This window comes from Taurulus bubalis, assembly GCF_910589615.1.
Source record: "Taurulus bubalis genome assembly, chromosome: 4".
NCBI classification, from domain to species: Eukaryota; Metazoa; Chordata; class Actinopteri; order Perciformes; family Cottidae; genus Taurulus; species Taurulus bubalis.
Window position 1 is genome coordinate 29,460,901 of NC_136592.1, and position 72,089 is coordinate 29,532,989.

A 72,089-nucleotide genomic window follows, 5' to 3' on the forward strand; every position below is an offset into this window, starting at 1 on the left:
AGGCGTGGGCGGAAAAAATATAAATCAAAGCTTTCATAAGCACATGCGCGTACAGTAAAGCTTGCACCGAGTCCTGGCGCATCAATAAATTAGACCCAAGAGAGAATAGTTGGGCTCGTACCATTGGTCCAGGCTGATCATACGTCTCGAATCACCACAGCGTCAAATTGTTCAAAGCACTTGTGAGAGCCAAGAGGATCTTTAATTAAACAGAGTGTTGGTCAGTGCTGCATTTCCGTACTATCCTGCCTAGCCCATCGTACACACATTGTTATACAGACTGGAGAAGCATACTTCCTGAGTTAAGAGTTTGTTTTTCTGGTGGTGTGTCAGCATCCCATAAAAGCCCCAGGACTCTAGAAGTGTTGCTTTTACAATGTCATTATGTTGAGGTGTTTGGAGTTGATGGAGATTTTGTGCATTTATGTCCACACTCTTCACTGCGGGGGCCACAACAAACTAGTTTTCTTGTCCATTATCTGGTCCGGGAGAATCCGTGCCAACATGTCAGGTGACAGAATGATGTTTGCGCTCTGTTGATGTAAGTGTCCTGTCCTCTATTCCCCTTTACTGTGGCTTGTTTACTGCAGACAAAGCTGCTCAAGATGACGGAGAAAAGAGGTTGCATCTTCAAACTGGAGATTGCGGCTATCCACAAAACTGTGCCTCTAAATTAGGCAACAAAAAAACGTGTGAAGATCTATTTTCACGGCACTGACACTTTAAATCTACGTAATCCTAATCAGCATCTTCATTCTTTTCATTTCCGTCTCTTTTCCAGTCACAACGTCTGAGTGTCCAGACGCTCCTTTCCTCCCCCACTCTTTTTCTTTCTGTCTTGACCTCTCATTTCTTGTTCCCTCCTGTCAATATCCACACAAGACTAATATGATATGATTAACATGATGTCTGCCGTTGAAAAACCAACATCCCACATTGTTGGGAACGGGCATCATATATTTTTTGCTATACACTTTCAATTCTGAGGCCTTTTCTTTTACGCATTCAGTGGACAAGAAAATGATGACAAGCTCCTTGATTGTTTACTTTCTCAGAATTGCAGTGCTCTTTGACTTCAAACCATTTCCGACTTGAACTACTTTTGAGTGAAGGCCTACACATGACGCATCGCTGCGAGTTATGTGACATTTGAAATACCCCGAGATATGTCACTATCAATGAACTCTCTGTGTGAATATGGGTCATCTCTGCTTAATGCCCAAAGGCAAAATATGGATATCATTTAATTGATTACTATTTGCCTCAGACATTCTTTTCAATCATAATTTGCACACTCTCTGCATTTTAACTGTGCTTACATTTTCATAAATTATATATTGAAAATAGACCATAACGTTCAGGTCACATGTCCTTGCCTTGGGTATGCTCTATTGCCCTGACCAGTGCAAAGCCTTTTTGCCATGTCATTTTGTAAGATGTAGTACACAGCGTTGTGCCATCAGTGTCTGATTTAATATAGAATATGTACAATTAAGTTTATAAACTTACACTTATGTTTTATTGAATATTTATTATATAGCTATTTTAAAAGATTTTTTAGTAGATGCTTATTTTAAATATATTTATTTAAAAATACTGCATACCCCCATTTGAGAACCACTGCTCTACATTGTGTCCTTACCCCTGAGTGGAGCTTTTATCAGCACAGGGAAAGTTGTTGTTGGACCGCTTCAGAAAAAACTGTCACATCTTCACCTGTGTTTTCTCTTTGCTGCTGACCCTTTGAATAGCTCTTTCAATGTTATGATTCTTGAACAAGAGTCTAAAGTCATGCTCATGGCTCTGTGGGGCTACATACTGCAAATGACAATGCTAACATCCGGATGCTATCCAGATATCAGGTTTATTATCACCATCTCAGATAATTAGATAATTAGCAGAGAAACTAAAGGTCCTGCTGAGGCTGATGGGAATGGGGATGTTTTTTTGTGTGCATGTATTTGGTCATAAACCAAAGCTTACAACAAATTAAAAACGAGGATCATGAAAAGTAGCGCATTTCATCCGTTGCTATTTGTGTCCACCCAATAACTGTTGAGACATTTGACTAAAAATCACAAGTGTAAACCTCACAGCGGGGCTAGAGGACATGTCAGTGGATCACCAAAGTCGTTGGGATTCATCCTCTGTAGACCTCATGGCAATCCATCCCATAGTTGCTGAGCTATTTCAGTCTGGACCAAAGTGGTGAACCGACCAACCCACCGACAATGCCATCTCCAACCGCTAGCAGGGCTATAAAAAAACTGTGCTCACAGTCATAGCCACATTTAAACAGTGGGCAACTTTACAGAGGCAGTAGATGTGTGACATCCTCCAACATTCCTTGTATTCCAAGTGCTTTGTCGTGCATGATGTATTAGACCACTAGCATGAAATATGCATGAAAGCTGCGTGTTATTCCATGTCATTGAGTGCAGTTTATTACATCACTTGTCGTCTCCTATTGACAATCCTTCCATGTCTGCAGAGGTGACTTCAAAGAGAAAGCAGACATCAACTTAAATCATAAACACTGCTATTGTACTGTCCGGTCACGTCCAGCGCTTGTGTACCTTTTTCATGCCCTCAGATAGCGTGTGTATGCGCATGTGTGTGTGCGTGCGTGCGTGCATGCATGTGTGTAGGTGTGTGTGTGTGTGTGTGTGTGTGTGTGTGTGTGTGTGTGTAACAAAGCACAAGGAAAAGGAAGGAATGACCAACCAAGACCCCCTTCCTCCCTCTTGAGAGGCAGACTCATTACACTCAAAGGGCAGAACGGTCATCATAATGAAGCTGATAGAGAAGCAATCTCTAAGCCCCCCAACGCTGCACTGCAGAGTCTAAAACAGCATATAAGACCTTGATGCTATCTTTAATACTATGAAATAGATGTAGCCCTCTATAATTCATCATAGCTAGATTATGCTTGTACGTGCAATGGAAAACACAAAAAGAGGATTACCTGTTCTCCATCGTCTCCCATCCTCACCTCACTATTTGACATGAATCCTGTACAAAATAAACACGCGTCTGGTGATAGGGGTGGAAAGCATGATGTGTCCTAAAATTAGATCAGTGAAGGACTGAACACCATACTAATCCTGCTAGCGCAGTCACCTGCACACTCACTTCATTTCTGCATGCATGCCAAAAAGATACGAGCAGAAATCAGGGCAAATAGAAGAAAAAAAATCATTCAACAGAGCTTGAAGCACTAACATCGAGCAAATCCAATATCTCTCTTATCTCTCGATCCCCTCCCACTCATCCACAACACAACCTGCTCGGGGTGGTTTGAACATGAGAGGAATGCGAGCATGCCCTCTCCTCTTCTGTCATGTTGTGTGTGGGAAACGTATGGATTGCCTGCTTGCATTTCTGCATGGCATGGAAGGCCCGGCTGCTGTCAGGTGAAGAAGCCCTATCAGTTGGGGGGTAAGTGTGAGATCCATTTGAGCGTGGAAAAGGGATGTATGGCTGTGATTAAGTGGTGGTTTTGCAGAGAAAACCAGATCTATTTGCGTGTTTTAACTTGCATGCTCCATCATCTTTTTCTGGGTTTTTTCTTGCGTTGTGTCAGACTTTACAAGCAGAGTTGCTTCAAACAGTTTCACTCTCATGTGATTTTCAGGGAGTGAGATTTCGGTTCTGGATTTGCAGGTTGCATTTGGATTTATTTAATTTTTTTGCTACTGCACACAGTTATAGGGATGGAAATACCTAATATAGCACAATTTCGGAGTGACCTCATCCTCTTTGGCTCTTCATATCTCTGACAGCAGCCGGCTGAGTTTTGCCTCAGCACTTTGATAGATTCAAGACAAGCCACTGAGGCATAGGGTCAAGTCCCTACAGTTTCAAAAGATGTGACCAGAAAGCGTGATTATGCACAGTGCAAGTTTAGCTCTGTGCATACATACTGTACGACGGTCTTAAAAAATGATATAATGACAGTCATAAGCTTGGTGGAGTAACAGCGTTCAATATAAAACCAGTTGCCTGTGATTAAAGTGTGTAAATCAATAATTACGTTAACTTTGCTATTCATTTTGCCCAGGCATTAATCAACATGTGTGTTTCTGCTCGCCTCCAATATCTCAGTGGTTATAAAAATGAGAATGAATAATGAATGCTGTGATATGTTCTCTGCTGCTTTGAACTGATGAAGCACTATACGAAGCAGCCATCCTATTTGTGCTATTATCACCCCACTATAGCTGGCAGTGGAGGACTGTAGCAGTTTGCATTTGACTCATGAGTAAATATTGATTGAGCTGCTTGTAAAAGGATACATGAGCGCGATGTGTAAATATTTGTTCAGGATGCCAACATCTGCACGCTGAACAACTATCAAAGCAGATAGTCTCCTGTGCAGCAGTAAAAGAAAATAGCAGAGATTGCAATCTTCTGTTTTGCAGCTTGTTTTCTCAAGCGTTCGTTATTCAAAAGGAAGCCGCAATTGGTACTTAAAAGTCTTTCTGTGTCTGTGGGAAGGAAACTGAGTCCCTGTCTCTCTAATACATCCAGGTCTGACTAATCTTGGCCCCAAATCCTATCTCACCCCCTCATGAGAACCCTCACAACATAATGTCCCTGTCACATGGAATTAAAGTCCTTCCCAGCACCACATGATGTACATAGGGAGGCACAGTGATGTACTTATGCAACACTTAGCATATTAGCCTTGTGACAGAATTATCCTTGGAAGGGGACAGCCCCCTATCCCTACTCCACCTTCCTTTAATGAAGCAGGTTTTGGCTGATGTGACCAGTGGGCCTGACCTCCTTTTACCCTCTGCTGATGAGACAGGCGAGTGGTGAGGGGGAGTTACCGATACAGCTCATAACAGGCATCGTTGCAGCAGATTAAAGCCGCACTGGTCTGAGGGCGGAGGTGGAGAAGGGGCGTGATCGCCTGCTGAGTGCAAAACTTTCCTCAACTCCCACCATTTCCCAGTGCATGATGAGAGATTGTATCTGATATTTAAGGGGCACCTTGTGGATTTTGCTGAAATAAACAAGACGAGAGAGAGAAGTCTACGCTCATGCAGCGCTAACATTCTCACAATGCTAATGCTAGCATGTTCACGTTGTTTCACATTGAACATTTTAAATCGCATTTGGGTATGCACACCTTTTGGATATTTCTCAACTTTGGCTACACGTGTGCCAGCGGTCTCTCTTGTTGTCTTTGGTTAAGCATAATGTATTTTTTCTTCTACTTCCTTAATTAGCAGTACACCCAAAGTAAAGCGGAGGCTAATGGGAATGTCAGTTTTGTTGATATTTGGTCACAAACCAAAATATTGGACAAAGTAGAATCTGATCCGATGATGGTGCTAGATAAAGGATTAGGAGCTCAAAGTTATCCCAACTCGTCCTCTTGGGGCCACGAATCACTTTCCCAAATTCCATGAAAATCCATCCAATAGTGTTAGAGATATTTCAGTCACAACTGACTGACCGACCAAAACACTAGCATCTAGCATAGCCCGCCGGAACGTCCTCCATGCTGAGCGCTACATGAAACAGTATTAATACTAATCATGAGACTTCAATGTGAGTGATTATCTTCCAGTACAACTGTGCAGCTGAGGAAATGAGATGTAATGTATTTAATTATTTCCCTCCACATGAATGAAAAATAAAGCTTAACATACACAAAACCAGAGTTAGTGGCTCACCACACTCATGGCCATCCGTCCAAGGATTAAATGGTTACACCCTCCCTGCAATCAAGGGCACACAAGCTACTAATTAGGACGGGATATGAAAGAGTTATAAAAGGTTTATGAAGGATAGCCTGCCATAGTATTTGTGTATGTGCATGAGCGTGTGTTTGTGTTTGTGTCTGCGTGTTGTCCTCGTCCTGCTAATGCACTGAAAGCCTGTGGCCGCTGGCCAGTTCAGCCACGTGCTCATCAGTAAAATGGCACGAAGAATGAATAAGCCTTGATTGACCAGATATCCTTCATTACACATGTGCTTACAAATCCATCCTCTCTCCTCGGAGCCACTCTCACAGGCACAAGTTTGTGACAGCTAACAAGACAGCGTGCGGGGACATACACAACCCAGACATGGAACAGCTTTTAGATGACCCATTTGAATATTTTCTCCCACGTGGAAAGATCTTCTGTTGTCAAATTGTATTTGAATACACTTGGTCCGAGAGGAGATAGTAAAGGAGAGTGTTCAGTTTGTGGCAACATCATTTTAAATTTAAATATCATAATAACAGATACTTGAACATGTACTGTCTGTAATATTGAGTGCAGTTTATTAAAGATTGAATACTTTTCCCCTACAGGGTCATTTTGAAGCAGGCAAGCTGTCGCCCTCGAGGACCTGAGGATGTTCCGCAAGAAGAAAAAGAAGAGGCCTGAGATATCAGCGCCAAAGAACTTTGAGCACCGTGTGCACACCTCATTTGACAACAAGCGTGGCTGCTTTGTGGGCCTGCCGACGCAATGGCAGAGCCTGATAGAGAACCTACGCAGGCCCAAACCCATGGTGGACCCTTCCAGGATCACGGAGGTGGAGCTGAGGCCAAAGAAGGTACACCACACCTTCCACTCAACTCTTTATTGCCCTTCTGACCTTACGTTGAACTGATCACTAATAAGTAGCACACAATTCAACCAGGCCCTCATTAAGCTAACATGTCAGAGAGACCGATGCATAAAGATATGCTGCTTATTGTATTGAGGCAGAAGTGACCTTCGGCGTTGCGAAGGAATCCTGATGTCTCAGAAAATGACATAATCCTCTGATGACAATGTGGAAGGAAGGCATGCTTCCCCTCCGCATCTTTCATATCTATCATGGGGTTGGGCTAATGAGCCTGCTGTGCACACCGACTGTACAATGTTGAATACTCAGAGGGGCCACAAGATTTATTACTCCATGCAGGCAACTATAACAGTCCATGGCAGTCCATGGGGCCTTCCCACAGATGTCAAACTGAAGGGATGAAAAAGCTCAGGTACAGCAAAGGAAATAGCAGTCGGTGATAAAGACTGCAAATCTAAAGATTTCTGTACTTTATGTAGCAAATGTCTGATTACGTTTGTCACCCTCCAGAAAATAAATTAAGAAAACACGTACATTTCATTGATTCCCTAATGGGATTAGTGTTCTTCAATATGAGAACCATCATGTCAGCGTTTAGGTCAGATTTGTGGTTTTAGGAGCGTCATCAAGACGAGTGTGGTGTTACCCCACAAGATCTTCATAATGCAATAAATACTGAAACATTTTTTACAACATCTTCTAGAATAGGGTTTCTCACCAGGGCCATTATCAGCTGCCATCCTCTCCTCTCAGAGAGGTGCTGCAGAAGGTGAGATGTCATCTGACCTCTGCCCCCTGTGCAGGTTTAATGGCACCGCACCAGGGAAACAGGAGAGGCTGTTGACTGGCTGTGAACTGAACATGACTCTACCCTGAGAGTGACTGATGAGCCACCACACACTCTTGCATGCAGTTGCTACAATCTCACTACTCTGGCAAAAGCTCTAAAGTTGGTCTGAAAATGTTTCTGTCAGGGCAGGTTTGCTTTCGCATGCCTGCTATCTGTGCATACCATCTGAAAGGGCAAAGGAACAATTATCTGTCATTTTTGAATTTTGCAACATAGGAACAGTTGTAGAGGCTCTGCTTTTCTACATTTGCTTGGTACATTTAACAGTGTATTGTCAGAATGAGCCACTGGGGAAATTATTTAAATCGTCTCTGAAGAATGACAAAGATGTCAGATTACAGATTCTCAAGTCTAAATTTAACTCGCCTCTGAGCAATGATTATGTCACCATCATTATTCCTCTCAGTCCAAATGCGTTCTATAATGTGAGCATGGTAGGTGCAATATGATAAAAGATGAACACCTCTCCTCTTTCAGACCATTGTGCGGGGGAGCATGATCGGTCACGGAGACTACATCGCAGCCATGATCAATGACATGAACCGTCTGTCTGTGACCAGTTCAAACTCTTTGAGGAAGAGCAGCCCCTCAGCCAGGAAGAGGGCCCAGTCACTGGGAAGGCTGGGGGAAGTGAACGAGGCAGACACTTACCAATACGAGGGCCTGACCCAAGATGATGATGATGAATATGACGAGGATGTGGGTCGAGACCAGTGGACGGGCAGGGCCAGGAACATCCACAGTGAAACCAACACCCCCTACTTGGGCATGAAAAGGAGCATCACTCTGCATCCAAATGGGATCTTGCCAAAGGCCAAGTCCACCTATGAAGTCAGCATCAGCTCTCTTGAAGGACCCTCGCAACCGATTCCGTCCCAGAACATCCCGGTGCTGAGTCACGGGGCTTATATGAGTGGTGAGGTGGGCAGCCCTCAGGAGAGAGTGATATGGAAGAGAGATTTCCAGCTTCCTAGGGGAGTGCCACCAAATCAGAGACCTATAGCTTGTTTTTATAGCCCAGCTATGACTGTACAGCAGCCTTATGGCGATCAAGCGACAGTCACCACGGAGTTTCGGCCCAACGTACCGATGTACATGCACCCGCAGAACAGCCCCGGGAGGCCGTTCTCCTCCTATGACCTGAAAGTAAGTCTTAGAGCAATTTCTTCGCACATCTTTGTGGCCATTAAGTGCACTGATAATACATTATTCATAGAATAGACAATTTATGCATATTTTTTTTGCGTACATTATGTAGATCATATTACTAGTACTAGTTTGTGCATGGGCTCTGAATCCATTGAATGCTAGTGTTTTGACATGCAGACATTTTCAAGCTTAGGTTGTAGAAACTTTAGTGAGGCAGCATTTTGATTGGATTTACACTAAAGGTGATTAAAGCTCTAGGTTTGACAATTTTATTTGATTCTAGAGTTAAAATGTGAATTGTGGGTTTAAAGTGCCAGTGGGGTTGTAAAAGTTGAGAGATGGTGTGTTTGGCAGGATCTCAGCGAGACACTTGGGTCCATCTTTACATGGGTCATATCAGGTGAAGTGGATGCAGAGTGACCTGATTTACATTCACTTTTAAAGCAGGTCTTGAACCCCAGGCAGGCGGCCAACTCTCATTCAGCTCACTGCCTTAATGTTCTTCACCCTTTTCTCTTTTCTCGTTCAGGCAGAGTCGGCAGTGAGGTACCACTCCGGCTTCCTGCCCACAGCCAACAGCAGCCCTCTTGTAGGCGGCATCAGACCCCAACGAACTGTGCGCTCCTCGGCTAGCTACACGCTGGGCCTGTCTCCGAACATGGGGCTGAGGCCCAACGGGCCTGACCCCTTCCTCAGACACTCCGGATGCCTCAATCCTCCCTACCCCCGGCAAGACAGCCCTTCCCAGCCGCGACCCTCCCCTACAGGCTCACTAGCCACCAGTCCTCCAGGCACATGCTCCCCTGCTTTCAGGCCCCCACAACATCCTTCACCCAGACCACCACCAGACCCACCAAAAGTGACCCATGAACAGTTTAAGGCGGCACTGCAGATGGTGGTAGACAAGGGTGATCCACGGTCCTACCTGGAGAACTTTGTGAAGATTGGGGAGGGCTCGACGGGGGTAGTGTGTATCGCTACAGAGAAGCACAGCGGCAGGCAGGTGGCGGTGAAGATGATGGACCTGCGGCGGCAGCAGAGGAGAGAGTTGCTCTTTAATGAGGTACAATATCCAAATACGTACAAAGTGATTCCCAAAAACACAAAACTCCAACACACTATCCATTGATTTAACTCATAAAGTCCAGTTTGCCCGTCAGCTACTCAGCCTGTAAACACAATTGTATAATGTCTCTGTGGCTCTGGAGGGAGATAAAGTGAAGCCAATAAGCCTTGATTATGCTATCTAGGATATCTCGGCTTAGGCTCGGAGATATTGAAAGATGTGGGTGTTTGCCAAAGCGAATTAGAGCCAGATCCATACTAAAGAGTAAACGTCAAGATATGCTGGACTCTGCAGCACCAACGTTGTCTCCTAACTTTATAAAAGCACTACACTAACTATGATTTTGGATATTTAGTGAATGTTTTTCTTATTGCAGGTGGTCATCATGAGGGACTATCAGCACAGGAATGTGGTGGAGATGTTTAAGTCAGCCCTGGTGGAGGAGGAGCTGTGGGTTATCATGGAGTACCTGCAAGGTGGAGCACTGACCAACATTGTGTCTGAAACCAGGTAAAGGCACCAAGAGATCAACTTGGCCCAACTTGAGAGAGCTGATTGTTGCATTTCCGTTTGGTTGTGATATCAACCTTTCAATACCCAAATCAACCACAAGGGGGTAGTGTGGTATCGACTGCCGGGTGATCAGTGTTGATACCAGCAGCACCAAGACTAAAAAAAAGACTGTCAGTCATCCCTCTCTCTCACCCGATGTCTGCTTTTCTCTGAGGAAAAGTCCTACTTTAATGACATAATCGAATATGTGCATGTTTAGATGCCATGTGGAAAGTCAATTGTGGTTGAGAATTTGATTCCTTGATGCTGTCACATTTTCCAGTAGTGCATACATCAAAAATAAGGAAAACATATCGACCAGCAGAAGGAAGAATTTTGTCAGGCCGTATTTTTTTGTGCCGTCAATGTATTTTATGTTATTAACAGATGGCTGGCACGAGGTCCATGGGATGACACCAGGGTTAGATCGCTTGACTCAAAGGGATGAAAAAACTTCTCTGACATACAAAATGAGCCAACCGTCACAGCCACTGTCAAGATAATCAGTATGTTGACAGGACAATCAATAATAAGGGGTCCTTTACTTCTGTTTTTCCTGGACATAGTTTGGTGCCAAATTATTGTTTTTTAGACTAATTAAAGTCGCTATTAAATAAAAGAATTACTGACGTTTTTCCCCTAATATAGTTTAAGACGTGTCTTTTAAATATGATGAGAACCATGTGTGGGAGTATACAGCACTCTGTTAGGTACATCTTACCTTGTTTTTTCAGCGGGCACATGACCTTGCTTGCTGTTTTTTTGACTCCTGTCTTTATGTTGCGCTTGTAAAATATCAAAGTCGCATTAACACTGAACATGTTTTGTTGGTCATCCTGCTGTGTGGGAGTTGTTGTTTTGAACCTTCCCCTCTTTAGCGTTGCCTTCAATGCGCCGTGATTCATGAGTTTAAACTTCTCAGCTGTTGGTTTGTCGTATCTCTTAATGGAATAGTGTGAAATGTTAATGTAAAATTTGTTTGCGTGTGTGTTATCCTGCAGGCTGAGTGAAGAGCAGATTGCCACAGTGTGTGAAGCTGTTCTGCAAGCCCTGGCCTATCTGCATTCACAGGGAGTCATCCACAGAGACATCAAGAGTGATTCTATACTACTCACATTAGATGGAAGGGTAAGATATTGTGTTACCCTTTCTTTCGTTTCTGTTTTTCGCTATCTTGATAGGTCTTTCTCTTGTTCCCCACAGGTCAAGCTGTCAGACTTTGGCTTCTGTGCTCAGATCAGCAAGGACATCCCTAAAAGGAAATCGTTAGTGGGAACACCCTATTGGATGGCTCCTGAGGTCATTTCCAAATCACCATATGGCACTGAGGTGAGGAGGCGCACATTCAAAAGTACTCACGCTGACTAACAACGGAGATCTCGCTAATGTGGCGTGAAAGCCAACCGTGGCAATCTGTGCTGTAAGATCTTTAACGTAATTTAAATGTGTGATCCTGCACCAGGTGGATGTTTGGTCGATGGGTATCATGGTGGTGGAGATGGTGGATGGAGAGCCCCCGTACTTCAGTGAAACCCCCGTAGCAGCCATGAAGAGACTGAGGGATGAGCTGGCTCCTACTGTTCGAAATGTCAGCCAGGTACAAGAACAGACAGACATACCTGCAAAAGTAGTAATATTCCCATCATCCTCTGCTGTGCTTGTACACTGTACACTGGATTGAGTGCTAATAAGCAAATGTTAGCATGTCAGCATAGTCTCACAGAGCCACTAGTTTAATCATTGTTACAAATAACTACTGCAGCAATTCATTGGTGTTACATATGTTAAGTATATGTACCCATTTCTCCCTGGTTCAGATTTCCCCCGTTCTAAAGGACTTCCTGGACCGTATGCTGACCCGGGACCCCCTAGAGCGGGCCAGCGCCACTGACCTGCTGGAGCACCCCTTCCTGCTGCAGAGCGGCTCACCTCAGTGCCTGGTTCCACTGGTGGAGCAGTACCGCAAGCGCATGTCCCGTTGCTGACCCCGTGGGGCTCCCGCTCCCCAACACCCACCTTCAGTCTGACCTGAACAGGCGAGGACCAGCACCGGGGTCCAACTCTAGCACCCTCGCCAACGGGAGATCAGCTCCAGAGAAGCAGAACCAGACAGCATGTTGCTGCCAGAGTGATGGTGGCGGGACGGCAGGTTTGGTTGACAGACACCGCATGGTCTCAGGCATGAGAGAAGCACTTTAGGAGTGAGTTAAAGGCAGCATGCAGTTCCTCACCTCTCAACCGAATATTGATTGGCTTCCTGTTACATTCAGTGGGATTCAACGCAGCGCCACATGGTGCATATCAACTGAGCGCAAAAATCAATATTCCACGTAACAATATATGTAATGAACATGTGCTACTCTAAAGATCCTTTCTAGTGTTCATAGTGGGCATTATTGCTAGAAGTGTAAAGCTTATGAAGCTGTTAGGCTCAAAATCACAGTAGCTCATTGTGACATTATTAATTAAGGAAGAATAAAGTTACCTCTGCACACTCACACTCTCTGTTGTGGAAACGGGACAACAACCTGGTCAGTACACTCCACAAACACTGACAGTAGACTATTTGCATGGCCAAATGGAGGCACACCTGGCCTGATGTGAATGCTTGAATATGTACCAAACTGGGACGTGAAAGACAATTCTCCGTTATTAGCATAATAAATGGGTAGATGAAAGCCCAGCTGCTACTATTGGGCTATTGGAACATCACCAATACCGTATTCCTCTTTTTCTTATTTATTCTTTATTTCCAAAAGGTGTTGTGGGTTGTTTGTATGGTGTGAATTGCAAATACGGTTTCATTATTAAGTATGGAGTTGAAACATACGCGGATAAATTAATAATGTAAATAAAAATACTGAATATTAGGTCATTGTTCCTGCTGATCTACTGCAGTAAAGTATATGAGACGAATTTGACTTTTCTTGACTGAAATGTGAGTGTACAGTTGTATGTATGTGTGCATGTGTGTGAGCACATGAGCACATGGATGTGTGTGAGGTGACATCTCAGTGTTTGCGTCTGATACAACCCTCTTTGTATTGTGTCAGACTTTTTAAAAACCACAAGACGTGTGTGTTGTTCCTCCAGAAGATGTGTATGACTGTATTTGCATTTGTTTGCCTAGATAAAGCACACAGGCCTGGCATGGGATGCTGCAGGACGTTCACCTGCTGAGAAACACTTTGCACATAGTCTTTGTATTCTGACACGGATACATGTTGACGTGTTTCATGTATTTCTATCTCTGTGTGGATCATTCATGAAAAAGAGAATTACACATTTTAATTTTGTATAAATCAATAAATGATGCATATTGAATCGGAATTCATTGTATCCCTCATTCTCTCACACACACAGACACACACACACACACACACACACACACACACACACACATAGACACACGCATGCATGAACACTGGTGTTTTCAAGTATTTATTAGGTATTCAGCTTGAATCATACAGTGCACAGTCAGTGAATATGTTTAAGCAAAAATACATACAATATTTCTTAAAAACAAAAACAATATCAAATGCATTTAATTCCATACAATATAAATCCTATTTATATATATGTGTGAAACAAAAATAATTATTTTCAGTAGCTCACAGACTGTTTTTGTATAAATAATTGTATATATAGATTAGCAAAATTGTATGTATGCAACTGAACACTTAGCTTTAAAACCTCTTGCTTTTATTGATAAACATTGAAACAAACTAATGAACTGCAACATAAGCAAAAGATTAGTATTTCTCTCGATGAATAGAATATTTCACCAAGCAATCAAACTTCATTGTCAGAATTTTTAAGCGCTGTAAAAATGTCCCTACCAGCCAGACATTGAGTGATTCTAATCGAGGGCGGACTGAGATGAGCAGCTTTCAAACTCACACTTCACTCCACTGATGCTGTCGAGGCTCGGCTGGCTGTTGACCTGCTGGCGTGTGTGAGAGAGAGGGAAAGTTTCGGAGCGGGAAATCCGCCCTCGGCCGCTTGAGGAGCCGGCCGAGCAGTCTATCACCAACCTCATGAACTCCGGTGCGGTAAATCGACGCAGCAGTCTGGTGCCAAGGCCCATGAACCCCGGTGTACGACTTGGGATCTTCCCGGCCTCCATCTCCCCTCTCGCAAACAGCAGCTTGTTGTGTCTGCTGGTCGAGCCAAAGCTTCCCCTCTTCTGCTGCTCTCTTCTGCCTGATGTAGTGATGTCATTCGCCTCTTCTCTCTGTGATTTGACATTCTCATCGAGTGCTCTCACGGGCTGACTCTTGCCATTTAAAAGAGCTGTTGGCGCTAAGACCTTTTTGTCAGCATCCTTTGTCAGGCCCCGGGTGTTCCCATGACATTCCATCTTGTCTATCAGGCATCTCTCATCCTGTAGCGAGGCTCTCTTTAATTTGCTGCTTGACAGGTTGATGTCACGTACATCACCCTGATAGGACTGCTTTCTGCTGCTCAGAAGGTCCAGGTTAAACGACTTTGCTTTTCCCCAGGGAGGAAAACTTACTGGTGTTTGCTCCTGGAGTCCAGTGTCTCGGCTGACATCTTTCTGGCTTGGCTCAGGCAGAGAGTTCAGTGTTTGATCTCTTAGCTCTTTAAGCTGGCAGTTCTGCAGTTGTTTGGCAGTGAAGAGAACGCTGCGATCTGTCTCAATCTTGCTTTTCTCAGTCTGAGGAGGCAGAGCCCAGCTGTGGTGATGGTTGTCGTCTTGAGACTGGCTCCTGGGGCATCTGAAGCGGTTCCAGAGCCCACTGCTGTCTCCAATCTTCAGCTGTCTCTGAAATACCCCAGGCAGTAGGTCTTCATTGTTATTCAGCTGCTTGGAGAACCTCTCCAAAACATGCCTTGGGAGCCTGTTAGGCAGCCGGCATTCTCTTTCACCGATGGTACCTGAATCAGCAAGTGGATCATCTGTGCCAACACCCCTCCTGCAAGGAAAGTTCAGAATCTTCACACACTGGTTGTGTCCAAAGAAGTTGGCCACCTCGATGGCGGAATGACCAGCATTATTGGTCCTGTCCAGCCTCAGTCCCAGTCTTTTGAAAGCACGGACCAAGAACTCCAGAATCTGGTTGTGCCCGGAAAAGGCAGCATACATCAGAGCGCTGTTACCCCAGGCGTCAAAGACTTCTGGGTCAGCATTGAACTGCACTAGAAGCTTGACCACATCCAGGTGACCCATCTCACAGGCATGGCTGAGGGCAGTCCGACTGTCCTCATCCTGGCAGTTCACATCAGCGCCTTTCTCCAGAAGCAGCCGGGTGAACTTGGCTCTGGTCCCGGGGTCTGGCAGGCAAACGGCATACATGAGCGGGGTGCGGCTGTTTTCTGTCTTAGAGTTGATGATCCGTCCGTCCAGGGCGTCCAGGATGAAGCGTGCGAGGTGAACTTTACCACCGTGCATGGCATCAAGGAAGGTCTTGGTGCCGGAGCCCTGGCGTAAGTCTTTCGGCCGCATCATTTTTGAACAGCTACTTAGCGGAGCTGAGCCTTCAAGTGAGACAGAAGGTGACAAATTTGGAGAGAAAGTGTGTGGCAAGTTATCGGAGAGTCTCCGTGTTGACAGTGAGTGCATTTATCTCAGAGTAAGACTCAGAGAGGAGCTGCCGGTGTTTTTATACCTCCCTCTCCACATGCCCTCCCCACGTTGCCTAGGAAACAAACGTCTGAGGACCATTATGCAGCGGCAGCATCCATTCAGCACAAGCACTCTCTGCCTGGAGAGAAATATATGCGATTTGAACCGAATAATTACTCTGAGAGAAAAACATGGTCAGTGTTTTTCATGTGAGGTCTGAAAGGTTAACTCAAATGCACCACTTACACTTTTCTTTGATGCAAATTAACTTAATTAACAAATTCCTGCTGGTAATAATATAATAATGATTGTTATGTGTTGATTGTTGTTGTTTGTCTAATGTATGCACCACCCCCCAAGAGAAATTCCTTGTATGTGTAACATACCTGGCAAATAAATGGTTCTGATTCTGATTCTGATGATAATAATTCATTCAAGGACAATCCTGCATTTTATGAAATTTATGAATAGGGCATTATGTTGAGTCTCATTTGAAGACTAGGACCCTCACCAAAGGTTCTGGGGAAGATTGAAGGCTTTTAAAATCTCTTCATAGAAAAAAGGAAAGGGACATTTAGATTTTTTTTTTTCCATCCTCCACCCTGTGGTTCTGCTTGCAGTTTGCTTAAACCACAAATCATAATCCAGTGCAAATTGAAATTAGGCTATACTCTAGTGTGCCTTGACTTTCTCATGATTTCTGAATAATAACGAAACGTCTTTGTTTTGTTATGGACAATAGTAAATCTCCACTAGAAAAAGTCAGTGAAAATCTAATGAAATGAACAACTGTTGTTGACATCAGCATGATTATCTGCTGGTAATACTGGAAATGAATGTCAAATGCAATTTGTTTGTTATAGTATTAAGAGTATATTAATCAAATAATTCATAAATTTTCTTAATTATTCCAAATTGCTTACAGCCCTCATACTTACTGAATTCACCTCTATTAATGTCAAAACCACCAAATTTACACACTCTTTTGCCAATGCTTTAGACAGCTGTGTCTCCTGCACAAACCAGATTTTATTTTTAATTGCTCATATAAATCTCAGCAGGGCTAAAACTGTGCCAAACAGTAGAGGTGAGAGAAGCATTCCACCTTTCTCATCAAAGCCTCAGCGGGTCCTTTATACAGCACCGAGAGCCATCAGTCATCTAAACACGGCTGGTATTCATCAACAGAATGACACTTCATCCTGGGGGTCTTACAGTGGATGGGGCTTTTCTGTTTATACTGACATATCTTTTTAATCATAAAGAAATATCTCAGCCACATCGTTTCATAATGAGGTCACATAATGGCAACATGTCAATAGGCTTAAATTCTTATAATGCCATAGATGCCACTCTAGATTTAGCTGCACAATGCCTGGATCCACAGGTGTTACAGGCTCAGGATGATGCTCTGGCTTCAAAGCATTTTTATATATATATATATATATATATATATATATATATATATATATATATATATATATATATCCGTAGGAAGGAAGTCGTAACTCAATCCAGATAATACAATAGTGAAACTGAATTAATGATAGAAGTAGGCCTGTGAGATGAATGGAACATAAAGCTCTGTTTGTGATTAAACAAGAAAAAAAGTCTAGCCATGTTAGCAGCTCTGTGAGGCTGGATTGGTGTGATGTGCCACTTGGAGCTAAAAGCTAACGTCAGACATTAACAATGCTGACATGGTGTTCAGATGGCTTACTGTTTACAATCTTTGCCCATCTTCATTCCACCTGTTATAGCATGTTGAAAGCACTGAGTGACTGTACCAAATGTCATGGAAATGAATGTTCATGACTCAAAAGTGTGAACCTCATGGTGGTGCCAGAGTAAACACGAGAGTCATTAGGATTCATCCTCTTGAGATCATGAATGTCTGAACAAAATATCTCGGCAGTCCATTTAATAGTTCCCGGAATAATCGTGCAGTGATGAACTCACGGTGCATTATACTGCTGGATAATCAAAGGTCACAGTCTATTATCCAGTCTATTATTGCACAGCAATAATGTTTATGTATGCTGAGCTATTCAAATGATGCTTAAACGTAAAACCACTACCACCGCTGTAGCTGTACCTTCCACATAGAGATGGCCCATATTGATAATGTCATATTCTGAGCCTGTACTATACCAGCATATCATAATGGACAACTGTTGGACTATAGGGTCTGAGAATGCTCCAGATGGCTGTCATCTAGTTTTGGTGATCACAGTCCCAATTTAGCTTCGTCTTTGAGATTTTAGCTGAAGTGTATTGAAGGGTAGGTTCTGGGATTGTAGCCCATCCACTTCAAGGTGTGTTGCATGTTCAGATATGTTATTTAACACACTGCTGTTGTACTGAAACATGTATTGATTTTTTTTTTTTTTTGGTCATCATAGTTTGAATGAGTCTCACCATTCTAAGATGATCTTTAACTGTCATACAATCACACAATCACATTCAAAGTCTCTCCCTGCAGATCATGTGCCTTGTCATGTTAATATTTAATGTAACAATAACTGAACCCCTTCACCTCGTTTGCGTTCTTTATCTATACCAAAGTTGCATTGTGCTCTTCAGTCTCTAGACATTCAAATCATTACTGCCAAGTGGATGTAGTCTTTCATGTGTGACATGCATGTTGATAAAGTGCCACATCACAGGTTCTTGACTGTGGAAATGTCCCAGATCACCTGCTACAAAAATTAACATATATCCCGCTTTCCATACCAAGTAGATTATGCACAAGTTCATACAGAAATAGATTTGAGCCGCCTGGACTGCATGCATCCTCGCAGGCACCCCGCGAGCTACACTTGAGTTATTGTGTTGGCCGCTGGCTTCTGCTGTTTATCTGTATGCACGTGACATCTTCTGCTCGGGCTTTTTGTTTTGACAAGAAAGGTTCTGGATTAATAGACTACCCATTTCTAAAATTGTCCTCATTCAGTTGCCTATATGTTCCCTTTCTCTATATACACACACACACACATACCTTTTTATCTTTATCTATTTTTTAGAACATGTCAAACTGAGTAATTATAATATAATAATTAAAAAAAATGAATTGCTTCATATTTTTTTCTTCAAAATCCAATAATTTTTTTTTCCTGTTAAAATTATATTATATATATATATATATATATTTATTATATATACGTACGGTAGTAACGACCAATTCCAATATCATGACATTGTAAAAAAGAAAAGTATGTCTCCATGCATAAAACTGCACACGCAGCTGTTCATAAAACCACTCTACCATCCATTCACTGAATGTGATTTTGATTTTTACCAAACTGAAATGTGGATGAAATATTCAGAATGTGAATGAGTTGGTGCCATGAGGCTTGTTAATTGGTCAGATGTATGCAATACAGCAGAGATGTCATGGTAAATACCTGATCTCCCATTCATTGCGGGCCTGGCCCAATCAGTAGCCACTTTGAATGCCTGATCAGATATTAAAACTGGTGTCAAGTTAAGGTGTTATCCGCAGCCCTAAACGTCTTAATTAGCCACTGGGGAGAATGCACCTTCAGTGACACAAAATCAACAGGCTCTTTCCACATACACTTATAAATGGAAACAAAACACTGAGCTGAGCACCCTTGGTAACTCCACTTAGCTACAAACACCTGGGGCTACATTTGTGTATTAGGAGGGGGAAGAAATGGGGTTCATCTGGGAACCAGATTCAACAAGGTCCATTCATTATAACGAAAATTGTTTTCTTACCAGTGACTCAACATGCCCGCCATCGTTCGTGGACTTTTTCTGCCTGCTAATTGAGCACACCTGAGAATGACATGGTTTAGGCTCTCTCCTGCTTTGCAACTGTGACCTTTGTTTTCAAAGCCCTGCACACAAGTATGAAGAAGAGAAAAGTATTGGCAGCGAAGGTAAAAGTAACTCAATCAAGTTTGAATCTCCAACCTGATGAGATGTAACTTCGCGAGAACATGTCACCATTATTACAGACCTCTTTTTACAGACCTCTGTCTGCCTTGTGTCCACATTTCAAATTGCCAAAAAAAAAAGACAATCTGACTTTGTTTCCTCGCAGTCGTGTATCATCTTAACACAGGTAGCCTGTTGTTTGAGCAGTGGGGGATAACAGCTCCTGCTGGGAAAATAGCACTGAGTTGATGCATTCGTATTCAGCCAGAACAATCATGTGTCTATGTCTCCATTCAGTTCCTGTAATGCCCTTTGATTTGATACAAGGACACTGTGGTCTTGGATTTCGCACGCCTTCCCTTCCAGGAAAGAGGCAGCAGCTGGCCCGCTGTCACTGTGTGACCATGGTGTGCTTGTATCATCTCTAAGATGGATGCGAGGTCACTGTCGCTGTCCCATGGCAGAGTGCAAACGTCATATTTAACAGCTGTATCTTTTTTAAACAAACTTCCATCCTTAATGAATGTCACTTTGCTGCTGTGTTTTGTTTCGTGGGCAAAAAACGCATCAAAGGCAGACATTAGTCCATTTTTTCCTTTCTTTCACAAGACCAAATATAGATAGTGAGGCCGAGCTGAAGTGATGACAATTACATGGAGTTATAGGGTTGCAGCTGAAGACCCTGACAGCACACCAGGAGCTGCCACTCACAGGAGCCACTGATATGTTATTGACCATGAGGCGGGGCCCTCGGCGCCTTTGAATTCTCTGCTCTCATCAATTATCGCCCTTACTCAGGCTTGCCAGGCTGCCACGACCAGATGGTAAACAGTATGCAGTTACCTCTGCCTTTGGATTAAGGGGGCTCTAATATCAGCTCTCAGACTGAGACATTTTGGACAACAGAGAATTAGCACCTACAGCGTGACTGGCCTGTGTTCTTTCACCATGGCAAGTGCCAGGAGGCGGGGGTAATAGTTCAAGTGGGAAAGCAGCACAGCAGAAGGGAAGTGCAAAATGCTAATACAGACATAATATTTGGTGATTTTGCATAGATGAGCCAATCAATGATTTACCTAAAGAAAAGCAAACGTTATCTGCACACTGCAAGATGTCACAACTTTGTAGCAACATTAGCAGCATGTCTATGGATGGCGGTGGGTGGTCAGTCCACCGCTCAGGCCTTGACGAGGATTGTCATGCAATATGATACAGTCATTCATGATCCCCTCAGGATGAATTGCGATAATTTAGGTGATCCTCTGGCTTTTTATCTTGCACCATCATGTGTACATTGTGTTTAGTGCTAAATGTTAGCATGCTAATACACTAAAAACTAAGATTTATATGGTAAACTTACCTGCAAAATATTACATTTTGGGATATACACTTTCTGAGAGTTGGATGAGAATATCGAGACCAGCTAGACCTGGGAGTTGACTAGCCCAGGTTCACATAAAAACTGTAAACAGCTAGTCTGTTTCTGTCCGAAACTTTAAAAAAGTTACAATCATTGTGAACCTGTTTGCAAGCTTAGCTTAGCATTTAGCTCAAAACACAGCTGCACGAACACATTTTCTGACTGCTGAAGATCCTGCTGGGTTAAAAGGTCACTTGGCCTAAATACAATTACAATTACATCCAACTATCTTCCTGCACGATCAATATTCAAATACATTTAGCTTAAAATCAGGTTCAATATCTGCATATGCAGTGACAAAAAGATAAAGCAGACTTGTCAGGAACAGTTCATTTGTCTAAAAATCCACAGTAACAGACAACGCATGTCTCAGATGTCCCAGTAATAAAACGTGTCACTGGTTTCCTGTTGAACAAGAGGACTTGAATCTGTGTCAACAATATGTTTTTCCACGCAAAGCCTCGGTGTTGTTTCCAATGAGCCACCTGTACCCCTTCCGTAATCTATCAGGGCTGACGGAAATTCCTTTCCTGCAATGATGCGGAAGAGATGGAGGGCCAGAGAGTTCCCTCTCCATCTCCCACCTGACAGGCCCTATTTGTGGGCCCGCTCACCTCTGACAGCACAATAAATTGTACAAATGGATAACAAATGTATTTGTTTGATGGCCACATTGTGCGAAGATTGGTAACACTCAGCGGCACCTGGAGTAAAGGTCTGCCACGCGGTTACATCCAAAAAGGAAGTAGCAGCAAATGGTAAGTTTGGCTGGGTCAGAGGAGAAAACAGACAAAAAGCATCTGGAGGCTTTAAGACAATACCAGATGCCAGGTTTCATTCCACATGACGTCTCGACTGCTGACACTGTCGCATCTTTTATCAGGCTCCCTCAGTCCATCACTTTATGGACTTAGAGTTAAAAGGAATCCCTTTTTGTTTCGTGATCAACTTTTTATTGATTTTAAATATTTAACACACAGGTTTTAATACACTGAATCTGACAGACGGCAAGATTTACAACAGAGGAAGACCATAGCAGTCAAACTTCAGCTCGAGACACAAAAGCTCTGGAGTGGGCAATCCTTCACGCTCCCCTGAAGGAACTTAATGTCTTTATAAATGAACAAATAGCCCTGAGGCTCACGACTATCCATTCTCTCCACATGCTCTGCCACTCACGTTGTTCAGCGTTCACCTTCTATCTGCTCACGCTGGCTAGTGTTGCTCTTTCTTTAGCTGCACGCAGTATACAGTAAATGTAGCTCAGAGTACAAGCACACGTTTCACATCCATGGCGGGTGTTAAGGCGGCTCGTGACATTTTCCATACCAACCATTCCTGCAGTTGCTGACCTATGGAGTAGAAATGCAAATAATAATAATAATAATAATAAATTAAGTGGCAAAATTAACTGATCATTATGGCATTCTTGAACTGGTATGAGGCTTCAAGCAGACAGAAGCCACCAGGTGCATGGACTCAATATTGGGAACGCTTTGGTTAACCGCATGACTTTTCGACTTCATTCAAATCCCTGCAGTCAAAAATGTGTTTTGCTTATTGTTTGTTCACTTGCATGTCTGGCCTTCATTGTGTAAAATGATGTATGTGCAGTATTTGACACTAGAATGCTGTTGGGAAATGTTTTCACAGCTTCTGAAGGGAAAAACCTTCTCTGTGCTCGCCTCAGAGTTTAACACCTGCAGCCTGATGGGATTTTGTTACCTTAAGCTTTCCCTTGTGGAAAAACTTTATTAGCAGAGGTGGAAGGAATACTAGAATATTGTTCTGAAGAAATAGTACTGTTACTTTGAATGCATTTAACTCAAGTAAACAACATCAGCAACAAGTCCAAAACCAACAGATGGGCACTCTGCAGTCTGTGCATACAGCTAATCATCAATTATGTAAATATGCACTTCCTCAGTGTAGCCTCACAAGAATTCAACAAAGAAGACACAAAACTCGGGACAGTTTTACATAAATGTTAAATAAAACGAGCCTGAAACTTCTTTTAGAATAAACAGTAGAATAAAAACATCTCCAAAGAAGACAAATGGACAAGTAAACAAGTCAAACTCCACAGCGGCTGCAGACAATAACATTCAACCGCAATAGAGAGACTGCATTTTTGTTTTACTCACACATGGTTGCCACAATGTGGTTGTTTCAGGAATTAAACAAATTAGATTTTAGTTTCTGGGATTTAGAGGCACTGATAGATGAATAGTCCCCCCCCCTCTTGTGCTCAGCTAAACTAACTAACTAAAAGTTATTTTCCCTGAATGTCGAACTATTCCTCTGAAAGTGTAAACGAAGGTCGGGACTGCATTATGGTTTGGCTCTTTTTCTGGGGAATATAGTTTTAATTTGATTTGAGATTGCCTTCAGTGCCAAATACAAACTTTTGACATTGACTGTTAAACCTATGACTGATTAAATTGATTTATTTTACAGGCCTATATCTATTTTGTCTAAATTTTGACTTTTTTGACTCGGATACCATAAATTCAAGAATGTTTCAAATCATTCAGAACCTACTTACAGTGTAGAAACAGGCGGACTGTGCAGATCATTATGCACAGTCATTTGCAGTTCAAATCAGGCATCTTTACAGTTACATAACAGTCCTGCTAGCTGCCGAGGTTCTGATATGACTCTTGAGGCTCGGTCCTTTTAACTCACAGTGAGACAGATGCTCTCACCTTAGAAAGGCTGGGACGGCCGTGGCGATATCACCCGGCAACTGGGTATCCAAATTATGCAAAGAGCCAGAGCAACAGCAGGATGATGGCATGAATTTTAGCTAAAAAAAAAGCCTGAAGAGTATATTAGAATTCAAGTAGCAATGAGAGTGCTGTCTGACACCGGCTTACAGTATGTGGGTGTCTATGTGTGTGTGTAATTGTATGAGTCTGCGCGTTTGTCTAATTGTAAGCACCGTATCCTGAACACACATAGGAAGTTAAAATTTGCATCTCTGAGAATGTGCAGGCGCCTCTCACAGGAGAAGGTGACTGACTGCAGGGAGATGAGCCTCCTGGAATACTCATTAGTCTGCTAATCCAATGCCATAACCATGCTTTTAATGGGATTGTGTAAAATATAATGGAACAAAAAACAACTTCCTGCAGCTTTGTGCAAGAATGCATGCAAATGATGTATAAGGGAATCAGTATTTTACTGCAATCTCATCTCCTGGCAATGGATTTTTCGCTCTTTCAAGTCACTGTAAGTGAATGCAGCCCACACAATGATCCAACACACACACACACACACACACACACACACACACACACACACACACACACACACACACACACACACACATGCAGCTTGTGACGGTGCAGCTTCAGCAGGTGGTGTGTACCGTATGTGGGTGGCGTGGGTGCTTATTCAGCTGGGATGGCATCCACTTCAAGCCAAGATGGACTATAGATCATGAGTCTCCACCTTCTGTGGGTCAGGCCGGCTCCTTCACACAGGAAACAACAAGAGGACAAGAAAAGTAGTTCACTCTTCTCATGTGCTCTACAGTGTCCTCATTCTTTGTACTTATCCAAAAATACACAATTTCTATTCTCTGTTGATGTTCTTTTAATCTTTCATTCTGGAACATTGTGCTGAATTGAGTTTTTAAATTGCAGGCTTTTCTTTCTCAGTTGTTCCAGGATTAAAATAGACTATCTGTAAAAGAGAAAGGCTTCTCTAGTATTCTGTTTTCAGCCACTGCCAGTTTTCAGAAGGACTGCACTGATGGCTGGAGTTAGCAGTGTTCATGCTTTTCATTTGTAATCTTTTCTCTAAATTAATTCAATTTGAAAAAATTGTCTGAAACCGCTTTCACTTCAAAGACTATAGACATCACTTGTTAGAGATTTAAAGACACCCAAAACATGCACTTCATGTTGTATTCCATACTATCATCTGGAATTCTGCATGCAAACCACTATATAAGAATTTTGCTAGATAATTTCTTTCATCCTGCACTTTTACCATCTCCCATTTTTTAGTTTAACATTTCTATCTGAACATGCATGCACTGAGAATTCTAGCAACTATTATATTTTTCCATCTTAACATCTGCTTCAGTCAATACATGTTTTGTGTGTGTGATCAGAGGCACTTCCTTCCTTCTATTGGCTCTCCGTCCAGTGTTAGCGAGCAACCAAGTGTTGCCTGGTGGCAAAGCTCCTGCTCAGGCCTTCCCTCTCCAGCTGGTATGAGACAGAGCTGCCTGAGTTGTCTTCATCTTATGTAAGATTATCAGCCCGGTGATTCAGGGCTGACTGATTTCACACTCAAAAACTCACAGTTCATCTGTGTTGTGCATGAGGTGGCAGGACTCTCAGGCACACGCTGTGTCTCCCAGAAGCCGTTTGTCCAGATCTTCCACTTTTAAATGTCATTCATGGAATTTGATTTGATTCAGAAGATGGGTGTCACACAAAAAAGGAAATAAGAAGTACAGACAGATTGCTTTGGGCAGTGAGTCCGGGGGAAGCTGCGTTCATTAACAAATGCATGCACGTGAGTGTAAAACACTTGAAGAAACAAGTGGCTCTAACTGATATGACAGCCTGCCCCAATCTCTGTCATTTAATGTACCATATGGAGCTGAGTTGGAGTTGCAACATTTCTCCGTTGTCTTCCAAATGATTCTCGTCTGCATTCTCTCCAGTCCCCGTGCCTTTATTGCGGCTGTGTTTTAAAAAGAGCACTTGTTCCAGCACAGATCTCATAGTAGTTGGAGAGAAAAGGCATCGCAATTATGTGGTATTATGAATAACAATGATGAATCATTAAGGCCACAATGTGCCCAATTACTCTGGCTGGTGTAGAGGTTTGAGACGATGCAGAGAGAGAGAGAGAGTTATGGAGATGCTCCTTGGCAGTCATCACCGGCCTCCATGCACCACCTTCCCACCGCTGATTGAAACCCTGGACTCTAATTGCAAATTGCACAGTTGTCTGTAACCTAGATTGTGCTTCTCTTGTGTTCCCATCCACTGCTACGATGTGAATATTAGAAGTCAGGAACATCGAGATAAACAGTTTGTTGAGCTAATCCTGCCACGTCAAATTGTGTTTTTATCGATACAGAAACTTTGCAAATTGAAAATGTGCATAAAATTTGGTTGCCAGTTTGATCTCTGGACCAGCAGAAAGTGAAAGTGAAGAGCAGCTCTACTTCCATCATTTCCAGAGCTTTTGAGCAAGGCCCAACAGCTGAGCCTGTAGTGACACAGGGCAGGTGTGGATGTGGATAACTGTGAGCATGAACAGGGCATATTCCAAAAAAGAGAACAATTATCTCAGTGAGTATTATTTACATGTAGGTTAGTATCCTGTCTATGCTTTGTTTTGTTGCATACCAATTACATTTTGTACATATTACACCCTGGTTTCAGACACCTGGACTCGTTAGCTGGAGCTAGTAACCTCCTTATTCAGGTTTCTGATCATTTTCTGCCATGCACCTCAAATCAGTCCCATAATGGCCATTAAACAAATATGAGAATTTACTACAAAAGTATACTGAAAGAGATCAGAAATGCTAGATATAGAAGCACCTCACTCGGATGCAGATGAACAGAAACCTGGATACTGTCATGTACACGGAGCACCAATGACCAGATTTCTGTAAGTTATGTAAACGTGACTAATATGATCAAAACCAGACGAAAACTGGAATGTAAACATATTCAGTAAAACTCACTTGGAAAAACAAAGGTAATACACACATAAGTACACTCTAAAAAGGCATTCAGGGCCTCAGTATATATCACAATAATAAAAAAGTATATTATCTCAATAAAATCTCTGAAAATCCCAAAACTGATTATTTGAGTTGGACATATCAAAATAAATGTTTAAAAATCCCTCATATTTACATCTATTATTTAAGTTTATTTCACAAAAGAAATCAGTATTTGACAAACAAATTAAGATATCCATAATATTTTCAGCAGATACCAGTCAGAATATTTGAGCATGGAGCAATTATACCAATCGGTTTCAAGAACTTTAATTATTACTCACTCTAATTCAATAGTCTTCATCTCTAACAACAACTTAAGAAATTGAGTATTTTTTGCGCGCAAAGACAGTGGAATCATGGGATATCTACCCTGCTTTTTGCATGAAGCAAGCAACAGTCTTGGAGACACCAGGGTGAAAAGAAAAGTTTATTAGGAACTATTCATCACAAGAACAAATGATGCAAAGGGAAAATGTATGTACTGGTGTTGCCTGTTGTGTATTTTCATCGTCATCCGACCTTTGTTCCAGTTAAAGAGTAAATGTAGTTTTTTTTGCTGTAGCTTCATGGATTATTACCCACCACGTGCTGAAGTGTGACAGATGGAGTCATGGTCTCGTATCAGCCCGCAAACTCTGATAACCCATCTTTGCCGCTACATTTGTTTTGCTACATTTGTTTTGCTACATTTATTCCTACTTTTGATCTCATTAAGAGAACAGAAAGGACACTGTGGGTACCAAACAAAAGCTTTCAGTGATGGCGTTTCATCTGGAAGATATTTGTTGCCATATTAGGCTATTTTTTTATGGGGGAAAAGCGACAGAAAAGTAAAGAGTTCAAAGAAAATCATTTCCAATTGATCCAACTTTTGGTCTACGGGACTTCCACAAAAACATAATTACGGCTTAATGACTCCCCAAATAGCTCCCTCTATGACCAGCCCCTCTAAAGTAAAACATTTCACACAGAGATAATCTAATCTTCTAAAAATGAAGTTCCTCAAAAGTTAGGAGAGAGTTCCACTGGAGGGTCACGGATCAAAAGGCACATCTAACCCAGGAAGACGTCTCCGTAGATACCCGCTCCCTCCACCTTCGCGTCTACAGGCTGGTCGACCAAGTCGGGAAAGTGAGCCTCCACACAGACATTGACGGCCTCCTTCACCTCTGCTGGCAGAGACCTCTGTTTTTGATTGTGGTCCGTAAGAGCCTCCTGATTGAGCTGCAGACAAAGGCGCCAAAGCTTAGTTAGAGGTTACAGGCTTGTCGAAAGGACACATTTACATTTTTATGGATTCTTTTCTCCGCCAGATTCTCCTCGTAATCTTTAGAGAATGTATTTGTGTACTGGCACCAGTCAAAATAACGATCACCGCTAACCTCAAGCTAGGGAACTGGCATGAACCCAGTGGACCGATTTTAAACAAGAGTGATGGTGCGCTATTGTCAGGATATTTGATGACAAAGTGCCTGTAATTAGGAAATTGTCTCAATACTCAATCAATGATGTTAAATGCATAAGCAACGATTAGCTTGCTTGTTGAAAGAAATACATTATCCTAATTTGTCCCTTAATCTCTTAAATTCCTCCCACTGCTTCTCTCAATATCAAAAACTGTACTTGTAAGCTATTGTTGAGACATAAAAACACCATCAACACCCATCAATCTGGCGTTCACGCGTCAGTGTTTAAACTATCCAACACCTCTTTTCTCAATAACTCATAACTGCCAAGATTTGACCAATTCAAAGCAACGCATTGTCATAAAATTGCTCTGACATCATTTGCAGCGGTGGGAGCTTGGTTAAATCTCAATTGCCTAAACTGGATGTGTCACCCTGAAACATTACGTACGATCACTGAGTGGACAGATGGCCACGGTTGGCAATGAATTTTAAAAAGCGGGGATTTGTTGCTGGCACAGTTTGAACTTTGCTTGTATTGATCACGTATTAGTCACCTTGTGGGGACACACCCAGGGCTCTGACAGCCTCAGGTCAAGGAAGTGGAAAAATGTATTCATCCTTCTTGCCTGTAATCCAAATTCAGTATTATATTTCCCATATTTATTCCGTGGGGAAATTGTATCATGATTTCAGACAACCCGAAAGTAAACTATTCCATTTTTTAACCTCGACTTTAGGTCTCGTCTCGTCTGCATGCCTCCCTCCCATTATTGCGATGTCTTGCATGCGTCGCGCAAGCCTGGGTTCTCTTTACGACCTGATGAAACATTTAGTCCAAAAAATTGGTCTAAAATAGACTTGATTGGATTAAACCTTGTTACTGTGCGATGGTTCCTCGCTCAGGAGGCAGTACAATGTGATGGTTACCAATCATCAGCTGAACATTTGCTGACTGGAAAAACTGTCATCAGTGTAATTTACAGATCTTCAGATGCGTTGAAATCACAAACAGGAATCTGCAAAAGGGACTTTTGGGTCCTTAGCGGCTGAATTCCATTGTTTTTTCTTTGGAGAGCCTGTGTATCCTGGTGTCAGTGTGTGTACCTGATTAGTCAGTGTCTTGATCTCCTCCAGCGTAGCAGCCTGTTTCTTCATCAGAGCCTCTTGCTGTGAGCTGTAGATCTGAAGCTGTAGATCTGAAGACTGTCACAATACAACAGAGCACAGCACAGCATGTGGCCACTGTAAAACTCCATCGATCTGTGTCTATATGTGTGTGTGTGAATGCTGTATCAAGTGAGTGAGAGGTAACGGCGGTTTGCATGTCTATACGCAGTTCTGCACATGTGTTTCACTGTGTGTGTGTGTCTAGAGAGGAATGCACCCATGGGATGCAACCTGAGCAAGACGATCAATACAGTTTAGTCACAACAGGTTAGACTTGTCCAGCTTGGTTTAACAGTCCTTATTCAATACTGAGGCCTTGCTGATTAAGCAAGTGATTGTGTTATAAATAGCTGCCGTAATAAATTGGCAAAGGCCGATTAAGTAAATCAAAATGAGCTGCAATGGGACCTTAAAGTGCGAGGTGTGAGTGGGGTTTGCTACTTTCCAGATGAAGTCGATCGGAGAGGAGCAGAGGGAAATGGCCGTGTGTTTAGCGCAGATACAACAGGTCTGACTCCTGATGAGCCAACAGAGGAACAACAGCGCAGCCCAGTGAGTCATTGACCACACATGGATTAGTCTGCTCCCTGTAAGCAGCCTCTGAGTAACAGACAAGCCTGGCCTATGGTCAGGGCCCTCTGCACTCAGTGGATAAAAGGGTGTGTGTGTGTGTGCTTGTCAATGTGGGTGGTTTGTGTGAATGAGCATACATGCTCACGTGTCTGTGAGTGACTGTTCAACATTGTGTGCGGGTCTGTAGGCAAACACGGGGGTGTATGTGAACATGTGTTCAGATGTATGAAAGGATGTGCGGTAACATGCCCATTTCTTCCACATTTGGGTCGATTCTTTAGACGCTGTCTTTTCTTTGTCTTTTTGTAACCATAGTCACACAGTTGAATATGCGTTGAACAAGCCAGTGAATATTAAGTGTGAGCTGTGACATTGATACTGTTTAAGGTACATGTGCAGTGATGCATGTGAGCGTGTAGGCTCAGCCTCAAATATTCTTAGAAAGAATCTTTATGCTAAGCTAAGCTAAGCGAAGCAGCTGCAAGCAAAAGCTTGATCATTTCTGCACAGACATTGAGCTTGGTATCAATCTTCTCATACAACTCTTGGCCCAAAAGCAAATAAGTCTTTTTATAATTGTACATACATGCTCAAAACGCCTGCAACTTTCAATGACTGAATTAAAAAGACTACTTACTGCATCGTCCGACTGACTAGGCTCATCCAACACGTCTGTGCTCATTGTCTTTTTCAGCCTAAAATAGGATAATTATAATGTTCAGTTAGAGCTCTTGTACATACTGTTAAAAATGAATCAAATCAAGCCAGGCTTAATGTAGTGGCATTGGCAGAGGGGTAAGCACATTTGTCTTCTTATATTTCTTTTAATTTTGGACAAGAAGCTGTAACAAAGTGAGAGAAACTGCAATGAATGGAAACACACAAAGGGACTGAAGGCGAGGTCATGCGGTGAACTCACTTTGCTTTCTCTGAGGATGAACATTTTAGTGTCTTCTTATTATTCTCTTTGGTGTCACTGCAAACCAAGGCAAAGGCAAAATGTGAGGACTCCTGCTTGATTAAAATTCTAAAAATGAAAAATGTCCCAATAAACAACCATTTTGCTTCAAACTGAGTGGCTGGGCTGTGTGTCTCTGAGGTGACCTTTTCTTGACAGTGACTCAAATGTGACGCTACAGTGTCCGTGTGGACAGGTAGATTACCACGGCTCCCTTTGCTTCCCTACTGCTGTTTAAACACCTGCTGGATAATGCTTGTCCTGAGATAACCATCTGCCAGCTGGGGACTTGGGATAACACATCCACATCCAGGACACCACAAGCCAGCCAGGGACATTGGAAGACACACGCATCGAGGTTATTTATTAATTATTTGATGGTATTGTCTTTGCAAATTCTCAAATGTTTCACCTCAGATGACACACACACACACACACACACTCACACAGTGCCACATCTAAAACTCAAGGCACAGATTGGACAGACTCAGAAAAGCCCTCTGCACTCTTAGTGTGTACAGCATGTCCCAAAATGTGTTGTATGTGTGCTCACACCTCTCCAGGGTCTTCAGTTCAATGGTGTGCCTCTCTGCGGCCATCTCCAACAGTTTGGCCAGTCTCTGTCACAATATAAGAAAGAAGAGACAGGATTGCAGTCAAGATAGAGCTAGAAAAGAGGCACTAAATAACAATGTCAATGCTGTGTGTGATTATAGTCTCTCTCCAAACAAAAGTTCAGCCCTGAGTTGCTAATTTGCATGAACTTTGGCTATAAGTTATAATGAGAGCACTTGGTCCAAGACCTGTGGGATGCTAACCTCACTACACAGCACTTCTGCAGGACTGTCTGTCTACACTCAGGCTAATGAGGTGGCAACCCTTAAAAAAACACCTGACTGACCCTTCAGTTTCATACAGATCAAAACTGTATGCCAGAGAACAAACCATCACTGAGTCAGTTTCCTGTATCTAAGTTGCGTGGGTCTCGCAAATGCCCCGCCCCCTGAGGACCCTAGGGGCAGATCCTGAGTCTATTAACTCTTATTTAAAACAGATTAAGTAAATATGGGACCCACTTCTTGAGTCCCATTTCTTTCAAACACGTCATGACTCCACCCACTTTGGTGACAGGAAGTGTAGACAATTTTAAACAATTGGCAGAATTTTTAAAGTGGCATCTTTGTTATAGAGTATCTTTGCTGAGCACAGAAAGACCCCTCTTTTGCTACGCAGATGAGCTGCAAAAGGACTAATGGACCACTCATACTTTTGGGGCTGATAAAAAGTATTTCCATCCTTAATTGAGCAAAAATATCAATGCCATAACTAAATGTTTTTTGGCGGAGGTGGAACAAATGTTTTGACATCCCCAGCTGGAACGTTGCGGTTATCCGGCATCTGCTGGTGCTCAATGGTGGAGCAAATGTTTTAAACTTTGTATTATACTGTTGGGTAATTTATTCTTAAACAATGCATCATATGTTTTATGTTTTGTATGCCAATCTTGATTTGGAAATTAACTAGAAAAGTTGACATGGCAAAGTTGTTTGCAAAAAGTTGCTTATTTACACATCCAGCTGTTACAGAGCAACATTATGATGCGCTTGGAGTCGTGTTTCTGTCCTTTTGGCAAATATAGGTCTATTAGGAAATACCTGGCTCTTTAGCTGCTAAATGCTCCACCGCCAGCTACTAACTTTGGCTGTGTGTTGCTGAGTAGGTATGTGTAGTGTATATATTGAATTTTGACAGCTTTTTTATTTAACACTGAAACAAAACAGTAAAGTTGCAGACGCTGAGCAGATGGATGTTAAAACGCTCTTTAGAGCTGAGGGGAGCTGCAGAATCAATTAAAGGAGATGATCATTCTCAGTGGTGTTGCCACTACGAGCGACGCCTTTCACATTACACATAGTCAACTGACCCTTTGTTAATACAAGAATATGGATGAGTGCAGTTTTATGAACATGTACTTGAATAAATCTACTGATTTATTTCCCATCACTATTGTTTTTTCTTTCATTTGAAATGAGGAAAAGAAATGTTTATTGATGCAAACACAAACCTGTATCTTACTCACCTCTGTTGCACACTGCTCTTTCCTCTTCCTCAACTGATCACACTGCTCCGTCCACAGAGCTTGCAGCTCAATCTGCATTTTTTCCTTCTGCTCATGCACCCGCTCCGTCTGCACGCTGGCGTCAGAGGTGTTCCCTCCTCCCCTGGAGGAAGCATAACATGACGCAACATGACAGGACATATGCAAGGGGAATAAAGTCTATTGACGAACAGCCATAATCCTTCCACGTACAGAACTTAAAGTAAAACTGTGTAGTTACTGGAAATCCCTTAAAGCACTCATGCTCATTTGGCATTGAATAAAAACATTTTCCTGAAAGATTAGCGTGGAGGGCTGTGCACCAAAGGCAGTGCAGCCAATATTCATTTGCTTGTTCTCTTCGTCCTCTAAGATTCTGCTTCAGCTGGAAAAACACATTAGCCGAAGAATATTCTCCATGCTTCTAAATATAATCTCATTAATTACACAGACCAAAACAACAACAACTTCATTAGTGGGTAAGTATTAATACGCTGTTGGATTAACTACACCCCTCCTTCACAAACACTATGTAATTGTCTTTAGTCAAACTTTTGTTTTTACTCCTACCATATTTCAGCTGGAAACTGTCTCGGAAAAGACAACAAATTAGGGGAAAAAATAATATTCTCACTCTTTTTTCTTCACAGAGGCCTTCTTCTTGATGGCCTTGAACGTGTCAGAGTATTTCTGAATCAGATCCTCTCCTTTTTTCTGATTCTTCTTTTCTCCCTCTTTCATGTCTCTCTCCTGACGCTTGATGACCTTCAGATAGTTCTTGTGCTGTGTCAGTTCTTCAATAGTCACAGTTGAAGGCTCTGCCGCATAAACACACACGGTTTTGTTGTTAGAATCCTCCTACTTGTGTCGGCAGTGGATATGCATTTTTGAAACAACGAAATGACAACATGGAAACTGTGATGAGTGCAACACATGAAGCACTTCGGTGTTACCTTCGCTGGATGTCGGTGGCTGAGATGTGTCTTCTGATCCGGCAGACTCAGACAATGCACTTGCTGGACAGGGCAAGACCACAGCAACAGGCTCTTCAGCAGAGCTGGCAGCGTCTGTGCTTGGTGTATCATCTGGAGGAGGCTCAGAAGGTGCCTCTGGCTCTTGAACTGCTTCGATCTCAGGGGCTACCTCCTCAGGGGAAGGAGAGGCTTCAGGAAGGGTTTCAGGGGTGTCGCTTCCTGGTTCTGCTGCAGGTTCTGCTGCAGGTTCTTCTGCAGGTTCAGCTGCAGGTTCTGCTGCAGGTTGTTGAGTGTCTAAGTTGTTCTCAGTCTCTTCTGTAGCTTCTTCCAAGCTTGCCTCTGGAGCAGACTTTGGTGATTGGTCATCAGTGTCAACTAATGGTGTAGGTTCAGATGCTGCAATTTCTACTGTAAGGGGAAAGCGTTCAAATACAGCTCCTTAATTCAGTCCCAAAGAATTACTACAAGAGCAAAATTCAAGCTCAGTCTCTGTAAAAAACAAACGTTGAACTGTGTCCCATTCACAAGCTTCATTACCTGCAGCAGGGGCCTCGCTTCCGTTAGTTTGGACCACGAGAGGCTTCTCATAGGGAGAAATGTAGTCAGAGGATGACTGCATGGGCACAAAAAAAAGACAAGAACCTTACAATCTAAAAATGCTGGTCATCTTCCAGGAAGTGAATTGGTGCTGTTGAGGATTCAAGGGAGAACTGATGTGTCTATTTCAGTAGATTATGACTGAATTAAGTTTCCTTTGGCTGCTTTTCGTTACCTCCTTTGGGGCTTTTGTGGTCTTCTCTGTTCCTTTCGTTGGATTGAAAAGGGCATCTGTGAAATCTAAGGGTAGAATGAAATATGTCAATAATTCACACTTTAACCAAAACAAACAAAGACACCTAAATGCTACAGAGTTTTAAAAATCTAAACTAAATCAGTCTTCTAAATCAGTCTTCAAGTATATAATTGCAGCAGTCACTTTTTCTTTTGCAAAAACCCAGAGCAAAAATCCAAGTACCTGCAAAGGCTGCTGGGATGTAGTCCTTGACCTCGATGTACACAAAGAGAGCAGGCAGAGTGAGCGGCATGTTGCTCTCACTGCGCAGGCAGATGTGATGGAAACCTACAGGCCATAAAACAAACCTCTGTGAATGAAAAACAAGGCAGCTGCTCCTCTTATCCAGAAGCTAGCTAAAACGTGTTAGCAAACATTCTGAGGCCTGGAATGACCCAGTTGATGTTTTAAATGATGTAGATTAGATGAAGCATGAAGTGAGGTGTGTTTTTTTCACTGACCTGACTGGATGGCACCAAGCGGGATGATCCTGTGTCCCAAGAATTTACCGTTCTCCTCATGGACTACAATTCTTAGAGAGGCCATTTCTGGGAGCAGGATCTATGCATAAACAACAAATATATAAGACAATGGCAGAGCTTAATGGCTGAGTTTTATTACTATGGAAGCCCGTTGCTACAATATGCTTGAGACTCACTGTTGTTCTTCATTCTCTAAATGGCATTGTGCTAACACACTTCACCGCAAAGCGCCTGGCTAAACCACAGAGGACAACTTGTTGCACAGTTACAATATGTGCGTTACTTTTCAACATACTGCATTAGCATTAGTAGGACATCACGGCTGTGATGACACATCTTGATTAAAGGGCTATGTGGAGTCTGTCGTAGCGGTAGCCCCCTTTGAGAAACACATGCAACAGCTACATTAATAGCAATGCTATTATTTGTTGAGCTAAAACGTCAACAGTGACGCTTGCATATCGTTTGCATGGTTAGACCGGCGAGGGGATGAAGAGACCTGCGAAGACAACGCAGATAACAGGAAGGAGAAAAGCCAGCATCACTGAAGCGTGTGGTGGAAATTTATCTTAAGTGCTTTATTTCTAAATGTGTAGCTGAACTCTGAAAGGAGGCTTCAGTTCATCTTGACCCAGTCTGAACTGTGCCATCCGGGTGGAACAATAACAGGTGGATCTCTGTAGGTGTTTGGGATTATTTTTTGTTTGTTTTCTTTCTTTCCTCTCACTTTTCACTCTCAGGGCCGCGGCCAAACAACATCCTCCAGCATCAAGGCTTATCTGGTGTGAAGGAGGACACTGCGAGGAGGAGCAGGGGGGGAGGGGCAAACATTTCAATAATAATTGTTGATGTATACGACTCATGTTGAACTATTTTTCGGGGTCAGACCTCCGAACCATCTGCAGTGACGAGCTCTGTCCATTCAATTGAATTATTCCATGTTTCTGTTTAATAAATGCTTAAAGACATTTAAGTGTTTCAGATCACATTTGTTTTCTCTAAAGGAGATTGATAAGGTTAATTAATTTCCATTACAAAGTGCATGCGTACATACTATCTCATGACTTTATTAACTCATAATTTCAACTTTAATTTCGCATTATTTTTTTGTGGCGGAAACGGGCTTCCATAGTTAACAGACACACACCTTCTCAAAAACAAAAGGCTCCTCATTCCACACTGGGTTGATGGCGTTGGGTGTGGTGGACCATTTGGTGCGATATTTCTTCTTGGGGTCTCCCGGCAGCCCAATCACCTCCACCTCGACTCCCGTTTTCACGTTCTTGTCAGACAGAAACTGGCCAGAGTAGATCTAGTGATGCGGGCGAAAAATAATAATATAATGATGCACATGTATGGAGCAGCTGAGGGTATGGATGCTGTTGTGTGGTCCCGTTCTCAGGACACAGTGGGTATAAATAAAGCCCAGGCTTTCAGTCATGCAGAGCATGCTGAATACCCGGAACCATATATCAGTCTCAGCAGGAAGCTTGTATTATTATTATTCATCCACACACAAACGCAGACTTTCTAAAGCTATTGAGGCTCATTAAGTGCTCAATTTAGAAAAGCAAAAACTGCTCCCAGCGATACACATATTACATCCATTTCCCAACAATGCAACACCATAAATGATGCCGCTTTAGTGTATGAACATTTTTACCGTTCTTTAAACAATTTGTCAGTTTGCACAGATATTAGCCGAACACACCACATGCTGTTTATAAAGTGAGAGAAGAATAATAACAACAAGGCCGTGAACCTGCCTTTATGGTCAGTGTGCTTGCCACAACCGTGTCAATCCTGTCACAGAAAGGGTCAAACTTTTTGTCACTGCGACGCAGAACGTCATGCTTGAGCATGTAGCCAGTTCTGCCATTGAATTCAAAAAGAGCCATGTTCAGCTGCATGGGGAAATCTGAAAATAGACACAAAACAGCCCATTCATGCCTCCTCTGTACTGCACAGGGAGGAGCAGTGAGCATTTGGGATGCAATGCACAGCAACAAAGAGGTGCAACACTGACATGCTGTGGTGAAAAACAGAAGCTCAGGTTTAGAAATATAGCCGAGGACATTTAAAACATATCAGACTCAAGTGATGATTAAAGAGAAACAGTGAATGGTTGCATCTCCTTATTTAGTGCAGCACATTTTAAGTGGTTATGTGTGTATTGTGCGGTCATTTCTACCCATCGTCTGGTAGTTGAGCGCCACCAACTGGCAGCCTACATTCCAAAAAGGTTGTGGGCTGTAGTTGGATGAGTCCATTCTTGTTCCTTTGGGGTAAATCCTGCTCATCTGCCTCTTATTGTATCTGAGAGAGGTGGTTGAGGAGTTTACGGGAACCACAGGAGACTCTTGTGGCAGCATAGAGAAATGTATTTTTCTTCAATTTTGCGCCATAAAAAAAAAGAAAATCGAATTCATCCTATTTAATACAGTTTTCCATATTTTAGAGCATTTATAGTACTCCTAAAGGATACTCAACAAACTCGACAGCAGTCTTGGAAATCATTGCCTCCCCTCTGGTCTCCACAAGAGATGAGATGACGAAACTCTTGTTTTTCTCTGTGTAGAAAGAAGAGAATTGCAAAAAAAACACATTTGTTTCCCTGTGCAGTCTGTTATAACATCACATTTTGTCTGAGTTTGGGTTAAATTTACACAGCAAAGACATACTTCTGGCATTGTCAAAAGAGACAAATTTATTGGGCTGGATGTAGTTGACCAGCGACGACATCGCCTCATAGGCTGTGACTTCTTGCCCAGCTGTGCCCTGTGGGGGATTGACAGGAAGTTAACTGCTTGAGCTGTTTTAGTAGCCCACAGATGATGCCGAGCAACACATCTGTCATCGTAACCACACACTTTACCTCATCTGATGTCTTCATTTTCTCCTCGTCCTGTTCCTCTGCCTCCTCTTGCTCCTCAGCGTCCTCCACAGCTGCGTCTCCCTCTGGTTAAACATATACAAATAATGTCAGTGACACCTAAAAAAATAACTAAACACGGCTATCTATTAAATGTAATCTGATTTGACTGGCGGCTCACCTAGTCCACCTTGGTTCTCCTGGGTGCTGGGTGCCGGGCTGGCAGGATCCTGGGAGGTGGAGTTTGGGTCCTGGGTGGTTGTGGTCGGGTCGGTTGCTGCTGTGCTGGTTTTCTTAGTTTGGGTCGGCTTTTCATGGCTGCCTTTCTTGTTCTTGATGAGGATCTTACCCATGAGCTCCGAAGGGCTGGGGATCTGCTGGCCCGGCTTCAGCTGCACGGTTCAGAAAAATAGAAAGAATCCTAAAACTTGTGGTAAACAGTGACAATACAATAGCACTACCACACTGTAGCACACATCAATGTCATGTCCTCAGGACTGTAATATGTGAAGATATTAAAGGAAAAGCTTTGGTTTAAAGTATTCTCATTTATTTGAAGGTATTTACATTTTATTACATATATGGTCGGTACATTTTTAGATATCTTCCCCTCCATTATCTCCCAAAAGCCTCACTGCACATAAAAACATACCTTGTTTAACTGTTCTTTGACAAAAATATCATTCAAATCATATTGAGGGATTTACTGTTTATCTCACTGAGTTATCTTCCTGTCTGTGTGGCGGCTGCGGCCCGGTGGGAGACCACACACACACAGATGTTTTTGGAGCATCCAAAACTATCAAAATATTGGCAAATCATACAAAGTGAAATTGAGAGATATAACTGCTGTTAAGTCCATCTTACTTTTTATTATGAATATAGGCACACAAATCAGACATTATAACAAAGAGTTTTAATTACTGAGACGCAATGGAGGGAGAAAGTTAGATGTTAACAACATGGAAACACTTCCTGTGGACTTCTTTTAAATGTATCATCTAAGTGTATTTCTGGATGCACGTCTCTGAGGAGATGACTGCACTGTGTGATTTAAAAAAAAGATTATTATTATGTCAGTAAAAAAGAATAGCAGACTTGCCATTTCTTGTGGGTTTGGGACATTTTGAATCGTGAAGCATTCAGGGCAACGGAATTGATATTATTTTCAGAGTATTAAAGATGTTGTCTCTTTGACTCAGGAATATAAACAACACACACACCGCTGTAAACAACACACACAGCTGTAAACAACACACACCGCTGTAAACAACACACACAGCTGGGAGGAGGTGCTGTGGCTGCTGCTATGAATCGGATGGATGGGTATTGGAGACTATGAGCGTCATGTCCAGCAGAGATAAGGAAGAGGACAAACATGAAACTTGACCTTTCCATTTACTGCCTTCACGTCACAGACACATACGATACAATAATCCTTTGTGATTTATCAAACAAAGAGTTCTGTTTCACAAACCCCTCATTTATAAGCGTTATTTAACTCTGTTGGTGCAGCGGCGTACTCACAGGGTATTTGTCCAGCGGGTCTGTTAGAAGGGCATCACCAAATATGGTTTTGCAGTAGTTGGCCATCTTCTCCTGCTGTTTCACCCTGGAACAAAACGTTTGCTGTTACTGCCAGAACGAAAGGTTCAATTACACCCTCAGTATGCTACATCAATATTCCAATTGGGATAATGGCAACTGAACATTATTACATTGTGTTAATAACATTACATGGTAAGAGCTCATGTTAAAAGCTCAGGTCTTACGAGTCGACGTGGTTCTCGAATGAGAGGATAACGGGATACTGGGAGGTCTTGAAGGCGCTCTCTGCGATGGCCTCAATCACATCCTGTCATCAAAAAGACACAGGTGTTTTTGTTTTTTAGTCATTGGGGTTGATTTTTATTTGAATTAGATCAAGATTCAATGGGCAAGAGAGTTTTAGAAAACATTAGATGATAACACAGCAAACACCCAAAAACATGGGTACAAATATAATATAAAAAGCATGAAATCAACAGACTGAGCCAAGAATTAAAGTACTCTCAACACATTGAGAGAAAACATGACAAACTGCATCGCTAATGCTTCTATGGAAAGGCAATGAAGCTCCAACCCTATCACATGGCTGACAGTAAGCCGAACTGAGCTGCTGTGTCCGGGACACGGAGACCGTGGAGCGCCGGCTGCCCTTAAATGGAAGTGTTGAGAGTGAGAGGATGACGGGTTTGCCTGCCTGTGTGTCTGTTTCAGTGTAACTGTGTACGTTTAAGCCTTCACACTCTTTTACTCTGTAATGTGCACCTGGACACGAATAAAAAGGCAATCAGTGAGTTTAAAGACTTTCATTTTATTTATAGACACACTGTGCCACTATTTGGTCACTGTGCTCACAGGAACCTCGGACTTGGCCATTTACGAGAAAATGCTCAAGATTTATGATGGACAATAGAAAGGAACAACTGGAAGTGGGTTGGACGTGCACAAAAAGTTGTTTGGTATGATCTATACTGTTTAATTCTGATTAATTAGGTCTACTTCCTGTTCAAAGAGTCAGAACTAAACATGGAGAAGCAGCGTTCAGCTTTTCTGCTCCACACATCTGGAACAAGGTCCCTGAAAGCTGCAGGTCTGCTGAGACCCTCAGCTCCTTTAAGTCCACATTGAAGACTTTTCTGTTTGCTGTTGCCTTTAATTGAACCAGATTCAATTGCTGCATCTCACTACTGCATTTTATTTCTTAAACTGCACTGCAACTTTTATTCAATTTTTTTTTTTTTTTAGCTTTTTTTTACATCCTGTTTTCTCTGTATTATGTTTTAATGGTTTTATGTGAAGCACTTTGAATCGCCTTGTTGTTGAAATGTGCTATACAAATAAACTTGCCTTGCCTTGCCTTAATTGTCTGGGTTCAATAGTATTATACAATCGGTATACTGAAAGTGTAGAAATCCATAAAATACACAATAATATTCCAACCATGTACCTAAATTAATCCAATAATTAGAAGTGGTTTGTATTTGGAAAGTCTTAAAAAAGGAGTCTGAATAAATGTGTGACTGTTTATATTCCGATGGGCATGCAAAGGGGACGTATGGGAAAAAAGAAAGTACATTTTAATTATGAATGAAAAAATTAAAATATTAACAAAAAATCTGAAAAGCTCTCTTGGCTATTTGGCAGGTACTTTTGAGATGGTCCATAACTTGAGCTTTTAAGCTTCCTGTCTACAGTCAAGTGAGATGTACGGCTTCACTATTTGTTCACAAGGCACACATCTGTTTAGACAGTCTGTTTAGATTGTGCAAGAAGTCCAGAAGGCTAATGTATAAAAGAGAGACAAAAATGTAAATATGTCAAACGTGAAAGCTAGTGTACAGGAGACCCCGCCGAAGGCCCAAAACTACGTTTAACCACCTTGAAGAGAATCTCAGTTGTCATGGTGAAGCCGTGAGTAATGATGGGCTCTTCATCTGGAGGTTTTCCTTTCCAGCAGTCCAGCTCCAGACAGCGGCAGCCGGACAGCAGACACTGACGGTACATCTCTGGAGAGGACACGCCTGAGAACTGACCGGCTGCAGGGTGACAGACAGAAAAATAACCCCTTAATGACCCTCGGGTGTCGAGTTGATCAGGTACGAGACGTTCCGAGCTAAAAGTGCCGCAAGTGACCTGTCAGGTATGTGTTGTGGGAGGACTTGATAAAGTAGTGGGGTATCGGTTGGGTCATGTCCTGACACTTGGCCAGCGTGTCCTGCATGACAACGGATGTCTCGGGCCCCATCAGGTAGAATAAGAGGCCCTCTGGAGAAATCAGGCCTGTAAGTGAACAAAACACAATGAAGTATTCAAAAAAAAAAGCGCAAAAGGATCCAGCCTCAGTATAAAAAACTTATCATCACTGAATCTCACTTCTGTTTGAATTGGAGGAGCAGGATTCGTATTTGTCCATCAGCGCCTTGACCTGGTCCTGTCGCAGACGTGGAAACAGCTCCTCGTTGAGCCGAGAGTCCCTCTGTTTCTCGTTGAGGAACTTGGTGAAATTCTCCTTCGTCATGGTGGGTTTGTTAGAGCTGCGGGGCGACAATCAGATGAGCGCTGCACGAAAAGGTTGTTCCTGACAATCACGGCCCAAAACCTGCGAAACCTTGGAATCATTGGTCTCCCGAATTAGAATATGGAAAGTGTGTGGCTTCATCACGAACCGAGGCCTTTATAGGAGGATTTAGATGTCGGATGAAAGGGTTTCCCACAAAGAGCAAAAATGATGATGATCAAGAAAATCATGACAAAAGTCTCAAAAATGTAAATGCAATGTATTATTATTGGAATAATATGTGACAATAGTTACAATATTTGGAAAAACTACAAGATGTAAGATGATAACTCGAGGATTATCCAGTCACAGCAGTAGACAGCACAGGAGAGGTTGACTCACTAATTAGTGAAGATCTCATAGATCTCGGGCCGAGGGCAGAGGTTTGCCAGAAAGGCCTTGAAGGCAGACTCAGTAAAGACATCTGGCTTTATGGTGTCATGCTGAAAAGTAAAAATATCTTATCGTTAATATTTCAGTCAAAATTCATAACAAACACCAGGACATTATGAGTAGCGGTTGGATTTAGAGAGTAGACAACCAACCAACCATCATGTCTATGTTTTCTAACCTTTCCTTTAGGGAGCTGTGCTGACGCTAAGGCACTTTCCACCCTCTTCTTATCCGCCGGGAACATCTTGTAAATACTGAAAATACACACACATCCATTCAAGCATTGAACAGGAAATGTGGAAGTCTGCCATACAAACTCATTTCTGCGTGCCATCCTCTCATGACCTGCGACCTACTTTTTCACTAGGATCTTGCCGTCCTTGTTGGTGTGAAGAGAAATACGGGCAAACCTAGGATTGAGCACAATTGCTTTACCACATGATTCTGTGTCATAAAGCAGAATTTAAATGGTGTCGTTTTCACTCAGCAACAATACAAGCTAAAGTGCCAGATGCCATGGTGTTCACTTACATCTTTTCCAGGAAAACCTGTCTGCACGCATTGTTTCTTGCAGCATTGTAGGCGATGGCAAGGATGTCATTTGCCCAGTTCTGATGTGCAGTAATTACAACAAAAAAAACAGGATATTATATTCAGTGTCAACATGAATTGTTTTTGAAACGTCATTATAGTATATTTTATAAGGACACAAAGTCACCACTAGAGGGCATTAACATAATAATACCTCAGGAAATGATGTTGCATTTGAACAAAGCACAAATTTCATTACAGTTGATTAAATCCGGAAATTGGAGCCATAATGTCTAATAAAGACTAAAGGGGAGACAGAGGGCGCCTTCTTGGGGGGAAGCGAAGGCTCATTGTATGGCTAATGGTCGTGTTGGAACAATCAGAGTAGACATAAAGGAGGATTGTAAACAGCTAAAGGACAGACACAGTGCCAATAACACACACAATCTGTGCATACACATTACCTGAGTCACTTTCTCCTTCGAGGCAAAGAAGTTATGGTAGGTCAGATTCACTGTGTCTGGACCTGAGACAAAGGTAAGAGTTTTGGCGAGATGGTTGCTGTCTGGGAAGTCCATGTTGAACACGTTACGGACCTTGGTGTGCTGCGAAAGGCAAAAGAGGAGAGAATATGTGTTTTGTATGGCTCAAGATATATGGTGCCATTTTCAATGTGTGCATATTCATCCGTTCACCCTCTGTTTGCTTCACGAAGTAAAATAATGTCTGAAGCTCGTGTTCTCCAGGAGTTTGGTCAGCACATGCAAATTTGCTGACAAAGACATGCAAACATATGCACACACACAGACACACACACACTGAGACACACTTGCATGTACAACACAAACAGCAACAAGAAGACCAGTGTACTCTATTAGTTAATACCTTCGTCTACAATCAATTACTTCTCTCCCCTCCCCTCCCCCCAAATGGGCCCAAGAGGAAGACAAGCTTGCATCAGCACCCCAGCTGCGATGATGCAGTGCTCTGTGCTCTCCCCGAGGTGAACAGTTCTCAGATTTCACCTTTGAACCCCCTGCGAGGGGTGACGAAGGGATGCATACTGCAACTCTCTGGAGGCCAGTGAGGAAGAAGCTCTACAGCTGTCAGATGTTGGCTAAAAAAACAGGCAAGCTCACTCACAGAAATCTCAGATCATGACTCAATATGTGGTGTGGTGTGTGTTTACTGTTGTGTATGTGTACGTCTGTGTGTTTCTGTAGTGGGTGCATGTGTTCAGAGATGTTTTTGCAATGCAAATATGCCTCTTATAATGATGGCCAAACTGAGGGCTTGACACCCTATTTGCATGCCTGCAGAGATTATTCTATAACAAACACACCACTTTGACCTAATTGGACCATAGAGCAGGATACTAAATTCAATAATAATACTGTACTCACTTTGGGAAGTTTTGCATATTTTCCTGTTCTGGTATCTCTGACAGTAGCAACATCCAGAAACGTTGTCTCCTAGAAACAAGAAGCAGAGAATCTTCTCAATTCAACATGTCAGTCCAAAAATGGATTGAAATACAAGTAATCCTTTAGCAAAGTGCAAAAACTATGTGATTTACTGTGTTTGTGTGGAGAATATTTGACTGCAATGTCTGGAGACATTACGTAGGAAACTGCTTTTTCATCTAAAATTCCTACAAACGCTTTAAAGTCAACAACAGCATGATTGAGCCCAGAAACACGAGGCACACATTTCATTTAGGCTTCACTGGTTCTGTGCTGTGGTGGAAACCAGAAGGTGTGTGAGAGTGAGAGAGAGAAATAAAGCAATCCTCATCAAGTACTTCACAGTTCAGCTGCACAGTGGTGAGCCCACATCAGCACCAATCAATAATCTCCACAATCTGCGTGGACATCCCACAGCTTTGGCAGATCCCAACGTAATGCACATTTCACGCACTCTGGATGTGAGTCATACACGACCACCTCTCTTCAACATGGGCTTTAATCTGTCAGGTTGTGTTTGTGTGCTGCACAGAAAGCCCTTTAGTTTGTATTAGCCACTGAATGGGAGTCCACATTTAACCCACACCTCCGACATGTAGTACAAGGTATTGTTTTTTTCATTCCCGAACCTCATTATCAATTACCTTGCTTTGGTTGATCCAGTAAACGTAAAAACCTTTCGGGTCCATCTTCATAGTGACAGGAGCAGTCTTTGTGGAGTCCTGGGTAGAGACAAGGGAATTAGCGTTCACACATTTTGGAGATAAATTGAGTTTAAATACCAGCCAAAATGAAATATATGTATACATCAAATCTGTGCAACTCTAACATTGCGTTTTTATTTTTCATTGCGTGATGAAAGGCATGGAAGTTTAATTTGAATGTCACTGTAACGCTTATGTTGAATTCATGAACTTTTCTGGAAGATATAAGTAGTTCACATCATCATCCAACAGCTCTCTACCTGAGGTTTAATGATACAGCTCAGATACTATAAAGAAAGATCCACTCACCTCTGACCACTTGGTAAATCTTTCTCCTTTTACCAGGTAGTCTTTGACCACTGGAGGGTCCAGAAAGTGTCTTTTCTTATTCATTTTGCCCTTCTAAGGTGACCTTTGTGACACCTTAATGCTATAACTGAAATATATCCACCATGGTCAAAACCATTGATGAAAGAATCCCTCCTTCTGAATCCAGAAGATGCACTGAAATGAAGTTTAGTGCATAGCCTCTGACTGTACTCAGGACACTCCCCGGGAAATATGCATTGCAAATTTAGTTTGCAAAAAAACAAACGCGTAACTTGACTAAAGGTGGAAGTGATGCTTTCAAGCTACCTCAAATCAGAACTCAATTGAGCAGTGTTTTAAATTATATGAAAGGGTTAATTCACCCAACTTTCTCAAACACATTAAACACACTAAAGCAACACATCTATTGCTTTAGTTATATTTTCTCTATTTATATATATATATATATATATATATATATATATATATATATATATATATATATATATAGTCACACCGGGGAGAAGTGAGAAAAGGTTTTTCTTGTATTGGGTGAACTGAACCTTTAATAAGTGATTTTCACAGTTATTTTGAGTTGCCATTTGCTATCAACTGCTATCAACATATTGATTTGTATTTACATTATGGCGCATAAATGTGTGTTGGACTTAGGATTTTACATGTCTTGGGAAAAAACATCATGATCTTAAATAAACTGAGCCTCTGGTGGTTTATCAAATGGCACTCCTTCGAGCCTCGGACTGGCTGAACGTTTGCACTAGATATTGCACGATCTTAAGGTTTATTTGAATGATATCCAAATGACCGGTAAATCCTTTGTTGAAACAGCAGCCAGTGTCCTGCCTCCAGTAATAAATGACACTACATTATGACCCTGGACAGGTGGTTGGGCCATGATTTGATAAAATAGTAAGCAGATGAGTAAAACAAAATTTCAATGTGATTAGCTGTAAATGTGGGATATGATACAGCCAATGATTTACATAAACAAGGAAACAATCAAATAAGGTGAAAACATTCAGTCAAAAGAACGATCTGCTCTTAAGACTGTGTTACATCCTGTTCCCTCCAATTCTAGTGCAATTGTTTCAATGTTTTGTGTTGCAGCCATACTGTAAATCCCAGATTGTTGATCATCCTCATCCTCCATAAAAGGTAGGGATGTTACAACACCGTTATGATTATTATGATTTTACTTTTGTCAACATGACACATATAATGATCCAGTGTTTATAAATGGCTGGATGTTAGATGCAGAAATGCAATGGAGGGTAAAATCAACTGAAAATTATTGTTGTGGTTATTTATATTATTATTATTATGACATAATTATGTAGTTGATATGAGCCAAAGTAATCCAAATTGTTCGCGGGTCATGTTGATCACCAACTGGAGTTTAAGCAACTGTTTTTTTATTTGTATTTATTGCACTGATCAAATGCTGTTGTCCCTGTCCTTCACCTATTTCACCTCTGCAGCTTCCCAGGGGACATGCGCAATGGCAACTCCGGGCGCTGTCCATTGTGCTGAAATGCCAAACGTCTGATGTGCCGTTGGTCGTGCTTCCAATTTGATCAGTGAAGCGTTACATAATTCATAAATTCCGGTAAAAATTGAATGAATCAACACTTTATTGGCTCATTGTACATATTAAACAGACATTATTCCCTCTCGTGTGCACACTGTAAGGTAAACACTTCGCAGCGTCACTCGGACAAGTGTTCACCCCGCTACACGTCCTGCTCTCCATGTGTGTGTGTGTGTGTGTGTGTGTGTGTGTGTGTGTGTGTGTGTGTGTGTGTGTGTGTGTGTGTGTGTGTGTGTGTGTGTGTGTGTGTGTGTGTGTGTGTGTGTGATTTTTGTGGTTTCTTCTCGGGCCGCTGCACAGCTGCTGCTTCTTTAAGAGCCATCACCCGCCCCCTCTCCTGTATTTTTAGCTGAGCCAGCCACTTCATTTGCTGGATGAGACAGACAGTTGTGTACCGTATGATCTCACTTAATCGTTTAATACATCAAATCGTATACTGCGTAGCCTGTTTGCTGTGGGCCTACAGCCAGCGGTTCCCTGGACACGTCATAGAGAGGAGACATTCGTCCCGCCGCTGTCGGATGCTGAAACGCGCAATCAGCCTGTGGATGCTTGATGTCCATTATGAAACGCAATGCTGCACTGGGTACCGAGGATTAGCCACAGCGCGTTTGCGATCAAATGAATTACAAGAAATTAATTTAGCTGCCAACTACTGCTGTGGTGCGGACGGTTCAAGGTGGTCCTTCTCCTCAGCCCTCTGCTTCCTGTCTTCTCTTGGATTGTGGATAACAAGAAGCCTTCAAGACGGAGGGGGTGGTGGAGCATCGAGGGAAAAATAGGGGCAATATGAGAGAGCGGGACTTCATGCCCAATATGGAGAGGGGCAAACCTGCTACTTATACGGGGGACAAAAAGGCTAAGATGGCTGCTAAGACAAACAAGAAGTGGGTGAGACTAGCCACTGTTTTTGCATATGTATTGTCCGTGTCTTTAGCAGCCATTATTCTGGCAATTTACTACAGCCTGATCTGGAAACCAACCAGTGCATCCTCATCTGCGGGGAAGCCAGTGCCAGAGGAGGTCACCCCCACCGCAAACATCTCAACTAATATTTCCACAAGCAACAATGTCACGGAGTGGAACTCTACACAGAGTGGACCGCGGTCTCTCAACCAGACCAGGCAGGTCACATCCCCGTACAGTCATGCGTTTCAATGGGATGACAGAGCCGAGAGTGTGGCCGTGTCTGGAGCAGACATTGCGCACTCGCAGCAGGAGGAAGGACTCTACGCGTCTTCCCGTGGCCACGCGAACACTGAGAGATCGGACACATTGGAGAGACAGGCGCACGCGTCTCAAACCGGAGAGAGCCCCAGCATCCCGCCAAACGCCCGGGAGTCTGAGGGCGGGGAGGAGATGGAGGCGCACGGGGGGATTGACAAAAGCGACCCAGACCAGTCGGCCGCAGATACTGCCACTATTCCTTCAACATCCGCGAAGAACCGAGCTGGCCTGAGAGGAGACTGATCGGGCCTCACCCCCCTCCACCACAAACCCCGACTCTCACACATAAACTAACCCTTCAAGGAGTGTTTTTCAGAATCAGTGCCGCGGGTCGGATTACACACAGGTCTTCACTTTAGACTCATTTCGCAGAGCCTCGTATGGATGCCTAACTGCACATATACCTGACATCTTACTCTGAAAAGAGGAGACGTCGCTTCTTCGGTGAACACTGTTTCCCCTCCAGCACTAACTATGCGTTTTTGTTTTATTTTAGGCCATCTGTATGCCTTAAATCAATGTGTGTCTACTTTACCTTGGACACTTACCTGCCTGTGCGCTGGTATAGATGTTTTGTTAAACTATAATAGGACACGGGCTCCAGAGATGCGTTTGGGTTTGCAGGACATTAATATTTCTCACAGGCATACAGCGCTTAACATCACTGCCATTCATCAAATACTGCATTTTTTGCATTTTAACATAGAGGCTGTACTGTCTTTTTCATGGATCAAATTCGGATTTTGAGTAGAAGAACCTGCATTATTGAGTTATGCTCAGGTATGTGCATATAACCATGTTAATGTATTGTGTATTTGGTTATGTGTAGGACAGGCATACATCTGTTGGGCCTTGATGAACTTTTAATGTAATTAGATGATTTTTATTAAAGGTACAGTATGTGTAATAGGAACTATATCACAGGTACAAATAAACATCCTTAGAAAATTAATCATTTGGTTTTGTAATAGATCTATGTAAATCATGAATTAACCGTTGACATTAACCTGTATGTTAGATATTTTATTTATTCAGAAACCAGAATGGATAATATATATTCAAATAAATGTTAGGTTTTTACGAACATCTTTTTTTTTTTTTATTGCAAAAATGAAAAGTCAGATGGATTTGAATGAACTGGTTCAGTAGTCAAGAAAGGTATAAGGTGGACGACCCACATTTATTGATTGATATGAAGAGCTATAGGTTCAGTAGACAAAACAATAACCGTGCGAGTACAAAGAGCACTCAGTTCATGGTCATCCTTGTGAGCTCAACATCTAATCAAATCATGGTGGAGGCACTTTAATTACCTGAGTGAACTGTCCAGTGTTTGATCACAGGGACTGTCTGCTCCTCCTGGAAAGAGAAGCATTCGCCTCCCAGTCAGTTCAGTCTCTGCATCTCTCACTGAAACCACTTCACACAGTCACATGTGGTGAACTATAAAGTGGAAATAAGACCTACCACAACATGCGCCCTCTCAGCCGAATGTGAGGGAGGTGCATCGATTTGAGAGCTCTGTTGTTGCGGTGTACAACACATTACACAATACGGCTTGGTGCTATTTTGATCGAAATCTCTCTGAAGACGACTGTTTGGTTTCTGTGCTGGCAGCGACAAGAATTATTCACGAACACGTTGAAAATAAAAAACAATCGATATCCGGTGAGCATCCAGTAACTCAGAGATGCGCTGTGATGTAAACAGTGATGACATGCACTGTTGTGCCAATATGACAGATTTTCAGAACCAAAAGCCAAGGTATGCGTCTGGTGAGCTAAACATGAAGTCCATTCATCAGGGAAGACTGGCACAAGACACAAACAACCCCCACCATCACACAAGAAACATACAGTGTAGTACAGAGTGTGCATAACACACTGACAGGCCTGTCAATGCCATATCGGAGGGGCTTGACAGATGTGTTTCCAGCGCCTCTTATGACTTCTTGTGATTCATGAGAGGAGTTGGGACCGACCTATTGATTAGGAGTTCATCAGGATTGACAGTTATTGCTGGAGGCGGAAAAAGTCAGGACACAGCATCCGACCTTTGACTCTTGAACTCGGTCACCTGCAGGCTGATGATTACATTATCTGACGTGAAATCAGTTGTGTTACGTATTTGTTTTGTGGCCACACCAGGCAATGCATCACATGATTTCATTAAAAAAATACGGAACATTTATCAAAGCATTAAAAAAACATCTAAAAGCTGCGTACCCTGCCCTTTTTAAAGCTTTGAAACAGAGGCCGTTTCAGGTGTACTTGATTCTTTAATGCCAGATTTGTCAAGGGGGACGGTAAACAATTGCATCATCCACTCCTTCGCCCTCCTTAAATAACCCAGAATCATCATGAATATGCAAACATTTTTCATTTCAAAAGTTTTAAAAGCTCCACTCATCCATGTATGTGGGCTGGAGGCTTCAAGTTGCCACGTCACACTGGGGAAAGCTTCCCATTGGACTGTGATTGGCTACCAAACTGGTTGTGATGGTACCAAATGAAAGGATGGGGGTCGAGGGATGAAGGGCAAGGGAGGGGAGAAGGAACGAGGAGGCTGAAGGGGGTCGTGGAAAGAAGGTTGGAGGGGTGCGATGAGGGGCCACTGCCGTCCGGTGGCTGGTGGGGACGGGGGGGAGTGGATACTGTGTGTTGTTCCTGTTGTCCTGTGAGAGAAAGAGAGAGAGAGAGAGAGAGAGAGAGAGAGAGAGAGAGAGAATTATTAGGAAGACAAGAACAGGGTTGGGGTACATGGAAACTTCCCGTGTCAAACTCTGCACATCCGTCATTCTGTGAAGCTCAAACATTCCAAAGAAGTGACAAAATAAAGAAAACATATTGTCATCTTTTAAGCAGTTTAATTATGTTATTATTAAGACTTTTTCAATCATTGCCAGTTTGCAGCAGGTTGACATACTGTAACTGTTTCTATGGTTTCTATGTAATAAAGATATATATATCTATATCTATATATATATAGATATAGATATATATATATAGATATAGATATATATATTCATAAGGACAAAGAAAAACATGGTTATATTATTTAGGCCGTAAATGACAACTTTAGAGAAAACATGTCACGGTCAAATGGTCATATTTATTTATTAATATATTTAAAAAGGTAAAATCAGGTTTCTAACTACATTACCGAAGTTTCTAATGATGCAACACATGTAATAAGAAATCCTGATGTGACTCAAGATGGCTTGCTTTAACTAAATTCAAAATAATGAAAAATCACAAAATATTTTGCTGTGTTTATACAAATAATGCTGAGTAAAAGGACTGGCCTCAGATCAACATGGCAGACAGCACATAGACACCTTGTCAGTCTCCTGTTTCCAAGGGTGGGACGGGGGGTTAGCTTGATCAGGGCAGCTGCTGAGGCGGGGTTGTTGCACCCTGAACCATGTCAGGGCCGGGGGGATGACGCACGCGCTCGGTGGGAACTGCCAACCTGTCTGAGAGCGCTTCTGTCAGGGTCGAAGGGCGGAGCCGGACCTCGCTTCCACTCGACCTACATCCATCAACTGTAATGAAACACCTCCAGAGCCTACGACTGTTCTCTCACTGTGTTAATGATGCTCTTTCTATGATGGCATCTCAAAGGAGATAAATCAAAAAATATAGAGGATTTGTGTTGCCTCTACACAGCTCTCAACATTGCAAGAGCAGTTCAACCATGGATATACAAAAGCACTGGATACAGCGTTGGTTACTATTTTCAATGAAAGTTTGACTTTTGAGTGTAGAATTGCACAGATCTTCCTGCGATCTTGATGGAGCACACAGTTCCTACCAGTAAGGGAACGCAGTAAATGAATTATTAGTTAGAGATTAGAGATTACATTTATACTGGACCAGAATCAGAGGATTCCAGACTCAGACCGGAGGCAGAAAAGGTTATTTTCAATATCAAATGTCCATACAAGACAAATAACTGGTACCTTGTATTATTATTATTTTTGCAAAAATAAACTACATAACATGAATACCCATAGGTCCAGTGTACAGCTCAACAAAGATGCCTCCATTTCCATTGTCACTCTTTGAATACGTGAGTTCTCATCAACTACTTTTATTCTGACTGGTTGCAAACCTAATATCAGTCATTCAGAACCTGAATTCTCAATATTTGGCACCAATAATAAAACAATACCTTGCAAAATCTTTCCATGGTTCACTATTAACTCCGAAATAACCAAATCACTGTTTCCAAGACATCATAATGCAACATATCCATAATATGCACATACAAAGCAGTGATGGTTAATACTCAGTCCTCCCACCTGCACAAGGATTGCTTCTGAGAAAATACGAAGACGGTACGTGCCTTTTCCAAGAGGAGTCAAAAGGTGAAGGTCAGAGTCTGGGATTTGGGATGTGCAGGTGCTGCTGGGAGTTGTGAGTGAGAATAGTGGGCCTTGTACAGTTTGGGATGTTTACCATGTTTACTGCCCCGTGGTGGGAGAGGGGTAAGGCTGGCAGCCCTCGGCTCTGAGACCTTGATTTCAGGGATCCAGAGTCTGGTTTGGCTCGTCATCAACTAAAATAAAACTGGCCTGAGGACATGGATATGGCCAGAATTATTTATTAATGAATTGCCTTTCTGATTTGTAAATAATGTATTATTAACTTCAACAATATATATACCTATAATGTAAGGTACAAAATATTTTAATTTAACTTCACAGTAAATTATTTTGAGTAAAAAGACATTTATTGTCTACGTTAACATAACAAAACAATGTTGCAAACTATACAGTGTAGACTTGAGGCAATACTTTCATGTATCTTTTTTTTCTTCTTTCCATTAAGTTACAGCTTTACTTGAGCTGAGCTCATCAACCGTCAGCTAATTGCACTCTTCATTGCTTAATACTAATTGTGTCCCCTCTGGGACTATTACCTTGAACTCGATAGCTTAGCCTCGCACTCACTGTTTTTACAACGACTTACCAATTCAGGAGCTCCTCTTTGTCGCTCGGCAGGTTTAACATCTTACAACAAAGAAGACCGTTACCATTCTGATTTGACACATTATACTGTTTTTATTTTGAGTGACAGTTTTAACACCCAGCGTCTGAGCAGAGAATGCCGCCTCGTCCCCGGATTACATTGAGCTCTTTTATGATTTTTCATCAGGAAGGCAAGCTTCTTCAGAGTGCACTTACATAATCCACTACAATCCTCTCACACAGCATACAGGACTCATTTCCATAATATCAACACCAGCTCTCTTTAGTTAAGTTAATGAATATTGATTCAGGTCCTTCAAACTATTCGCCAGTTTCGCACCAATGTGAAGCATCATTTTGCGGAAATAAAAAACCTCCAGGGCCATGTTAAAAAACACTAGGCATTACTGTTCATGTTCAAGGAGAATGAGGCTCCTGTATTCACTGTACAGTAGGTCACAGGCCCCAAAACGTAAGTGGCAGAAGGCTGCTATGGAGATAACCGTGGGAGGAGATAATTAAAATAGTAGCACCTATGGGAGGTCCCACATGTTGGGCTGAGAGGGAGCCGTTTCCAATGTAACAGCCCCTCAGGGAGCTCATCTGAAATTAATCAAATGCAGCATGAAGACAGACTCAGTGGACCGAAGAGTAACGATATTGGCTGTTGATGCTGCAATGTGCTCTACATTTCTGTCACATCTGCCCTCTTTGCTCTCCTCCACAGCGGCCTTGTTTTTTTCTTTTCTTCTTGGGATGAAACAACTCCCCAGAGATAGGACTGCAGACATATTTGAGGTGTTTATCGCAGCAGAGAGTGAGGGAGAGGGTAAGAGAGGGTGAGCATGCAACAAAATAATGCCAGTCATGGTTTGAGATACAGAAAACACTTTATTGATGTTCTGTATGCCTTCTTCCAAACTGATCTACGGTCATTTAAGCTATGGTGCACATCGATTTAAATTAGCAGGGCCTTGACACACACACTCACAATTATTCCTTCCTTATGAGCGTATGAGAAAACATGTCGTACAGCAGTGGAAACCCAGGAGGAGCAAGACAATCACAACCACCTCCTAAATTTGACATTTAAGCAAAGTGACAATGGAGATGCGTATAACTAAATGCTAAACGAGGACAAATGCTCAACTGGTTGTAGGTCCTAAAATTAATTCATCTAAATGAAGTCCCACAGGGAATTAAAAATATCTCAGAGGTAATCTGTATTACATGTTTTTCAAACAGTTTCCTTTAACATCCATTCAAATTCTATATATAATATAGAACAAGGCTCCTGGTGATTTGTATTGTATGTAACCACAGTTGAAGCTGACCACATGTCCACTACGTTCTCTACTTAGGGTTACGTAACGGTTTACTAATATAGCACTGACAAAAGCACAACTTCTTTGAGGACAGAGTTCTTGTAAGGCTTCTTATTATAGTTGTCACTTAATACCAAAAACAAAATCCCAGACTGCTAATAAATACAAAACAAATACAAATACATGGCACATTTGTCAAATACTTCTGGTCAACATTCTGTTGTCCAAACGGAGAGGCAAATAAATAAATAAAATGTGGATGCAGAACTGTTAATACAGTACATTTAACACTACTGTATGTTATGGTACAGGCCATGAAATAAAGGTACACCTTCGGTATTTGAAGAAGCCATAAGGCACAACACCTGGAGAAATTATTGAAGCTTTATCGGCTTTTCAAAAATATTACTCTTACTCTTTCATGATTATAAAAGAGAACAAATTACAAAACAATGCAAAAAGGAAATTGCAGCTGAATCCCAGTGTTTTGACTGTGGACTAAAGTCTGTCGGTCCCACAGGGGCCAAAATCATCAACAGAGAAAAAGTTGAACGCTGGAACTGTGTGATCAATTATTATTACAGAAAATAATAGTTTAGTTCTCAAATTAGTTTTGATTCACAATTGTTGACTTTCAAGTCTCTGGTGTCCATTGTTTAGAATTACAGACATACTGTACATTACGATTCCATATTAAGTGCCTAGAAACATATAATGAGAGTCTGAGGAAGACCAGATAAATGGGATTCAGCTGTGTCAACTTTATAGAACACAACAACAATGTGTTAAAGGGAAAGTGTGAGATTTGAGCTCCACAGTGTCATTGATTATTCTCTAAGCCACATCTTTTTATGCCAGCAATGTGGATTTTGCTATTAGCTGAATGTTAGCTTACCATTAAAGAGGGACTCTAGCGATTAAGAGCTGTATTTATATTACGTTTAATTACGTTAAAGAATGATTTCAATCTGGTTAGCAGAGTTTGAGATATGACTTTTAGTCCCAAGATTGCGTCAAACTTAAAAAAACTCAATGCTACATTTCCAATCATCCAACTTGATAGCATTTCTTAGATCATATCTGCCTTGTAATCACCGTACTCCCTAGTTTCCCAACGTAAACTTCTTGTTAAATTAGTAAAATCCAAATTAAGATAACCTTGATGACATCACTCTGACGTTATCAAGGTTATTTTGTCAGACTCCTCTTAATAACAATAATAATGAAAAACGTTGATGTCAGTAGTAATATTCTAGGAAGTTAAAAACTTCACTTAACTTAATAGTGTAGTGATTTCTGATTGGTTAAAGGCCATTGACTGATGCTGGAAGTGTTTAATAAAATATGTGTACAAATACAGACTGCACTGGAGGTCTATCACTAGTGTATCAACATATAATACAGTCTTCACTTATTGAAAATACCTTTAAGGCAGAATCAGGCACTAGATCATTTGACTGTGGCTGAACTTTATTTCTATCTAAGTGTAGCTGATCAAGTAGCCTCCTGATATGTACCTTGACATTTTCATACAAATGTAAACATTCAATGATATTGCACTGAAGCAGCATACTAATATGTTGAATAATGTGTCAGTACACATACTTTTAGACTCATAAAGTGCATGGACGTAAAACATATTTGAGCAGGAAAAACTTTCACCATTCCTTCATCAAATTTTAGACAATTTTCAAATCTTCCACAGGTGGGAGGCGCCACAGAAAAATGAAACCATGGTTTTGTGTCAGCCATAAACTAACTCAAACTCAAATGAGCAACCTGAAGCAAAATGCAAAAAAAAAGGAAAAGGCTCTGTGTTGCTGTGATTTGGTTTCAGTATTTACATCCAGAAAATGTCAAACAATCTTCCCATGCTCTCTTGCCTGCAAAAGAAAGAGAAAAGCATACACAAACATACAAGTTAAAGCTTATTAGTTTTCCATAATTCGAATAATATTAACTTATTTTCAACAGTTATATATTATAAAGCTGTTTCAGTGGTGGAAGAGATAAAGAGGCATTTATTATGCACTCCAACAGGCCTCAGTGGTAGTGAATGTACTTAAACCAAAATTGGATATCACACAGCTGCAGTGAAGATTCTCTCTCTCTCTCTCTCTCTCTCTCTCCATTTACACGTCCCTCCAGCAGTCCATTTACACATCTATTAATCCTTCCATCCCTGTTCCTGTCTCACACACTGACCTTGTCGCTGCTGGTTGAGTGTGTTGGGTGTGTTTCTCCCGACTCCAGGCTCAGGACAGACAGGCCAGAGACTATTAGTTCCTCTTTGAAAGAAAACCAACACTTGATTACTTATAAATCATGCACATAGTAGACATGTCAGGTCCATTTGAAGCTATTGCATACCTGTGTTTGTGTTGTTGATGTTGCACTTGGCAAGCTCTACAGGCTGGACAGAGCTCTGCTGTCGCGAGGCACGTGCATTTTCAGCAGAGGGGGAGCTGGGAGCGGCGGGGAGGATGCTGTCTTTTTTAGTACATTCAGTTTCAGAAGCCTGCTGCTGGGCAACCGGAGGAGCAGACGGATCACCTCCCTGATCCTGAGGATGAACAACATCCTGCTTGGCACTTTCCAGAGGCTGCTGTGGCCGCTGCACCTTGTGTTGTTGTTTTTTAGGAGAGGAAGCTTTTAGGGACCTCGCACTTCGTGATTCTGAGCAGGCAGAGTCCTGAGAGCCTGTGGTTTGCGTTGTGTGAGCCCCCTGGACGAGCGCCTCCGAGAAACGTACTTTCTTCTGTGAACCCCGAGGGGACGAGGCCTCTGCCTGCCCCTTAGTGGGGGTTGTGGATCCACTCACTTCCTCAGATGTACTCAGTGAATTTGGTCTGAGCGACAGCTTCAATTTCGGGTCCTCGTCTTTCGGATCGTCTACCTTAACATCTGTGACGCCGTCGAGTTCCTCCAAAAACTCTTCTAATGTCGTGTCAGCCGGCTAGAGGTTGAGATTAGAACAACAAATCATTGTTGTAATAACCTGTATGATGTCAGACAGTTTTACACTCAAACAGGTTTGATATCTCACCTGTAGGTTCTCTCCGTCTTCATTTGCCTGCCATCTAATAAAAATAAAAAAATAAAAGTGACTTTTATCAAAAGCTATTCTGTAACCATTTAGAAAGAGTGTGTTGTAAAACTGTTATTTTTTTCTTTACCTTATGCAATGTAGAAGGGCAAAATAAATAGCTTGACAGAAGCTTGGGAAATGCGCTTATTTGCTTTTCTTGCCGACAGTGAGATGAGAAGATTGATAACTTTCTTACTGTACAAATATGAAGCTACAGCCAGCAGCCAATTAGCTTAGCTTTGCATTAAAACAGGAAATGGGACAAGAGATAGATTGGCTCTGTCCGGAGGTAACACAATACTGATTTTTAAAAATAGATATGTTTTAATTAGTGAGATTTACAGGTGCTGGAGGGGTATGTTTTTATCTTCCAGCCAGGCTATCTGTTTGCCCCTATTTCTAGTGTTTATGCTAAGCAACGCTAAGTGTCTCCTGGATGTAGCTTCATATATAGCGTACTATGAGAACCGTATCAATCTCATCTAACTCTTAGCATGAAAGTTCATTGCATTGTCTTGTAAGAGGAAGTAAAGAATGAGAAAAGTGGGAATAGAAGGCTGTATTCCGGCTAGCTGTAGTTAGCTTTGGTCTCAGCTGCCTAAGTGGCCTCTGAGTGCAGCTCACTGCACTACAACTAATTGCAAGCTGTGAAATCAGCTCACCCTGATAACGAGAATCTGTCAGGACACACCTGCATGCTGTTTTGCACTGTCCTCTGACCCTTTCCTAACTCCATCACTGAGACACACGGAGAGGAAATCATCTGGCACATTACACTTCCACACTCAAAGGCTGTAATGCCTCACTCCTGGGTCTGTGGCCTTGCAGCTTTTAGAGATTATGCAATGCGTGTGTAACAACACACACTGAAAGCCTCCTCACCACCCAGCACAAGTCTCACAAGGCAGGACAGCCGGAGGAGCCGGAAACAAAATGTCATGTGGTGAGGCACAAATTAAGCCTTCTGGATTATTTAGTCAGCTGCCACGACTTCTAAATCAAGCCTCCTGACAGCCAGGGGAATTTGTAATTTAGGGCACAGCACTGGAAAACAACTACAGCTTTCCCACAATTGTTTCACCTATTTCACTCGTCATTGTATGTTTTCTCGCAACACGTAATTGAGGCTGTGGTGAGATCATGCCCCGGGTTGAATCAGCTGTAACATCAGGTTGTTGTGTGCGTGGCACTAATGTTGATGATGTTTAGCTGCTACTGACCTCCTGGCTCTTCCAGTCAGACGATCTATGCCTTTTGCTTTACTGCTCATCACTAGCACGTCTTTAGCTCCCTTGTCTTTGCCTCGCTTCTCATGACCTAGGACAGAAGAATACTGAAAGTTTAAGTCACAATTATCCGTTCTGCAGAATCAACAGTACATATGTGACTGTTTCCTCGCTGTGTGTGCTTACATTTCTTTAAATATTAGGAAACAACAACAACGATTTTCAAGAATTTCCCCCAACATTATCTGCCTTTTTCTTACTCGCTGATATCCTACAACTTAACCCTGTTTAATGAACCCCACGTGAATTATTATCCACACCAATATCCTGTTTCAACACAAAATTATAGCTGCAAAATGCTCTCAGAATGCATTTTCATTTACACTTGAAAATAACAAGAATTCAGAAAAGGTTTCTGAGCTTTTCTGTACGCTGTCTGATGATTTCAAGGTACAAAAAAAATACATGAAAAACATTGAAGTGTGGGATGTCACACCTGCTCGAGACGTTCCTCTTCTAGCATTTCGTCCACCTGAAATAAAAAAAAGATGGATTCAAAAATAAGGAAAAGGGACTCAGAAAATGGAACACATCATGTTATCATCATTATGTAAAAAGGTCTTCTTCCTCATTTTCTCAGTTTGAGCTGTTTTAATGTCTCACCTCGGCTGGAAGGCCCCCAGTCTCTGTCAGGGACGGATTTGTCTGAAAATCTAAAAGACAGAAACACAAACCAGCTCATGTCTCATAATTGCTTTTTGTTGAGGCGGCATAATGTACATCTATTTTTCAGAATCAGTGAGAGGTTTTGCTCCATGAGTCCCACTCTTGCTTTCCCCATCCAGGGGAGCCATCCTACATTGTTGAATCAAAAACACACTTCCTCTTCTATTCTTACTCGGGGGCCTTGTTTAAGCCTCGCCAAATAAGGCAAGGTATTCCATCCCTTATCCCAAGTTAAAAATAGGCGCTCGTCTCTTGTCCCTTTACATTTTGATGTTTCCTTAAACAGCACATTCATTCACTCTGCAGCTCTTTGTCCCACAGGCCTGGTTTGTTTGAAATCTAACAAACACTTACAATGAATGGGCTGTATGTCATTCCTCCAGTCAGTCCTGTGTTTTCACAAACCTGTGATCAAACTGAGTCTTCACGGTGTGAGAATACACAAGATATGCGTACACACTGTTACATACTGTCCATACAATAATACAATTTACCTCAAAAGAAATTATTTCACGCAATAATTTAGTAATGTCTTGTGAGCACCTCATCTAATGGATCCTTCCACTGAATAACATTGAGTAGAGCTTATCCTAAAATAAGCTAGCTAGCTGCTGCCATACAGACTCTTATCAAGAAAATATATATACATATACATATACATATATATATATATATATATATATATATATATATATATATATATATATATATATATACTTAAAACTGAGGGTGGATTATTGGTGATATGCCAATATGATGCAAGTAAAACAATGAGAATGTATTATGTAAGTGTATAATTTAGGGGATTGAAGACTAGATTTTCGACACGTTCAGTAATTGGACAAATAACACTCTAATGTGTGTCCAGTCAACATTTCCTGGAATTGAATTCTCCAATATAAAAATAGAAGGAGCTCATGAAATATCACCCGGAGGGACAGCTGAAAGAAATCGAAGACGTCAGCAGAGGTGCCTTGGGAAGTCTGAGTGCTAAAAGTCTTACATGTTGTCATTTTTGTCCATGTCCCACGCCCGTTTCCACTGGCCCTTGGCGTTTTTGTGGCGTGCCACTCTCTCCTTGTCGATCTGCTCGCGCTCTTTCTTCCACCGCACGTACTCCTCCTGCTCCTCTTTCGACGTGGGGATGTTGAGGTCTGTGCTGGCCTGCAGGCTTTCAGGCTCCTGAGAAGACACAAAACAGTTGGATTTGAAACATGTAATACATCTGAAGCATCAGTCCACAGTAAAGTTCAGCAATAGCCTCACATCAAGCAGGACTGGTCATAAAACAGCTTATCATCTCTCAACAAATAACTACACAGCAACAGGGCAATATACAGCTCAGTAGGGTTCAAAAGGAAAGGAACAAACAAGGATATTATTTTCATGCGTTCCAATTTACTGTCAATGCCAAGCGCTGCATCACTGTAAATACTGATGATGAGCGCCGGTTCATTCCAGTCAGCTCTCATTTGATTACAAAGAGCTACTTGTTTGTCTACCGTGACGGCTGCAAGGCAACACAATCAAATTCTTTGAGAAAATATTCCAGTAAAAGGGTGTATAGTAAATGCAATTAGATCCCCTTCCTCCTTTCCCCTCTTAACCTGTTTATTGATTACTGCCATGACAGCAGAAAGGATCGCTGGCTAATACTAAAGAGAGATGTGATGCAGGCTCTTTAACACATCAAAGGGGACAGAGGCTGTGTGCTCTATTTACAAAGCCCTGGAGCGAACCAGGACTACAAACACTGCTGCGCTCCGAATGAAATCACGTAAAGGACCAGCAGTCCCCGGCGAGAGAAAGTGCTTATGATTTTTTAATACAGCAGGAGAGATGTGATGTGGCTGTCTGGAGAAAACAATCAAATCGTGTGAGTAAAAGAGAAAACTATCTGCATTTTATTACAGAGAGAAACAGCCCATGGTGGGGGATGTTTTCTCCTCAGGTGTGGGCCAATCACAGCCAAGTAAACATGTTGCCTTCATGTGTACAGTTATTGGAGAACATGGCATCTGTGCTCATCCCCCCCTCTGCTCTGGCCTCAGGAGAACATCAGTGACCACAAGGGAGGCCGCTTCTAGCATGTTCCAACAGGCCGTATCCTGCTGACACTCCAGCCGCCCTGCTAATTAGCACTTTTCAATTTCTCACCTCCCCGAGGCCTCACAGGGAGGTTGTCAGAGGCCAAGGCAGGTAGGGAGCACAGTGAGTCTGAGAGAGAGCAGGACTGGGGCTCAGACATGTGCATGCAAATTTAGATAGATAAGCACATGGTGACAAAGACTGATCAAGCTCTTATTCTCAATTGTTTCCTCTTATCCTTTAAAGCTGCAGTAGTTTAATCCTGAAAATGCCAGAAGAGGTTTCCTATACATTTGTCAAACAAAGCAGCAAACAAAACGGCTGTCTGACCTTTACACCTGAAACAACACCTACAAAAACTCAGCATTGAATTCCCTTGAGCTCGGGCTGCAAAGCCAGCAAGGTACAGAGAGGCAGAGAGGGGATGAACAGCATCACTCGTCGTGTGGCGTATTCAGCGGCCCTTTGAAGCCCACCCTCCCAATTTAGCAGGCGCGATCTGCGTGACAGCTCTGAGCGTGTTGTGCCTGTCTGCATGGGAGCATTTGTGATGAGAAGCGTGCATTTGCATCTCTCTGGGTTTTGTATACTGACACAGTGGAAACCTTGTATTCTACATTTGTTTTCACCTCAGTGAATCACGTGATCACTGTGAGCTGGAGATACAACCCTTTGAGATGGCTACGTCTTGGAGAGGGTGACAATATGCATGTCAATGTGTGTTTATGTCAACTGAGGGATTGTGGTACCTGGCATTGCTCTGAAAGCTTGTGATGGTCCTCAGTGTGCTGCAGCCCTGGTTTAACCCCATCCTGTCACAGAGGAGAGACAAGAAATAAAAGGGAGATTAACTTAACAACAATAAAGGGGACACAGCAACTATTAACTAAACATGGTTGTAAAGAGGCACATTACTTCCAACAAAAAAATGCAGAAACAAATCCAAGCCAGAGCCCAGACTGAGGATTCAGGGGCCTCCACTGCCACCAAGTGGACGAATGTTGCCACAGCTTGATTTGGCACATGTGGGTCAGTTTTAAATGTCCGCTCTGCAATGAGGTCAGAATGCAGAATGCAGTTTGCAGGTGGTTGAATTTCAGCGGTTTGGAAAAACAATCTTATTGCAGGTGGAGCATTATATGGATTTCGTTTTGAGTGATACCTCTGCAAAGATGTCCTCCGGTGATCACAGTGGATGAGTCATGTTGCCATTAACAGTAACACTTAAATAGTGTCGAGGGTGGAAAACAACTGTGTGCTGGACAGAGTGGTCTTCTAGTGCACCTGCAGACAATGCACTCTACTACAAACGCCCCAATGCAGCCTGACTTATACACAAACACAAAAGACCCCTGACTACCTTATTTCTTTTCTTCTTTCTCCTCTCACCCCTTCTTCCTCTCCCTCTCTGACCCTTTCTTGGCACCTCGCCAGGCCCGTCTCTTTGGCAGCATAATGAGCCTTTTCAGAGTGAGAAGGCAGTCGAATGTTAATTAGATCAAATCGGTCCTTTCAGGATGGTGGGAATGGGGAAACAATTGTGCCAGAAGAGCGCCGATCACTTAAGGCTCCAGAGAGGAGAAATGGAGGCTGGAAACAGACAGTGCCAGGAGTCTCTCCCTTTTTCTCCCCCCGCCCCATTTTTTCCTCACTCCCTCTCTCTACATTTCCTTCTCATGAGTGTGAACTGACAGTTTTGTCTTGAGGTACATTGCAATCTGTTTGGGACACTGAAAAATAACCTCACCCCTTTCACAGTCATCATTTATTTCCACACACACACACGCTGATTAGAAAATATTTCAGAGACGGGGAGAGCAGCTTAGCATGGATCTTTTCCAAACAAACATGTAAATGTGATATTATGTAAACAAGGACCACGTGGAGACCAGTTCTCTGGGATTCACAGATGACTGGTGGACTGGAGCGCTGGCTACTGTTCAAGTGCTGATTCAGTCCACATGATGAATAAAGGGGGATAAACCAAACAGGCCATAAAGAAAGACAAAGAGAACAGCTTGTTCAGCCCATAGATTCACTGCACATTAACTCAGACGGGGCCGTTAGCAGCGCTCAGCGTATCAGAGGCAGATATATATATATATACATATTTAGCAACAGCCTCCACTAGCTTTGTGTCTGGAGACCCCTCCCACGACCAGACTGAGTCTGTGTTTACAGTGGTGAGAGTCAGCTGTCTGTGCTGTGCATTAACTAACTGATTGAGCAGCCTGTATGTGTGTGTGTGTGTGTGTGTGTGTGTGTGTGTGTGTGTGTGTGTGTGTGTGTGTGTGTGTGTGTGTGTGTGTGTGTGTGTGTGTGTGTGTGTGTGTGTGTGTGTGTGTGTGTGTCAGACTGAGGCAGAGCAGCTGTTCAGCATACCCGGGGTACCACTGTCATTGAACACTAAGCTCAATGACAGTGTGGTATTTCACAGCCTAGCCGGGGGGAACTTTATGTGAGTCTCTGCCTATCTGCGGTAAACACGGGATCTGAGACCGACAGAATATAGTGAAGCTATTGATCATAAACATGCCATCGCTGATGTCATACTACCAATAACAAGAGCTATGAAAGCATCGACCTATCTTGCATGGCCCTCGAGGGACTAGAGTGAATTTAACAGTCTGTTCCAGTGGCCAGAAGGAATCTAAACCCAAAAGTTTGAGTGAGTTTTCCGTTGCTAACAAAATAGGAAGGCACTTCAGATCTGTGTGGGATTAACGTAAAAATAAATAAAAGAAGTCGCCCAGCCTTTTGAAGGTTTGGTTCTACAGCACATCTACCAACAGCTCTATTAGCCCCTCCTCCGTTAACCCCACACCAGTCAATCACAGCCCCAGTCCACCTCCTGTCCACAGACCATTGTAGTCCATCACTTGAGGGGTGTGGCCAGCCCACATGTCTGACATCTATGTAAAACACATTGATGCAGCATGAGAACGAACAAAGGGGGATAAGGGAGAGGAAACAGACAGGAGGGTGCATATTATGATCACTGGAGGGCTCACAGTCTACTACTCAGACCTGTTCTGCTGTGTCTCTCTTGGTCATGTGAGGTGGCTGACTCCCCCTCCCAGCGGACTCCACACGACTCGCCTGTCCGTCATCTGTAGGGCTCTTGATGTCCGAAGAGCCTGGCCTCCTCTCTGACCTCTCGCTCACCACCCTCTTACCCTGGAGAGACAGTTACTCATATTAGGGTATTATAACTGTAGCAACTGAGCCAATCCTTATCATGTCCAAAACGTGCACAAAGATTATTAATTTCAGGGTTTAAATGTTGTATCCATGTGCACAAATCAGAACATTTCCATATAAAGACACATGCATGGACAGAAGATGTAGATTTCACCCAGCAACTCCCTGATTGTACAGAACTACACATTGTACCTCACACAGCTGCACATTGTCAGCCATACTAGTCTGCCAGTCAGACCCCAACAACTCCTGGATGCGTTGCATTACAGGTGGTACAAATAGCCACGGTGCCCAGAGAATGTATCATAATGATGTTGGGGATCCCCAATTATTTGGTTTATGATCTAATACCTGCACAACTAATGACCTTCCCATCAGCCTCAGCTGTTCTCTTTTTTTGAACTGCTAGTTAGCAAATGTTAACACTCCACTAGGTTTATTGTGAGCATATTGGCATGCTAATGTTAGCATTTAGATCAAAGCAAAGCAAAAAGCTAAATAGTATTCTCAGCTGAACATTTTCTCATTGTACATCAAAGCTTCAACTATTAATATAATATATAGGTATTGTTAATAGTTCATACTAACAATAATAATAATAACTTTATTTAATTTAGTGTCCACAATTGTGTGTGTTGTCTGATCTATCCCAGCTTATAAAATCTACCCTGCATATCCATCATTCTTAAGTGCTCCTGCTTTCTTTGCAAGTTTTAAAACTTGTTTAACACCTAAAACCTGTTGATTGACCACATTGCTTTCAGCTAGGTGTACTTATTGATTTGAATGACAAATTGCTTTTGTGTTATTCCTTCATTTATTACAATTAAATCTCAGGGTTTTTTGTCGCTTTAAGTGGAAATTGGCACTGCAGTGTATTTACCTTTTTGCCAGCCATGGTGACCATTAGCTGCTTCCTGTGGCCTCGGCCTGCACTCTGCAGAGGGGCTTCCTCCCCCTTGTCTGGCCCGGCCTCCTGCTGTCCTTTCCCAGCCGGTGAACCACCGCTGAATGGCTTCGTGACCACCACACGACTATCCTGCTCCAAACCGAAGACACACACATATTCAAAAACATTCTGTGGCTTCTTATCCTCAGAAAGACGTGTGACGGAAATGCTCTGTCAGCAATAATAGCAGTGCTTAGACAAATTAGCTTGTAAATAGTTATTTCAGTTCCTGAATCAGTGCCCTCAATAAGAAACTCACACAGGTGAACTTGCTGATTGTGATGGTAAGATCCTCAGCTTTACCCTTGTGGCTCTGTAGTGCCATTCCTTCCTCTTCTGCCCTTTTCCTGTCCTCCTCTACCTCCTAACAACTCAACAAAAACAACAGGTTAATCAGGAAGCCCGAAAGAGCTGTAGAAACGCGCCCCATCATGTATTTCTACAACTGATGATGACCAGTGAAATGTTGGACTCCACAGAAGCCTCTCTGCTTGCCAGCACATGTCCATACCTTGTGCCTCTTCATGAGCGCTTCATTCTTCCTGCGGAGAGCCTCGATCCTCTTGTCCAGCTCCAGGTCCCTCTCCTGCTCCTTCTTGGGCAGCATGTCACTGGGGGCCTGGGAAGAGACACATCAGATCTGGAACCTCACATTTAAAAATTAGGCCTGGTGTGCAAAATGTGTCTTTAGTGCATCTGCAGCAACTGAACTTTTTTTTGTATTTTTAACTTCTGGGCACCGCATGAATTTTGTTGATACAAGTGTACAGGTATCAAAACAAAAACCTTTTTTTCATTTAATAACAGTCGCCAAGAAATAGAATAAACTGATACAAAATGTCATTTAAAAAGTTAACTATCTCATTAAAGAATAATAAAACAATGATTACAACCAGACATTGCATGCCAGCTTTTGGTATTAGAGAGTTTTCAATGCACCACCGCGATAACACACAGCACTAACACACTCTCACACCCACCACAGATGGAGAATTCATTACCAAGCTCGGTTTCACACAGAGAATGCTGATGCTGAGCATCCTAAACATCCCAATGCGGTCAGCAGGGCATGCCTGCTCACACGACAAGAGGCCCATACTGAAAAATCTCCAACTAGGTGAGTGCACTTCCTTTCATGAAAATCCCTCTTTAACATATTGGACCAGCGCACATGTGCAAGCGAGCAGTATTCAAAAGACGACAGATTAGGATATTATCATACGTCCACCATGGCCAACACAGAGATCTCATTTCAGCCTGCAGCAACTTCATGCTCCCTCTCCAACGGGTCTGTGTAGGCTCTCTGGATCTGTCACACTGTGGTTCCTTCACCTGACTGTGGAGCAGACTTCAGGTGCTCATAACTCAGAGGAATTTGACTTTGGAACTCTTCTCTGTGTAACGTTCAGGAGAGTATATCACCCTCTTTAAAGACCAAGATCACGTGAGGTTCAGGTCAGGCGTACGACATGTCAGAGATGCAATGAAAGAAGAAGCTGCAATAAAACCGGTGTTCTCCAACCTGCTTTAAAGCGATAGGACCACATGTTGTGAATAGATAGTTTAAACTTTAAGAAGGCACCAACATGTAAGTTTCAACAGATGATAGGCTGTGATAGGCAAATATGTGTCAACATTTTTGAAAAAATGGGATCAGAGATAGGAGTTTGATCTTTGCGTATAAACCAGAATTCATTTTCATATCGTCACAAAGTTTCATTCTGCCCACAAACAACAGCGCTCTGTGAATACTCAATGAACGACAATCATTGCAACAAAACAAAAAAAGGAACTCTCGACTCAATCAGCTAAAACATGTGTTCCCCACTTGAACGCCGGCATCACTGACTGTTGTTAATCAGAGCTGAGGAGAAAGTGACAATAGAAAGGCTTCCACAGCTGCTTGTTGAAACTGTGAAAATACATTATTCCTTTAGAAGTACCCACTGTAGAAATTATTCAGGAGGGTCGGACCTTCTTGACAGAGATAGATGCCAAAGTCAGTCATTCAAGGCTGCTTCTATAGTATGTGACATTTGCACAGAACGATGACGAAGAGACCGAAGCGCAGAAGAGGTCCAAGGCGATCACATTGGGACTGCAGGACATAACTAGTGCTTTTTTCAACGCCACTGTTTCACCTGCAAAGAATAGCTGCCACTGAGATGATGCTAACTGCTCACTGCATGTAAGGTGTCAGCACAGACTGATAGCAAAATAGACAACAACACACCCCGAATGCAGAGTGTCAAACCTGCAGAGACACAGTGAGCATGAGCAAAAGTTGGGACTCACTCAGAGAAGTGGCTGGAAAGTGGTTACCTCACAGCTTCTAGTTGTCAGGGTATCCAAACACAACAGACCATGAGGACATACCACCAAGAATAGGCTCAAGGGAGAGACGCTGCCCAATGTGAATCTCTGCGAGGCCAATGGCGGAGACTGAAGTAAACTCCGGCCTCCACAAAGTGGGGAGACTCTGTTGTGGGGACGGTACCCCTCTAGGTTCGGCCGGCGAGTTCTGTGATTGTGCAGCGTAAATACACTGCCACAAAACACACAGAGACGCTGTGGCTCTGCCAGCGGACGGCACCCATGCCTGGAAAGGCAGGCGAAAAGGGGGGTGGGGCTGCAGAGAGAAAGCTGCCAAGGCTTCCTCCCTGCCCGGCGTTCCTGCCACCTACAGGAGCTCCAGCAGGGGAGAGAAAGAGCATAACTGAAGCGCTGCATGCAGCCACGGCTGAATCTGCGACAGAGCAGAGGAGGAAAGAGGGGGGAACCAAACACCAGTGAGAGAGAGAGAGAGCGCTGGAGAGTGTGGGATGAGAAGGGAGAGGGGAAGGAGAGAGAAGGCACTCACGGGTCTTTCCATGTCAGCGATGAGAGCTGGGCTGGGTCCAGACGCGAGGCAGCCGAGGCGGCAGAGAGGGCTGCCTGGAGTCCGCGATCATGCCTCGCTTACAATGAGCCAAGTTGGGCGAGCAGCCAAGACGTCTAACAAATACACAGAGCTCCCCTGTTAACGGATGTCACAGCACCCATCCGCTTGTCCTCTCCCCCTATCTCTCTCTCTCTCTCTCTCTCTCTCTCTCTCTCTCTCTCCAACCCTCCCACCCTTTATGTGTTTCATCTTATGGTCGGCAGCTGCAGCAGATCTATACTAATACTTCTACTTTTCTTCTTTTACATATTAAAATGCTAGTGGCAAAATGATAATAGTTTTATAATATCCACAATCCGATTATTTAGTAATTATTTATTTATTCTCTAAAGCGTATATAAGTCATTCTGGGTTGATAAATAATGGCTTTGGGTCTATATTTGTATTGATAACTTGTGGTTTATGAACGTTTTTTTTTTCTTCGTTTTTGAGAATGTTTATATTTTATCATGCTGTGTGTGTGTGTGGGGGGGGGGGGGGGGGGGGCTTTCAAATCCCTTTTACGTGATATCCCTGTGTGGCAACCACACAATTATTAATGTAAAACATGTCAATAAAACAGATTTTTGAAACTCTTCTTCGCACTCTTATTGTACACATCAAACCGTGGCACGTAAATCTCGCCATCATAAATGAGATGCATGTGGTGTTTGTTTCCCACTGTGGTTTCAACAGCTGCGTCTCCTACAAGCTCCAGACTACACGTGTAGGGTACTAAAGAAGCTTCCTAAAGACTGTGTGTGTGTGTGTGTGTGTGTGTGTGTGTGTGTGTGTGTGTGTGTGTGTGTGTGTGTGTGTGTGTGTGTGTGTGAGGGGACGGTGGGGTCTGCCGAATTTCCCACAATTCTTCACGCATGGCATGCTGCCTTTGCCAAGTCTGAGAGATAATGACATGCAGCAAACCGGGAGCCTGGCAGACAAATGCCAAAAGGCGTCTCGAGGGGAGAAGCAGCAGTCAGAGCTCTGCATTAAGGAAACAAACACATGTCTGAAAGTCACCAGTCTGAGCGACATCTCCGTCCACATAGTTTACATTCTACGCGGAGCAGTCCTGCTAATGAGCACGAGCTCTTCACACATTTTAGCCTTCAAGTATCTGAGCTGTTTTAGAATTATTGTAAGAAATGTCTCCAAAAGAAAGTTTGTTTTTGATCTAAATTGCATTATTAGTTCAGGTTTATGCAAGTACATTTGAAAGCGGTTGACGCATCTTAGTTTAGCGTGTTAGCATGCGAATGTTTGCTTATTAGCACTGAGTAAAGTACAGTTGAAACTTATATGAATGTCATTATGTTCGCTGTTATTTGGGCATAAATCAAAGTAATGGAGAAAAAAGTGACATTTTGTGTTTAAGATACAGATTATGTTATTTCAGTCTGGACCAAAGTTGTGGACCAAACAACCAACCAACATGCTGCTAGCATGTCTAAAGAATTATGATATCCTTCACACAAATTAATTAGTCTGCCTTATTCTATATTTTTCATTGTCGGGTTAATGTACATTACAGTTATGTGGAATTAGTTGATTATCCTTACCTTTAACATAAGACCATTCACTGTCTCCATTTTCGTGTGTTTCCACAAGTGGGTTGCCAGTTTATTTCGGGCATAACACAATATTGATGTTAATGATTGCATTTACAGTTTTGCAGCTGTGAGAAAATACTGCAGCTAAAACTTTGATATTAGCTTTAAAATCAATTTTTCTTTTCTTTAGATGGATAGATAACGTTAGATAAGTGAGATATTGAAGTAAAGCTGGCTTCTGCAGTACCGTCATTGCGCTGAAGCTGTTTCACAAACCATGTCCGCTAGATGGCGCCAAACTCCACTTCCAGCTGGAGCCTCCAACCCATGAGGAGAGAGCTGACTTCTGAGAGGAGCGCGTGGGAGAAGTTTCAAGAGGCCGTCCTCAATACATAATGGAGATTCATTGGAATAAGTGAAACAATAATGCACTGAAGAATCTCAAATAGAAATGAGAGTACAAAATATTATCCAAAAAGTGGGTGTTTCTATAGTTAACAGTATTTGCATTCACTGTTTTATATAATTAGACAATCGCTTTGCAGTTTTTCCATTTCTTCTTCACTTAATAGGCCTTAACAGTGTCACTCAAACTAATATGATGTTTACAGTGTTTGTTTTAGAGATGGTTTGCACTTCAAACATTCAACTTTGTGCGTTGACATGAGAGATTACATCAAAATATGAGACCACAAAGATGTTGAGACGTGTTTAAGATAAGATAAAATAAAATAATCCTTTATTAGAGTGGGGAAATAACAGGATTACAGCAGCATTGCTCACAAGTAAACCAGTAATAAAACAAAATAAAACAGTAAAGAAGAATATTAAATATACAGACTGAATAAAAAATAATTTGAAAAGTATATAAAAAAGTACTTAAGCGTTTTGCACGTATTGGAGGTTCATCATGGGTGAGAGTTTAGTCATCATCCTCCTGTCTCCCACCACCTCCACAGTATCCAGAGGACGCTGCTGGCCTTCCTCACCAGTTTGTCCAGTCTCCTCCTGACAGCTGCCGTGATGCTGCTGCACCAGAAGACCACTCCATAGATGGCTGATGCCACCACAGAGTCAAAGAAGGTCTTCAGGAGTGCTCCCTGCACCCCAAAAGACCTCAGTCTCCTCAGCAGAAAGAGTCTGCTCTGTCCCTTTTTGTAAAGTGTGTGTGCGTGGTCAGACCAGTCCAGTTTATTGTTCAAGTGAACACCCAGGTACTTATAAGACTTCACAATCTCAACGTCCAGTCCCTGGATGCTCACCGAAAGCGCTTACCCCGGCGGATCCTAAAAAGTCCTCGTTCAGTTCCCTGTACTTCCTGTGATCATCGGCGGAGATGAGGCCGACGATTGCAGAGTCGGCCTCAGGTAGCAATTAGCAGAGTTTTTGAAAACAGTTCAGAAAACAAAAGACATGCGTCATCTACGGTCTTAGGACAGACCAACAGGAAACACCCACAACATGACCTGACCTGACC

General features: G+C 42.4%; 3 protein-coding genes across 3 annotated transcripts; 1 reads left to right on the forward strand and 2 right to left on the reverse strand.

Annotated features, from left to right (window-relative positions):
* Positions 1–6,357: 6,357 nt before the first annotated feature.
* pak6 (p21 (RAC1) activated kinase 6) lies at positions 6,358–12,178 on the forward strand (the record flags this gene model as incomplete). The annotated part of the gene is made up of 8 exons (XM_079217441.1): positions 6,358–6,561; positions 7,904–8,572; positions 9,105–9,638; positions 10,018–10,151; positions 11,195–11,321; positions 11,397–11,522; positions 11,656–11,790; positions 12,011–12,178. The coding sequence occupies 8 exons, from the start codon at positions 6,358–6,360 to the stop codon at positions 12,176–12,178; spliced, it is 2,097 nt and encodes a 698-aa protein (XP_079073567.1).
* Positions 12,179–27,351: 15,173 nt separating this feature from the next.
* Positions 27,352–45,815, reverse strand: plcb2 (phospholipase C, beta 2; the record flags this gene model as incomplete). The annotated part of the gene is made up of 32 exons (XM_079216819.1): positions 27,352–28,088; positions 29,378–29,476; positions 30,651–30,708; positions 30,933–30,989; positions 31,527–31,591; positions 33,052–33,193; positions 33,704–33,887; positions 34,023–34,451; positions 34,581–34,656; positions 34,816–34,880; positions 35,059–35,163; positions 35,337–35,436; positions 36,505–36,669; positions 37,124–37,275; positions 37,549–37,673; positions 37,843–37,927; positions 38,039–38,135; positions 38,233–38,315; positions 38,420–38,621; positions 39,757–39,841; positions 40,002–40,084; positions 41,653–41,810; positions 41,908–42,054; positions 42,148–42,308; positions 42,674–42,774; positions 42,903–42,978; positions 43,081–43,134; positions 43,256–43,335; positions 43,720–43,860; positions 44,659–44,727; positions 45,363–45,440; positions 45,732–45,815. 32 exons carry the CDS (start codon positions 45,813–45,815, stop codon positions 27,918–27,920), a joined length of 3,777 nt encoding a protein of 1,258 aa, XP_079072945.1. The 3' UTR covers positions 27,352–27,917.
* Positions 45,816–56,678: 10,863 nt separating this feature from the next.
* ccdc9b (coiled-coil domain containing 9B) lies at positions 56,679–67,373 on the reverse strand (the record flags this gene model as incomplete). The annotated part of the gene is made up of 15 exons (XM_079216820.1): positions 56,679–56,747; positions 57,070–57,152; positions 57,235–57,820; positions 57,911–57,944; positions 59,173–59,285; positions 59,673–59,710; positions 59,842–59,891; positions 60,908–61,086; positions 62,742–62,804; positions 65,020–65,169; positions 66,077–66,232; positions 66,402–66,506; positions 66,654–66,761; positions 67,144–67,215; positions 67,365–67,373. 15 exons carry the CDS (start codon positions 67,371–67,373, stop codon positions 56,721–56,723), a joined length of 1,773 nt encoding a protein of 590 aa, XP_079072946.1. The 3' UTR covers positions 56,679–56,720.
* Positions 67,374–72,089: the final 4,716 nt, after the last annotated feature.